The sequence below is a fragment of the Vicia villosa genome, unplaced genomic scaffold (genome assembly GCF_029867415.1).
Source record: "Vicia villosa cultivar HV-30 ecotype Madison, WI unplaced genomic scaffold, Vvil1.0 ctg.001486F_1_1, whole genome shotgun sequence".
In the NCBI taxonomy this organism is placed as follows: Eukaryota; Viridiplantae; Streptophyta; class Magnoliopsida; order Fabales; family Fabaceae; genus Vicia; species Vicia villosa.
In genome coordinates, this window is record NW_026705636.1 from 474677 (window position 1) to 537324 (window position 62648).

General features: G+C 34.4%; 4 protein-coding genes and 1 long non-coding RNA gene across 6 annotated transcripts; 3 read left to right on the forward strand and 2 right to left on the reverse strand.

Annotated features, from left to right (window-relative positions):
• The first annotated feature begins 21592 nt into the window (after positions 1-21592).
• On the forward strand, positions 21593-24137 carry LOC131635427 (3-ketoacyl-CoA synthase 2-like). Of its 2 annotated transcripts, XM_058906050.1 has the most exons (3): positions 21593-22307; positions 22383-23157; positions 23731-24137. In XM_058906050.1, the coding sequence occupies exons 1-2, from the start codon at positions 21636-21638 to the stop codon at positions 23148-23150; spliced, it is 1440 nt and encodes a 479-aa protein (XP_058762033.1). In that variant the 5' UTR covers positions 21593-21635; the 3' UTR covers positions 23151-23157; positions 23731-24137. The 2 variants fall into 2 exon arrangements, with proteins under 2 accessions (XP_058762033.1, XP_058762032.1); XM_058906049.1 differs by lacking the exon at positions 23731-24137 and having other exon boundaries at positions 22383-23289.
• Positions 24138-32595: 8458 nt separating this feature from the next.
• Positions 32596-33599, reverse strand: LOC131635426 (protein STICHEL-like). The gene is made up of 2 exons (XM_058906048.1): positions 33196-33599; positions 32596-33029 (listed from the first exon to the last, which is right to left on the reverse strand). The coding sequence occupies exons 1-2, from the start codon at positions 33227-33229 to the stop codon at positions 32677-32679; spliced, it is 387 nt and encodes a 128-aa protein (XP_058762031.1). The 5' UTR covers positions 33230-33599; the 3' UTR covers positions 32596-32676.
• A 7230-nt stretch (positions 33600-40829) lies between these two features.
• LOC131635429 (uncharacterized) lies at positions 40830-41922 on the forward strand. The gene is made up of 2 exons (XM_058906052.1): positions 40830-41438; positions 41524-41922. The coding sequence occupies exons 1-2, from the start codon at positions 41158-41160 to the stop codon at positions 41864-41866; spliced, it is 624 nt and encodes a 207-aa protein (XP_058762035.1). The 5' UTR covers positions 40830-41157; the 3' UTR covers positions 41867-41922.
• Positions 41923-42599: 677 nt separating this feature from the next.
• LOC131635431 (uncharacterized) lies at positions 42600-43818 on the forward strand. The gene is made up of 3 exons (XR_009293815.1): positions 42600-42875; positions 42950-43174; positions 43529-43818. It is a non-coding gene; the product is annotated as an uncharacterized LOC131635431 (long non-coding RNA).
• A 15511-nt stretch (positions 43819-59329) lies between these two features.
• On the reverse strand, positions 59330-60383 carry LOC131635428 (probable fatty acyl-CoA reductase 4; the record flags this gene model as incomplete). Its single annotated transcript, XM_058906051.1, has 4 exons — positions 59330-59651; positions 59745-59872; positions 59961-60230; positions 60302-60383. Coding segments are annotated over 4 exons (634 nt in total), but the record flags the coding sequence as incomplete, so codon positions are not given.
• Between the last annotated feature and the right edge of the window lie 2265 nt (positions 60384-62648).

Genomic DNA, 62648 nt, shown 5'->3' on the forward strand with positions numbered 1-62648 from the left:
ATTAGACGGAAAGATAGAAAGAAGAGAAAGAGGCAAGAGAAGAGCAAAGAGGGGATTGGTAGATTTCATCAAGAGGGTGGATTAAGAGCTAGAGGTAAGGATTAGAATCCAAATTCTTATAGAATCTATGATTGGGTAATGTGTTTGTATGTGTGTTGTCTTCAATCTTTGAGATTTCATGAAAATGTGGAAACCCTAACTTTTATGCTAATTGATATGGATTTGTATGATTAAACATGATATTGATGATGAATTTTGTTGAATGATGATGAATATTAGTTGTATTTGCTGTTTATTTGTGTTTGGAAGTGATTTGGTGTAGTGGAGTGTGATTTTCGCAGTTCTGAGTTTTTTGGGGTTTTTCTGCAAAATCGCATGTCCGCTAAGTGGCCCTTGGCTCGCTAAGCGGATGGTGTTTGTTTTTCAAAAATAGAAGAGGCTCGCTAAGCGGACCCGTCCCGCTAGGCGGAACCAAGTTTTGGTTCGCTTCTGGTGCTAGCCACTTGAGGGCCGCTAAGCGGACCTTGCTGTATGGAACTTTTCCAAACTTTGAAATGTTGTATCTTTTGATCCGTAACTCCTTTTTAGGTGTCGTTGCATATTGAAGTTTAAATAACTGTCTATATGATAGAGTAGTATTGATTGACAATTGTTTAATTTAATTATGATGTTAACTGAGAATAACATGTAATTATGTGTGTATGTTATGGATGAACCGTGTATGATTAATGTTCATGGATGCATTATGTGATGTTAATGAAATGAATTATGAAATTGATTTTCTAAATGCTAGTTGATGAGGAATAGTTTAAATTTGATGTTAATATATGGATAACATGTGATTACTTATGTGTTCATTATGAATTAATGACTTGTGGTTAATATTCATAGATATGGTAAGTGATGCGATATCCATGATATGTTGGAACGAATACACAAACACACACACACACACACATATATATATATATATATATATATATATATACTATTTGAAGGTATCTTGTTGATAATGATCATTTAAATGTGTATGTGTCGAGATGTGGATTGACTAAATAATGATGCTAGACTTGAATACGTGATTGATTGATGTATGTTAAGTGATGCATTGTTTGGAAGTGAAATCATGATGTGCAATGGTGTGCATAGTTGGAAAGATGTGATTGTGTAGCTTAAGAGATAGAGAGATCGTCTTAAATGCATGAGTCTTGTTTTGTTGCACACGTACACAAGCATGAGTCTTTGAAAGAGGCAATGTTGGGTAATCTTGTGAAGATTATTTGCTTGCCCCAAACCTAGCGCAGTATGGGGTTTGAAAGCTTAACGCAGAATGAGGCTTTTGAGGTGGTTATCTAGTCTATAGAGGAGAGATAATCGGCGTGACCGGAAATGATAACGGATGGGATCCACATGCATATAGCATTGAGTCACACTTGAGTCCCACGTGTCGGTGTGAAAGGTTATTGTTGGTGTGATTTATGTGATATGAATTGTGTGGAATGATATTGGTGGATATGTATATATGTGGATTTGGTGAATTCATTTAATATGAATGGTTGTTGTGTTATGAATGTGATATATGTGAAACATATGTGATGTAGATGTGAATTTATATGTACTAATGATATATGTATATATGTAGATATGTGAATCATGTTTGATTGCTTAGAATTAAATGAGCTAAGTAGTATGACATGAACATGAGAATCTTAATATATTGTATATGGATTGTTATTTTGAGAAGAGTGATGAATTGTGAAATGCATGCTTGTTTAGATTGTGTGTTTCCCATTATTATGTTTTATATAATAATTTGAATTCTCACCCTTCTGTTTGAATGTGGCCCTTTGTTGGTAACGCGCAGGTTTTCGAAGATAGTGGTGCTTCGAAGAAGGCTTAGCTTAGAGGTTTAGATCTCTTGTAGAGTGTCGTGACTAATAAGTCATATGTGCTCTGGTCATATGTAACACATGGGATTTGGGTTTATATTTTTATGACTCGATGTTATGAGAGAGTTGTTTACTCATATTTTATTTTGTATTTGAATATGTTATTTTGTTGATGAGTGGCCTTGAGCCGAGATGTTGATACATTATGGATGATGTATGGGAATCATCCGATTTTACCATTTATTTGATGAGATGATTATTCCGCTGTGGTTTTGCATGTTATTTTAAATCTTGTGTTATTTGGAAATGACCATTGCATGTTTAAAGATAAAATTTTGTTTTTATTTGAATTATGTGTAACGCCCTCGTGAGATGCATGCTTCTTTACCCTGATTTATATAAATGTATGCCTTATTTGTTTAGTATAAAATTTGGGGTGTTACAGGGGGTCGAATAAGTGATTCCTTTTAACTTGATGAAGGAAGGATTGACAGAACACAGTGATTTTTATCCTGGTTCACCTTCTCAATAAGGCTACCTCCAGTCAACCCTCAACAAGGTGATTTGCCTCTCTCGACGAGGACTTGATCCACTATAATCAGAACTTCATTACACTTGCACGACCAACTACCGTGACTCACAATATATTGCACGAGCCAGAGTGGTGGTGACTAACAATCCTGCACAAACCAACTGTTTGTGGCTAACCCACTTCTAAGACTCAACTAGTCCTAGACTTCTTGAGACTTCTGACGCAACCGGTCTCTCAAGGACATAGTTACCACATAACTTCTAATGATAGTGTATAGTGTTGCTTCTAAATTTAAGTAAAAGGTTATGAACTCAGAATATGAATGTGAAAGTTTTGCTTCAGAGAGTTTTTCTTCACACTTGATGATTTTTCAGAGTGATAGCATTCTCGTGTGATTGTTGTCTTTTGATTCAAGAGATCATGTATATATATATAGCCTCTAGATTTTGCCCGTTTGCTTCAGCTCCTTTTCGTAGCATTAAATGGTTTGTGTGTTATCTTTGCTTTTGTTTTCTTCTAAGGATTTGCATGTGGATAGCTTATTCAATCAATCTTGGGAATTGCACTTTTGGAGTGTTCCATCCGTTTTACTAATGATTATGTCTTTAACGGCATTATTTTGAATCAGTCTTCGTGATCTTCTGATCAGCTTTGTATTTCAGCTTTTGTTGTAGATGTATTCTCAGCGGTTTGGTGCAGTATCAGAAGTTGCCTGAAGACTTGAGTATCTCTTGCATTTATCCATCTTTGCATATATTCTAAGTTCTGATTGTGCTAGTACTAGTACATCTTCTGAAATCAGAAATATATAATTAGAGTACCATGTTTGCTTATACAAAATTTATTTGCTTGTTATCATCAAAACACTAAAATATGATTAGAACCAAACTATGTTCTAACATCTACCTCTATCTTTGTTGTCAATTCTGAAAATATAGAAACATCTCAACAACCCCAAACATCAGAACAACAAACTTCTGAATCGCTTGTATCTCAAAAAATTGAATACCCAATACATCAAACGCCTGACCCTTTCTCATATCCAACAACTGAACTGCCCTCACCTCAAATAATTCCACCATTTGTATCTCTTACATCTGAACCACCTTAATCATCGGAACCAATGTCACAATAAACTTCTGATAAACAAAATCTCGATGCTTCAAATCCTGAAATTGAACCCACAATTCCTCTTGTAAATAAAGAACAAAACCAAAACATTGCACAATTGTTGTCTGATATTGACAATTTTGAACTTCCACCAGAACAAACTAAGCCCTCTCAATCACTAGAAACCACAAAAATCATTCAGCCTGGAAACCAACAAGAAACTCTGATTCTTGCTTCCTAACAGACTAATCCAAACACTTTAGAAATCCCACCTGAAATAGGACTTCCAATCCCCACACAAAGAGAATTTTCACCCATATCACCAGCAAAAGCTCAACCATCCTCACAAATAGAAACTACTCAACTCCCTGACCTTGCAACATCAACTGCACCAGAAAACCAACCGGAAACTCCTGTTTCTGCTCCCAAACCATCAAATCCAAATACAACAGAACTTCCACACCCAACAGAAAAAGAACTTCCTCTTCCCGCAGAACAAGAAACTACACCTCCCCTTAAAAGAAACCATCCAGAATCTTCTGAAACCGGATCTCAACCCTCAATACCAACTACAAAACCCTATGAATGGTTCCAAGGATCTTGGAACATTCCTGGCATCACTAGCCCCTTAGTTGTGATATTGCCTGATAATCCGGCACATAACATATTTGCTACCTATGAATTAATCGAACACACCTCACCACAACCCCATGAAATTACTCCACCTCACTCCCTAGAACACATCTTCATTCCATCCTCACCCGAAGCTCAAATCACACACCAAACTTACCCCTGATCACATCAGAAGTCCCTCTTCCAGAACCTTAACCAACTGAAACCTCTAAACCTTAACCAACTAAAACCTCTAAACCTCAACCAGAACAATCCCATGAACCTCAACATCCTGAACCAACTCACGAACCTACTTTAACAAATGTTGATATATTATTTCAGAATTTTGAAATAGAGATGCAGGATTGGATTGCAAAATTAAAGGCTGATTGTATAAAAAATGGGAGTCCAGTGGCTTCAGAAGCCCTTTGGGATGCGTTCAGACCGAGATTCAAATCTGAATCCCTATAACTCAAAGAAGTATGTCGTACTCATGCTAATGAGAAATTTTTTGAGTGTCTGAATGTTGTCATCACACTAGTGATGGATCTCTGGTCATTAAAGCCTCCTCTTGTGATCGGCAATGCTCCCTGTTATTCATCTTCTGAACATATGGATATAGATGATGACCAAGCATATCCTTTAGCTTTAGTAAAACAATTTCCAATTGAAGTGCCAAAAGACATTTGTGAAGGAATCATACCAACCTGGGTGGTAAATGCAGATATTCTGACTCCTAAAATTCTTACTGTTTCCTCTGTGTTTGCAACATCTGATGTTGCCTTAAACTATTATCCATCTTCTTGTATGCTTGAAACAATTAATGAACTAAAGAGGGAAAATGCAGTAGTTAAAGAACGACCAGAGAAGAAGGATGAGACCAACAAGGAATTCAAATCCTAGATGATTAGGCAAGAAGAGTCTACAAATGAAATCAAAAACCTTCTGCTATCTCTTGTTCCTAAAAAATATTAGATAATGTTTTCAAATCCTCTTGAACTTTGTGTTTTCTATGAACATCCTTCTTTTATGCTTTATCTGCGTGGTTTTTTCTTTTACATTGCTATTGATTATGACAAAAAGGGGGAGAAATATCTATTCTGATCATTAGACATAAAGGGAAATTGATTTTCTGATCAATAAAACATATGGAAAAAGTGAAATTTTGATATGATTAAAACATAACAGTTACTGGGATAAAGTCTCAAACATTTCTAACAAAGTACAAAGTACAAAAAGTTTCTTTCTGAAAGTCTGCAGGTAAAATAAATTTTGAAAGAAAGAACTTCTAAAGAAATACATTGAACATCATATTCTGAAAGAAAATATGATGAATCCTCAAAAGAAGTACAAGAACTCATTCTGAAAGAAAGATCTTCTAAAGCAGTGCTCTGAATAAATATTTGGAAGAAAGCTCGATAAGATCTTCTAAAGATAGGGCTCTATATAATTCTGAAAGACGAATAGAACTTCTAAAGATGCGCGCTTTGTAAAGCTGTACGAGTGAATCTTTTGAAGAAACATACTGAAGAGTAAAATACTCAGGGAAGTTATCTTTTACATTTCTCTCTAAGTATTTATTTCAGGGGGAGATTGTTTCTCTTATATACAAAATTTCTGATCATAACGTAAATGTTTTGTCATCATCTAAAAGGGGGAGATTGTTAGAACATAGTTTGGTTCTAAACATATCTTAGTGTTTTAATTATAACAAGTAAACAAATTTTGTATAAGTAATTGTGATTCTCTAATTATATGTTTCTCATTTCATAAGATGTTCTAATACAAGTGCCATCGGATCATGAACAAATGCAGAAAAAGAAAAGCCATTGTAGTTTTAATAAAGCAACTTCTGAAACGCACCAACCGTTGAAGACATACTCAATTAGATGTTATATTCAAGAAAAGATGCCTTTAAAAACACAATGATTAGCAAAAAGGCTAAAGCACTCAAATGGAGCAACTCCCAAGGTTGATTAAAGAAGCAACGCACATTCAGCTCGTTGGAGAAACAAAAACAAAAAGCAAACACGCAAGCATTTAATGCTCTCTCTAAAGATCAAGAAAACAGACAGATTCGTGTAGCTATATATATATAGAGGAATCTCTGAAAAGTAGTGTGTGAGATGAAATACAAAAGAAAAACAAAGAACATATAAAGCTTACATACAAAGAGGAAAGAAAACTTGCTCAGATACAAACGGAGAACTCTTGCGCTGAAGAACATTATCTTTACTATTCTGATTTCATATCTATTGTTCTAAAAACTTAGTGAAATATCAAGATTCTGATTAAAGCTTTTCAGAAGCAATTTGAAAACACTATTTTTAACTTGTAATAATTACTTGAGAAACCGTTTGGGTCAGATTTCTCAAGAGGACTAGGACTAGTTTAGTCTTAAAGGTAGTTAGTCACAAGCAGTTGGTTTGTGCGAGGTTGTTAGTCACAAGCAATTGGTTTGTGCGAGGTTGTTAGTCACAAGAAGTTGGTTTGTGCGAGGTTGTTAGTCACAAGTGTTAGGAGTGAATTTAATGGTATTTTATGTGTTAGGATAACTACTTTTTGTTCCAAACTAAAGCATATGTCAGTAATTTCATTGGTTTTTCTGTAAGAAGTGAACTTTATTAGTTTATTTCAAGTTGTGAAGCAAATCGAATCACTTTATCTGTTATTGATGCAGTTTTGGAGCTAAGTAGTCAACTTAGAAGAAAATGAGGACGAAAGACTGTTGAGGGACTTGATCAAGAGAAAGAGGCAAGAAAGCACAAGGCCACGCCACGAAAGGTAGGGGCTGTGCCGCGCAAAACCTACTTGTCATACCCCAATTTTTGACCTAAGATACCACCTCATATCATTTGCATATGCACCATTTGCATCTCTAATAAATTGCATAGCTTGTGTTTGCTACTTGTGCTCAACAGGGTTTAATCAAGAAATCACTCATCAGTACAAGCAACAACCAATTAGGGTTTTGTTCTCCCTTCATCTCAAATGAACTATCTTCATCAACAGTCAACATTTGATCCTCAAAGGTTCACTTCCACAAGCTCAAAAGCTCTGAATCAACCAGATTAGGGTTTTGACTGAAGACAACATACTCCTGACTTTTGCTCAGGATTTGACCTAATGACTTGGGACATGACCTCAAGACCCCAAGTACATCATTTTTACCTAATCTATTGGCTCAAGACATCTTCTACACAAGGATTAATCAACAGTGAAATTCCAGGTCATCACAATGGAATTTTGAACTATCAGGGACTGAAAATCAGGGATCACATTTGGGAAACCCTAAAAAGCTCCAAGGCATCAATCAAAGTGTTCAATCATCTTCAAATAATCCCTATAACAATATCCAATGGAAATTGTATCTCAATTCAAGATCCACAGTCATCAATTTCATCTGGTCAACAATTAGGCTTTTTGACCTAATTCATCTGAGCAACTGACTTTTTAACCAGGACATGGTGCCACAACTCAAACCATGGTTAAATATCCTCCAATACCTCAATATTATCCATTCATACCATTCATTTGGTGAGGGTAGCTTGTTTCATTTGAAAATCTCCAGAAACGCGATTCGTTTGAAAAGTCAACTATACAAGATCACCATTGACTTTTTGGAAATTTTGGTCAACCATGACTTTTGAAGTTTTAAAACATCAATATATGATATTTGAAGTCATTTGATCAAGGAAAATCAAGAAAATCAATCAGGAATCAAAAAGTCAAAAGTTTGACTTTCCATACTTTGGAAGGGAATAACTTTGGAAGGGAATAACTCAAAATTTCACCTACAAACTGAAAATAACTTCCAACATGAAAGTTGTAGATTTTGATCCAATGAACAACTTTGTCACATATAATTTTTTTCCATAAGATCAACCATTTAAGAGATATGGAGCTTCAAAGTCACCATCTTTTGAAAATTTCACTTAAAATCTCATTTTCTTCAAAGTTCATGGATCTTTTTCACCCATTTCCTTAAAGGTCTTGAAGAAACTTTCAACTAGGGTTTTGAAGTACATAACAAGAGCTTTCCAAAATTTCCAAGAGCATGAAAAAATATGGAGTGTAGCTATGGCTTTGAATTTCTCCATTAGTGACCATTTCACTTGAAATTTCAAGTCATTTTTGCCAAAGTTATGCACTATTTTACCTTATGATGCAAGCAATGACATATACATGCAATAATTGGGAGATATTTCTGGTTTGTAGACAGATGGGAAAGAGATAAGAAGCATAGCCAATTTTAACCATGGTTTAGTCATTTTAACCATATGCATTTAATGTGAAAGATTCCATTTTATCTCTTAAGCCAAATCACCACTCTTTGATCCACTTGCAAAGGCTTGTATTCAGAAAGCTTGGCCTATAAATAGAGGTCATTTCCACTCTTCAAATCACACCAAAACCTCATAAGCATAGGTTTTCTCTTCCTTTCTTGAATTGCAAGTTTCATAGTTTTCAAAAGAGGTAAAAATCCCAACCTCTAAACCATTGGAGTTCTGAGCAAAGTGATGGTTCCCACAACTCATAAACATCATATGGAAGTTGTTTGAACCTTAGAAACACCCCAAAACACCCCAAATCTCAGAATCACTCTTCAACCTCCAAATATGCATAACACTAGCCTTATCATGCCAAAATCAATTCCATGCCAATTCTGTCCAAACTAACACTTCCAACACCTCATATATGTTACATATGAACTATCCAAACACTCACCATCAACCTGTAACCTCAGAATCATCAAGCTCGATTCATACTTGGCCCTACTGCAGATCGGGTTCCATGGAGTGATCCAGATGAATTCAATCTATTCCAGGCATCCAAACATGTTCCATAATCATCATTGAAGCTGTCCAGATCAAGAAACAACATCTGGAACATCTCATTTGCAGAATTCGATTCTCAGTTTTGCCATTTTTAAGGTAAGCCCTCTTGAAATTCAAACTCCATGAATCATGCATCATAAATGAAATATTGCTTTGCCATCTTGTTTCTGCACTATCACTGATCATTAACCCTCAATCAATTTCATAATTCATCAATCATACACGATTTCATGATCAATCTCAGAATTAGGGTTCTTCGTGTTCATCAGAAAATCAATGGCCTTAGAATGAAAATAAATGAAATTAAAGATCACCATCATGTTCCTTATGAAAAACCGAGTGAGATAGACTATCTACTTGATCAATTTGGTTCAGTTTCAAAGATTTTCAAAAATCAAATTAGGGTGTGTTCTTGGCGCCATTTTTCTTCAGAAAATTCAAACATTCGTTTTTAAATATAATTAAATGGAAGCAAGCATATTACAAGCTGCGCGCGCAGCTCAGTTGGTCATTGTTTTGGTTGGCAAGCGTGGGTGCGTGGGTTCAAACCCTTGTGAAGACAAAACCCAATTTTTTTTAACACTTATTTCCTTCATTTTCTTTACAACTTCAATTAATTAATTAACCAATCAAATTAATTCATTTTTGCTTCATTTTTTGTACACTTCTTATTTAATATATGTATTTTATGAATATCAAAAAAAATCACAAAAAAATATTTATTTGATGTGTTTTTATTAAGTTTAAAATGACTTGTTTTTAAGTGTTTTTAATACTTTAAAAATAGTTTTTTTTCACTTGATTTTCAAAACCTAATCACTTGTAAATATTTTTGTGATCAAATCCTAATCATTTAGGTCTTAGTTAAACATAAGATTTGCCTTTGTTTAAATTAAGTTGATTTCTTTCAAATTTCAAACCGTTTTAAAACAAACGATCACGGTTTTTCAAAACAAATGAACCTTTTCTTTTTGGTTTTCTTTTAAAAAAAAACTCTTTGGATTGATCAATTGATTTTCAAAACAACTGGGCCTCTCGAATATTAGAGAGTATAAGTCCCATTCCTTTTTCTTTGTACAGTTTTTCTTTAAATAGAAAACTTCTTTCAAAACAAAACTTTCAAACTGTTTTCAAAACGACGAAACCTCGCGTTTTTAACAAACAAATCAACCATGTTTTATAAAATAAAACATGGGCCTCCACATAGGTATAAGTCCCATTCCCTTACATGAAATTAGGTATTTCATTGTACATACACCTTTTTGTACATACCTCGATCAATTTGATTTTTAACCTCGAATAACAAATCAAAAATGAAGGTTTTCTTTAAATCTTCCCAAAAATACCATGGGCCTCCATGTAGGTATAAGTCCCAACCTTCCTTGTAAATATTTGTTTACATAGCCATGAATAAACTCAATGGGCCTCTCCCCGAGTATAAGTCCCGAGCCCCCGTGCATACAAACGGATCATCCTTACAGGTATATTTCCTTCATAAACTCCATTGTATACACACACCTTGTCATATATAACTGTTCATAATTGCTCATATTTGTTCATGTACTTGTTAATATTTGTTCGTACTTGTTCATATTTGTGATCATGTTATATATACTTGTTCAACTTAGTACAACACTAGGTTCCCCATAGCCTCCTATTGGGCTTCGTGCAAAGAATCTCCCTAGTTTAGGTTAGGACATAGAGTATGGTTTCCCGGTGAAATCGCTCTAAGAGCTCAAACCAACTATACTATGCCTCCTCTTGGGCTTCGTACAAACGACTTGTCCCTCCCATAGCCTCCTCTTGGGCTTACAATGCAAGGACCCTCGATTGTCCCTCCCATAGCCTCCACTTGGGCTTACAATGCAAGGACCCTCGGATAGCCTCCTCTTGGGCTTCGTACAAGGACCCACGGGCTTCTTATAAGCATCCCAATATCCAAAACAAATACCCTAGGAGATTAGACATTTATCATCTCTATGATAGGAGTATCTCTTCTATATCATCACAATCAATCAATCAAACTTCTTTTTGCCACAAGGCTGGCTAATCAATCAAACCTTTTGCCACAAGGCTGGCTGATTAATCAAAGTTTTTGCCACAAGGCTGGCTTCATTGAAACTTTTGCCACAAGGCTGGCTGATTAATCAAAACTTTTTGTCACTAGGCTGAATTATCAAAAGTTTTTGCCACAAGGCTGGCTAATCAAACTTGTTTTTGCCACAAGGCTGGCTAAACAAAAAAACATCTTTATCATTCTAAGCGCCATAAGTGGCACATCCCAGGGCTTATAATGAAAAGATTTCAAACAAAAAACAAACAGATGTATGTGATGATATAGATTAGATACATCGAACATTGAGATGACATTTGTCTCTTATCCTTTGCTTCCACTAGCATAAGTGGGAACTACGATTGCTCTGACTTTCTCAACATCCCTTTGAGAATACGTAGGCACAAGGTCGTATCCTTGGCGAGCAAAACTTCTCCCTCAAACCACTCAAACCTTAGCACCCGTATGCCTCGAGCTACAGATGCTCTGATTCCCTCTAAGGGATATGTATGGAGAGGATCGCGATGATCTTTGTGAGCATAATCAAACAAACACCTTAGGTCCCACCTATCTCACAACAGAACCTCCACAATAGCATAGAATGAAACAAACATAACAAAGAAACCTATAGAGTACTATAGATACGTTGGGTGCTAATACCTTCCCTTCGTATAACCAACCCTCTTACCCAAGATCTCTCCCCCACTTTTGCATTGCTTTTAATTTTGTGTTATTTGCTTTGCATATCTTTTAAGGTTATTGCAATTTTTTTCCTTTTCCTACTTTGGAAATAATAAAAAGTTTGGTTGTGACAAAAAAAACAAAAATCATTTTCTTGAGCACTCGAGCCCAAAGAAGGCATCAGGTGTCTCATCCCAATTTTTTCACGCGACACTACTTACTTGAGGCCGCGCCGTGGGAACGTCAGTTTTGGGAAATTTTCTTATAAAAGGAAGCCTTAGCCGTCATTAGAAGGGGTCCTTTTTGGTGAGCGAAATTGAGAGAGAATTATGATTCTACAGCAGAGAGTAACCATTAAATAGGGATTCTAAATCAATTAAAGAGCTTTTATTGATCATGATGAAGAATTCAATCAAGCTTTATGTGTTCTTCATGTCTATGGAGAGCTAACCCTCTTTTGTTAAGTTGAAGGTAGTAGTCAATCTAGAATCATGCAATACCATTAAAAAATTCTTATGAACAATTGTTTGTGTTATTATTAATAAGAAACCTTGTCTTTTATGTTAAATTATCGTTGAGTTTTTGATCGAAAGAAAAGGTTCAACGTTTGACCTAGATTTCGTTAATGTTTCACTTATAATTTTCAGAGATGGGATTATGAATGAAATTCCATAAATATCTTTCCTTATTACTTATACCCTTAGAGAGGTTTTGAGAGATCGAATTTCCTACCAGTAGAAGATCATCTAACTTGATCTTAGACATAAACTCAAGTTTGAGGATTAATGGAGATAATGACTCAAAGAATGGTGCATGCTTGAATTAGTTAGTAAATTGTATGAGAATAGATTGATGAACCCAAAAACTTAACATCTTCTCATTATTTGTTTATTAATTATCTACCTTATTGCATTATTAATTACTTATGTTTAAGAATACATTAGTTATAATATAACAAAACCAAAGATTTTAATTGCTCAAAGTCATCCAACTATAGAACGCCAGTAATATTAACCAATCCCTGTGGATATGATATATAGAGAAAATATTTACCCACAAATACTTTCAACAACAAGCAGTTGGTTTGTGCGAGGTTGTTAGTCACAAGCAATTGGTTTGTGCCAGGTTGTTAGTCCCAAGCAGTTGGTTTGTGCAAGGTTGTTAATCACAAGAAGTTGGTTTGTGCATTGTATTATTAGTCACAACAGTTGGTTATGCATTTGTAATCAGTTTTGATTATAGTGGATTATTTCCTCGATTTCGAGAGGCGAAATCACCTTGGCGGGTGGACTGGAGTAGTTTGAGTTACAAACGAACCAGGATAAAAATAATGTGTCCTTTTTATATTGCAAAAAGAAACCACTTATTCAAACCCTACCTTTCTAAGTGTTTTCATACCCTTCAAGTAGTTCGTCTAAGAAGGGTGGAACCTCTTCGACTGTTTCAGGGGAGAAAGTTGTGGAACCACCTAGCCAGAGTCTCCTTCGTCAAATAAAAGAAAAAGTTTTTGATACCAACCTGATTCAACTTTATGTATTATTCTGTTAGGATCTTAATATCTTGAAGACAAGGATCTAGTTCCAAGACCTGATGGATTCAATGTCATTGGAACAAACTAGGTATTCATAAACAAATTGAATGAGCAAGTAGAAGTTGTCAGAAACAAAGCACAACTGGTTGCACAAGGATATAGTCAGCAAGAAGGTATTGACTATAATGAAACCTTTGCCCCAGTCGCCAGGTTAGAATCAATTAGATTATTAATTGCCATTGCTGCTCAATATGACATTAATTTGTATCAAATGGATGTTAAGAGTGCATTTTTAAATGGTTACATAGAAGAAGAAGTTTATGTCCATCAACCTCCTGGTTTTGAAGATTCAAAATATCCATAACATGTTTTTAAAGTTAAAAAATATTAATATGGTCTGAAACAAGCTCCCAGAGCTTGGCATGAACGATTAAGTTCATTTCTTCTAGATAAAGATTTTACCAGAGGAAAAGTGGACACAACTTTATTTCGTAAGACATTTAAAAATGATATTTTAATTTGTCAAATATATGTAGATGATATTATTTTTGGAACTTCTAATGTTTCTCTTGGAAAAGAATTTGCTAAATCCATGCATGCAGAATTTGAAATGAGTATAATGGGAGAACTTAAATTCTTTATGGGAATTCAAATTAATCAAACTTTTAAAGGAACCTACATAAATCAAACAAAGTATGTCAAGGAACTTTTGAATAAATTCCATTTATCGGAAAGTAAAGAAGCTAAAACTCCAATGCATCCTACATGCATTCTGGGAAAAGACGAGGTAAGTAAGAAAGTAGATCAAAAACTCTACAGAGGTATGATTAGATCTCTACTTTATCTAACTGCATCTAGACTATATATTTTGTTTAGTGCATGTTTATGTGCAAGATTCCAATCAGATCCTAGAGAATCTCACTTGACGGTTGTCAAGCGAATTCTGAGGTATCTAAAAGGTACTACTAATGTTGGATTGCTATACAGAAGATCCAAAAATTTCAACTTAGTAGGATATTGTGATGCTGATTTTGATGGAGACAGAGTGGAAAGTAAAAGCACTTCTGGAAGCTGTCAGTTTCTGAGAAAGAACCTGATCTCCTGGTACAGCAAGAAGCAAGCCACAATTGCACTATCAATTACAGAAGCAGAATATGTAGCTGCTGCAGACTGTAGCACTCAGATGTTATGGATGAAAAGTCAATTAGAAGATTATCACATCTATGAGCGTAAGATTCCTATTTTCCGTAATAATACTTTTGCCATTTGTCTTTCAAAGAATCCTATTTTACACTCTAAAGCTAAGCATATAGAAATTAAGTATCACTTCATTAGTGACTATATTTAAAAAGGGATACTCAGTTTAAACTTTGTTGATACAGACCATCAATGGGATGATATCTTCACCAAACCTCTTTTTGAAGATAGATTTAAATTCATTCTGAAAAATCTTAGTATAGAATTCTGTCCAGAATGAAGTTATGCTCAATATCTGAAAGGCCTTTAGAACATTCTTTTTCCTAAAAAGAACTATCTGATTTATAACCCCTCAGAAGTTGGAAGTGAAACCATTTAGGAACATTTGACCTACGTGGTTCAGAAATTCATTTCCTAATCTAGTCCAGAAGTTCATTACATAAAACAGATGTATCACGTTAACCCTAGATTTTTGAACACGTGTTCAAATTTCTGAAAGGTCACGCGTGCAGGCTATTAAGGCACGAGTCATTGGTAACTGTTGTATTAAATATTTTACGTTTCCCCTAATGTCATTAATCATGATGGTAATATCCTTTGCTTATTCCAATATTTTCTCATCATTTTGTAAAGCATGCAAATTCCTACATTTATTGCATCTGATTATCCGTTCTCATTCCACTTTTCTTTATCCCTATATATAAACTCACATCCATTGCCAACTCTTATCACTTCAAATTTCCTTCATTCCTAAACCTAATCCTTGTTTGTTATTCTCAAATTTCCTCTATCTCTCATGGCCTCCCAAACATCTCTAACTGTCCTCAAAGAGAAATTTCTCTGGCATTCACAAAGCAATGAATACTACATTGCTTGTTTTAGAAAACAAGGATGGGGAAGGTATTATATCTTTCTTCTTGGTCCTATCTTCACCAATTTGGTGAAAGAATTCTGGAAAAATGCTTCTGACAGCAATGACAATCTAAGCATCACTTCGACTATTCATGAGACTCCCTTCACCCTAACTGAAGTATTTATTGCTGCAACCACTGGTTCATGCTTAACTTATTTTCATTACGTAAATGCATTTGGTGTCCCAAATGATCTAAGCAAGTCTGCCTGTCGTACTCTAAACAACCCATTTTTTCTGTCTCCTACAAAACGGGTATTGTTTCGCCTCATTCTCCTCAACTTGCTACCTCGAGGAAACTTTCACAAGATCTTGAACTCTAGAGATCGTTTTCTCATCCATCGCCTTGAAAAAGGTCGTCTAATGAACCTTCCTGCCATCATCTTCAGCCATTTGAGAGAATCTCTCTTGGCTTTCAAATGTGGTCAGAACTTCTACATACCTTACGGTCGAGTCTTGTCCGTTTTGTTCGAATCTTCCAGAGTAGTGGAAATTTTTCGCAATGCAGACTTTCCAAACAGTGACAAAGTTCTGTTTGCTGAGCCTTGTGAAACATTTTCCTTTACTTGTGTAGATTTTGACATCAACTATTAGAAGTTTCTGTTTCTTGTTTGCTATTGGTGCTTGTAATTTTTTTATCATTAATGAAAACCTCCTTATTTCTGCATTTATTATTATTGATGTTAAAGGGTTGAACGTAAAGTATCTTGATCTCATAACAGCCTACCTGGACTCAATACCTTAAACATTTCACTTAATATATGTGTGTGTTCATTAAGTAAGAACATGAATATTCTGGAAAGCCTTGAATAAAGAACATAAATATCTAAATAAAAAGATAAGGGGAGTAATTCTTTTCTATCAAGTGTTTACGCTTTTTGATTTATGATAAAAAGGGGGAGAAGATAGTGAAATTTTGACTTGATTATATTTAATAGTTATGAGACTAAATCTCATACATTTCTAACAAGTGTACAAAGAATTGTCCTACTTTCTTGAAGTATGCAGGAAAATCGTAGTCTGGGAGAAAATCTGATAGATCTTCTCAAGAAGCGCCTTGAAAAGAAAATTAGTTAATCTTATGAAGAAATACGTTGGAAAGAAAAATATGCTCAGAGAAGTTATCCTTTAAATTTTTCTATAAGTATTTATTTTAAGGGGGATTATACATCTCAGGGGGAGATTTTCTTTCTTATATACAAAATTTCTGATCAGAACTTAAATGTTTTGCATTCATCAAAAAGGGGGAGATTGTTAAAACATAGTTTTGCTTTAATCATATCTTAGTGCTTTGATGATAACAATTAAATAAATTTTGTATAAGTAAATTAGGTATTCTAATTATATGTTTCTTAATTGAGAAGAAGTTCTAACTCAATTACCATAAGAAAGATGGACTTCATGCAAAGCTGAACAAACAAAGAAAGAAAAGTCACGCTGAAGTTCTAGAAGTTCTAATACATGAAGTAACTTCTGAATGCACCAACCGCTGTAGACAAATTCTGATAGAAGTTATATTCAAAAAGTGAAAACAGAAGTTTGTGAAGAAAAAGAAAATCAAAATGCAAAGTTCTGATACAAGATAAAATACCGTTAGAGACATAATGATTAAAAGACGGCTGAAACAGTTTTAAGGACTAAATTTCAAGAAGCGTGGAAAGCTAAATTAACCAACAAAACACGCAATATTTATTGAAAAACAACTTACGAGGAAGCAACTAACAACTTCTTCCAAAGGCTATAAATAGAAGATCATTTGAAAAAGCAAATAACAATTTCAAGAGATAGCTGCTCACGAAAAACCTTATGCTGAATGAAAATATTTTTTTCATACTATTCTACTAAGATTCATACTCATTGTACTTAAACTTAGTGAAAAATCACTGTTGTGATAAAGCTTATTAGAATCAATCTGAAACACTATTGTTAGAAGTTCTTATTTGTAATTGTTCCTTGAGAGACTAGTTCGGTTCGATTTCTCAAGAGGGCTATGACGAGTTAGTCTTAGAGGTGTTAGTCACTAGCAGTTGGCTTGTGCATTGTATTGTTAGTCACACTAGTTGGTTGTGCATTTGTAATCAGTTTGGTTATAGTGGATTAAGTCCTCGTTGAGAGATGCGAAATCACCTTGACGGGTGGATTGGAGTAGTTTGAGTTCAAACGAACCAGGATAAAAATATCGTGTGAATTTTATTTCCTAAAGAAAACCCCTTGTTCAACCCCTCTTCTAAGTGTTTTCATACCCTTCAATTTTCTCCTTAGAGGAACAACGACTTCGGGGGATCCTGTTCTTGTATGGGTCGAGCAGGCCCAGCGCTTGCATTTGGGCCGAACTGGTCAATCCCTTGTCGTGGCCGAGCAGGCCCAATTGGCTAAAGCCCAAAACGCTCTCAAGTAACCGTTGCAAGACTAATTCCAAGCAGGACCACGTGGTCAAAACCACCAGCACAGGATTCGGGTAGGTTGCCCCGAACCCTGCGCTTCACTCCTCCAGAACACTAGTCACTTGCTGACTCAGCCCTAACAAAGGGAGTTCTGGCAGTTTTTTAGCACGTGGGCCTCCAATTAGATTTGGCCCAATTAGGGAACTTTGGCCAGCGCTGGGGGTTATAAATACCCTCTTTCACTAAAGGGTTAGGTATTCATTTATTCTCTCATAAAACCTTGTGCTTGCTCTCTCTCCGACTGCTTTCTCACTTTAGCATCGGAGTGACTTGCAGGTACACCCCCCTCCAATTCTTCAAGGCCATTAAAGTTGACTGTGACGATCCACTCTGATCAGGTAAGATCACCTATTATAAATTTTGAGGAAATAAAATATAAATATAAAATTAAATTTTAATTTGACAAAAATAGAAATTCCAAAATCTTAAGCAAATGATTTAGAAATTTCTATTCAAAACGATGATAGAACAAATAAAAAATGAGTGTCAAATAAACAGCTGAAAACAGAATGTCTGGCATAAAGTCATAACATATTATTTAAAATGTCAACTACAAAAAAATTTCACTCACAAATATCATCTTTTTTTACTTTTTCTGCTTCCATTCCAAATGACGGACGTGGCAGACAACATGTGGCCTCCGTCCTGAATGGAGAACACCCATTAATTAATTTATTTTGTTTTTATTATTTAACTAATTTTTAAAACGATTTTAAATAATTTTTAATTAGTATAATTATTTATTAATTATGATTTAGTTATTTAAATAATTGAAAATAGTAAAATAATTTAAAAATATTTTTTAAAATGATAAATGTCTAACACAAAAATAAATAACATGTTGTTGAAGGGAAAAGTTATTCTATTAAATCATATTTACTAAGACAATATTACACCATGTTAATCGAGGAAAAAAAATAAATTCTGTGTCATGATGTTTATCTTCTGGTTGCAACAAGTGCTTATCGATTCCACATGGCAAAAATATATGCACGAGTAAACTACAATCGTATTGTTGTTCTGTTGTAGCAGGCAGATCGAGGAGCGACAGTTGTATCACAAATAGGAATCTAGTCTGCAAAAGTTATTATATTTAATAAAGTTTGGTGAAAGTGGCATTTGGGTCACAAATCCTACATTTTATCTTTTGATTGAAAGAAATGAGCGTACTTGATTGTCTGCAAAACATTAACTATATGATTGAAATGGGCGTACTAGATTGTCTGGTAAACATTACGACTCGTTATGTCTAATACACATCTCATAACTCATAAGTAATTCATGATCACAATTTTACATCTATACAAGTACCAAAGTTAGGCAGCAGATATCTTTCTTTGTTATTGCGTGATTAAACTAGCAATGCTAAGGACACATGCCACTACGTATACCACATACTATAATCAAATAATTCATAGGACAATAAATGGATGCAACAAATATACCCAGTTCTTGCTCAAAATAACAAGGGGGTGGGACAATTTTTTAAAAGTTCATAGCAATTATATATAATTTTTACTTTTAGATTTTTTTTATAAAAGAACATAAATTTTTGCATGTTCAATTATTGTATCTCTTTTAAAACAAAAACACAAAATTCATAAATTTTTTATATAATTTTACTTTTTTTTAGATGCCTATTCTTTTAAATAACATTAATTTTCTGATATTCAATTATTGTATCACTTCAAAAAAAAAATGTGATTACTATAAAACAAAGGGTAAGAGTTTAACTTTTATATAACTTTGATGAAATATGTATAAATTAACAATCAATTTCAATACAATGAACTAAAATCAAATTAATCTATCACTAATACAATTAACTATTTAATATCATTGCGAACATAAAAAAATAAAAAAACTAAAATCAAATTGAATGAATTAGTCTAACACCAACTACAAGAAAATTACAAAAATTGTATTAAAAAAAACAATAGGACCAACATAGTTATATAGTCTACATATAGACGATTCAAGAATTTTTACTCAAATATATTTAAATTGTTTATAGTTAATAAATTTTTTATAATTAATTTTATATAAAAAATGAGTATCTTAATAAAATTAAAGAACTTTTTAGATCATTTTTTGCTGAAACTTTAGAAATAAAACAGCCAAGCTAATGTATAATAATATAATGATATAAAAATCATGAGAGGTGTCTTAAAATAAATATAGAGTTTTCAACTTTTGAGGGGTGCAGCAGCACCCTCCTGCCCCCACGTACCTCCGCCATTGAATATACCATATATACCATATCATTACTTATAAAATTTGCAAGGACACTTTATATGAGTATATGAGATTCACGGTGCTGTCTACGGTCAAGTGAACGACTATGTAATTCCGGCCAATTTTTGTTTTTAATTTTTATTTTAAAACTATGTAGCATGTATTATTAACCCCAAAAAAATATAAAAACTCCATCAAAATATTGATGTATTTTATTTTTTTATGAATATTAAAGATAAATAACGAGAGTTATTTTGTATGGGTTCAAAACATCCCAAATATGTTAAAAAACTATGCAAAACAAGAGTTTTCACGCGAGAGACATATTAAGATCTCTCCGAGTAGAGATTCATATTCACCTAAATTATAACTTAATCTTTATGTGGGGATAATATATGTGTTCATGTTCATGGCTGACAGAGGAAAGGCAACAAAATCCTTAGCCCAAGACCTCCATATTAGGGGGCCTCATTTTTATTTAAAATAATCAAATATTTATTAATCATTCTATTAAATATATTTAATAGAATTCAAAGTTGTCATTAAATTATCAATGACCTATATGTAAAGCTGTTAAAATGGGCTACCCAGACTTAAATGGATTGGTCTTGGCGGGTCCCGGATTTTTTAGGGGTGGGACAAAAAGGTCCTGTATAATATGGGCGCAAGAATTATTATCTGAGCCCGGTCGTAGATGGACTCTGGATTACTCGACCCTAAATTGGCTTTTTCATTCAAGAAAATTAAAATAAAAACTCCATAATATTTGTTATAAATAAATTTAAAATTTATATTATTTTAAATATAATACATTTTAAGTACTATATTATATCTTATAAATACTATAATATGTTTCTAAAAACAATATATGTCTAAATTATATAAAATAATACTTGAATATTTAACATAAGAGAAAAACTAATATAATACAATGAAAGAATGTTGATTATATTAATGTATAATATTTAAAAAAGAAAGATTGAATACAATAGAGATAAATTTAATGAGGTGAGAAAAATTAATGTGCTATTTTGGAGTAAGACAATATAAATATTAATAAATATATTTAAAATTCTATAATCATGGCTAATGGGCTACCTACAATCCATATGAGCTAGTCCATATGGGCAAAGAAAGTCTTAAAAAATATGGATTCTAATTTTAAAGCTTAGGCCCTATGATTTTTTAAGTTATTATAAACATTAAGTTTTGTGAAATATTTGTTTACAATCTAAACAATATTTTATGATTTTTATGCTTTTTAATTGATATATAATTGTAATTTAGAGGCATCTTTTATAATTATTGAAATTATATTTAATTTTAATTAGACCTATTTTTTAAATTAGTACACGACATTTAAATTGATTGGACACACCCTATTTATCTTTGCAAAGGGAACACCCGCACCTACAATTTAAAACCATGTTCACTTAGACAAAATTAACTGGCTTCAAGTCATTAACTCCTAACCCACCTAATGTTTTGGCCTTAAGCACATTCGCTCACCTATGTATATATAGAACTACTTTTTTATATGATTTTTTATTATTTATATTCAATGTATTTCCTTGATTTTTAATACAGACTATTATAAATAGAAATGCTCGACATGAATCCTAGCATATCCATCATCATTCCTATGTTTACAATGTTATTCTTTTTATCGGTTCAATCCAAGTTTTCTACCATCTTTAACAATGAAAAGTTTTTAGATATCCAAATATTATTCAACTCGAGCAACATTTTCTCACTATTACTATGGTGTACGTTAATAGCATTCATAGCAATATTTTACCAAAAGAAATGCTCAAAAAAAGTATTTCTAGTGGATTTTGCATGTTATAAACCTTCACCTAGAGGCATCTGTAGTAAGGAAACGTTTATAGAAAAATCAAAATCCGGAGGTCATTTTAAAGATGAGAGCATACTTTTCCAAAAAAACATTATAGATAAGTCTGGAATTGGTGGTAAGGCTTATTTGACAGAGTCCTTATTGAAAATTCCACCTTGTATTTCTACTATTGAAGCAAGGAAAGAAACAGAATCAGTTATTTTTGGTGCTATTGATGAGCTTTTGTTGAAGACAAAAATGAAGGTTGAGGATATAAAAATTCTTATAACAAATTGTTCTATATTCAATCCTTCACCTTCTCTTAGTGCTATGGTTATAAATCATTACAAACTTAAGCATCAAACTTTGAGCTATAATTTAAGTGGGATGGGTTGTAGCGCTGGACTCATATCCATAGACCTTGCCAAACAACTACTACAGGTTACTTAATCTTTTTCTAATTTTTGCTTTCTATTTAATGTAAAGTTTTTTATTCCATTTTTTCATATTTTATAGGTACATCCAAACTCATATGCCTTAGTAGTGAGCACAGAAAATATGAACAGCGGATATTACTTAGGAAACAACAAATCAATGCTTGTTTCAAATTGTCTCTTTCGTGTTGCTGGTGCTGCGATCTTACTCTCAAACATTTCCTCAGATTCTCATTGTTCAAAGTATCACCTTAAACACACAGTTCGTACACATAAAGGTTCACAAGATATTTGTTATAATTCAGTCTTTCAGAAAGAAGATGAAACAAACAAAATCATAGGAGTATCGCTTTCAAAAGATTTAACGAGTTCCGCTGGTTTTGCACTTAAAGAAAACATCACAACACTTGGAAAATATGTTTTACCTTTACTAGAACAAGTTAAGTTTGTTTCAACTTTTGTTCTCAAAAAGTACTTTAACAACAAAGTGAAGATTTATACACCTGATTTTAAGTTGTGTTTTGAGCACTTTTGTATACATACCGGTGGAAAAGCGGTTCTAGATGAGATGCAAAAGTTGCTTGGATTAAGTGATGTTCAATTAGAGCCTTCAAGGATGGCACTTTATAGATATGGTAATACTTCAAGTAGTTCAACTTGGTATGTGTTAGCATATTGTGAAGCTAAAGGGAGAATAAAAAAAGGCGATAGGATTTGGCAAATTGCATTTGGGTCTGGATTGAAGTGTAATACTGCTGTTTGGTGTGCATTAAGAAATGTTGATCCAATTAAAGAGATTAATCTCTGGAGTGATGAGATAAATGAGTTTCCTGTGAATGTTTCAATTTGAAGTTAAGGTATTGTAAAATCAAACTCGTTAATCCTTGTGTTTAACTACTAAGCTAGTATTGTATTTGTATAAAAAATCTACTAGTACTTATTGATGAATAACGTGTTGTAAATGTGTAATATAATTGGAATGTGATATTTTTTTAAAGAAACTTGTTTTGTTGATTTTTAGTTAACGTAAAGAATGATATATATGAATTTTGGTACAATTTGTCCGACACCTCTAAAACATGTTAAGTAAATTATTGTAGTTTTCATCTTTTAGTTAACACTCATTGTAAAGAGAAAGTAAGTATAAAGGAAAGAGAATATTTATTTACCTACTAGTAAAAAGAAAATTAGGTACTTATCTCGCTGTAGTTGACTGATTCCGTGAGAGGTTATTTTGTGATGACTAGTTATACTAGGTTTTTTTATTTGGTGGCATGTGTCGATAGTAGGTTGATCAGTGCATTTTGATGCACATTCCTCTATGTTTATACTTATGTATTTTCATACTTTACCTTGGTTATTTTTTTATTTTATTGTTTTTTTATAAATCAGTTTATTTTTGCACTTTGATTTTTGCATTTTGTTTTCAGCATTAGCAGTCTCCACTAAATTGATCATAATTGGAGCTACAAGAATCTGATCGACGCGTTCTAATAATCGTCGGAAAGCTAAGAGAAAGAGCTACCACTTTAATGTTGGAGTCAAAGGCAGATTCAGAGTGCATAATTCCCAAAATTCCATTTAAGTTGCGGCATTAGTTATATTATCGTTTTGGGTCATTCGTTATGGGTCTGGGTTATGTATTTGACCCAGTGGAGTTGTAAACCGAATTGGTGGTTTCCTCTAGTACCTAGGTCTGGCCGTACTGTCGATGACACATTTACCATTCACGTAATAATTTGGCAAGCTTGTACGAATTGATGGAGAACTAATTCCTCGGAGTTGATCTACTGTATTCAGGTTCTAATCTTTGAGGTTATTATAATGTTCAATTGAATTCCGGTTTCCTTTCAAGTTCTTCCTATAAATCGTTTTCTTAATTCGTATACAATCGTTTGCTTAATTCGATTGTTGTTATAGGATAAAGATTGTTAAATTCGATTGATTGTGTTCCTTAATTTATAATCGCTTTTTAACTTTGCTTGATTGTTAATTCGCGTAATCTATAACTGAATGCTTAATTCGACAAACATGAATATAATTAAAACAATATCTTTTGCACTTGTTTGATTGGTGTTGTAAGCGAATGAGATTGAGAATCCGTTAGGGAATTGAACATATATATAGTAATCGATGATGAGTAGGAACCCGAATCAGTAGAGCAGCTTATTTTATAATCACTTTTGTTAATCACATAATTGCAATTTTTTATTAAATCGATTCTAAACCAACCCCCCTAAATCTATTTACTGTTGGTTAGTAATAATCAAGAACCCTTGTGAGAACGATATTTGAGTTGTCGTTACCGCTAAACTACAATTTAAAAATCATTGTTTTGGATCCGCGCGCGACAGCAGATCAAATATGCGTCGTTGCCGGGGATTCTTGTCGTTATTAATCAATATTAGAGTCATAGGTATAGTGTTTTTTCTAGTTTATTTTTTGTTTTTTTTTGTTGATTTTCAGGGTTGCAATACCGGTTGCAATACAATGAAATTTTTTTCAGCCAATCAGGTATGTTTGAAAGCTACTATTTCGAATCACTTCAAATTTTTTCTACGTAGTCAGAAAAAAGTCAACGAACAATACTCCTTTAAAATTGACCCTCAAAATCGCAAATTCGTTGTTTTTCTATTTTTTATGACTTTTGTTACTGTTTTTATAATTTTAAAAAATTTCAAAAAAAATCTCAAAAATCTTATTTGTCTTAATTAGATCAAATTTCTTGTTTTTGTATTTTTATGAATTAATTTTATTCATATTTCTTCTTTCGTGTCAAATAAAATCTAAAAAAAATGGGAGACTCATTGGATCAATTGCCTTATCTTATTAATTTGATGGAAACAAGAGAACAACAATCATTCTATCAAAATCATATTCCACTTGTGATTTGCAATATTTGTTCTGCATATTTTCATAGTAATGATGCATGTCATATGTTGTTAGATACTAATTTTTGTTGCGAAGCCCAAATGCTAGGTGATATTCAATGGCAATACTCATACCTTAAAGAGCAACCTATTTGTCCACATTCCCTCTTTCTGTGGTCTATTATGCAGGTTGGGTGGAACAAAACCATGCTGATTTGGTTAGCAACAAGCTGGGCTATTTGGAGCATGAGGAACGATATAATCTTCAACTCTTTGGACTTTCAGATTTCTGAGGTGGTTCATAGGGTGAAGCTTCTTTCGTGGCTATGGAATGTTATAGCCACATCGGGACATTATAATTATAATTTTATTTTATGGAACCATTGGCCGATAGATTTCCTTAAACGTTAATTTTCTGTATTTTCCTGGACGAGCACCCCTCGTACTCTTTATTGAAATCTCATTGCTTATCAAAAAAAAAATACGCTACGATACAACTAAAATACGTGTGCTATGTCACAGTCCTACTATATCCCCTCCGTTTAAAGTTTGTGTTATTAAATTTTCTGTATATAGGTTAAAATTGTAAAAGAATATAATATTTTAGCCAAGTAAATTTTATTAATTATTAATGTGTTTATCATCATTAAAAATATGTGATGAAATATAAATTTTTTAAGTGTAGTTTATATGGATGGATTAAATAGTATAACAAAAAAATATTTTAAAAAACTATTTAAACAAGAAAATAAATGTTATTCTTCCTATTTTTATTACATATGACATTAATCAATGGTATACTCATTTATAATTTAATTAAATAATTGTTGTTTATATTTTTATTTAAATATTTAATTTAATTTAATTTTTATATGCAATCGGTATAAATAATTTAAAATATTAGTTCATCACCAACTATTATGCATATGAATTTAGATGTGATTCAAATAAATTCAAATATTCTCTAACTGTTGACATAAATGGATAATGTATAATATACTTGCATTATCAATACATTTAAAATTAAACTTATTTAAAAAAGAATACAATAAACATTAATGTTACACCACACTTGTGGCCTGCATCAAACAAATGCAAACTAAGGTTTCATAACCATCTTATTCCATATTGCCAAAGTCAGTTTGCTTCCATGTGCCATGGTCATTTGCAAAAAAAATCAAACATCATGACCAGTACAATTCCATACATAATGCAATATTATCCCTGATATATCAGTGGCCTACTACATATCATAAAATAAACCAGAACATCCTTGCAGTCCACACCACAAAACACATGCATGTTGAACTTGCAGCTAACACTAAACATGCAAAATCAAATAAAGCAAATAAAAACCATGTCATCACAAAACCATATTCCACTATACAAAATACATATATGCATCATATCCATAAATCCAAGTCAATTCAAAAACCTATACACCACTACAAAAAAAAATGCCATATTGTGACACTCATTTTTAGTGATGGCTAACTATTTGTCACTAAATATCCCTTTTATACCTACAGTTTTACTCTATCACTAATATTTGTCACGAAAGACCACTTTTACCTACAGTTTTACTCTATCACTAATATTTGTCACTAAATATTACTTTTACCTACAGCTTTACTCTATCACTATTGTTCTATTAGACAAAAAAACATATAATTGATTTTTACTCTTAAAGCATTCAAAAATAACTTTATATTTTAAAAAAATATTACTATTTTCATTAAAAATACTTTAATTATTTATGATAACAAAAATTAAAATAATTTTTTTGATTTAAACAAAAATTAATTTTCTTCACGTTGAAATCAAAACTGTTCTTCACCCTAATTTTCTTCACGCTGAAATCAAAACTGTTCTTCACCCTAATTTTCTTCACGCTGAAATCAGAAATCAAAAATTAAAATACTTTAAAAATACTGTTCCTCACCCTAAATTGAAAACTGTTCCTCACCCTAAATCGAAAACGTTCTTCACCCCAAAATCAAAAATGTTCTTCACCCTGAAATCGAAAATCGTTCTTCACCCCGAAATCGAGAATCGTTCTTCACACTGAAATCGAGAATCGTTCTTCACCCTCAAATTGAAAATGTTCAATCGTTCACACAAATCGTTGACAAAAATGGTTCAATGACTGTGAGATTCGCTTTTCATCTTTCATTCACTGTGAGTTTCAGATTCCTTTTTCAATCCCAAAAATGGTTTTCCAATTCTGAAACTCATCTATTTTATCTTTCATTTTCATATTCAGATATAGAGTACGTTGGGGATTTAGAAACAAAAACTGATATGAGTTTCATATCTTCAAGTTCAGGTGATTTTATATTTTGTACAAGATTCGGTACATGAATGAGAAAATTGATTTGAAGTTTCATATCTTTATCTAGCATTTTCAAATTATGACCTAGAAATTTAAATCAAAATAGTGGCAAAACTGTAGTAAATTATATTGCTTGTTGGTACTATGTGAAATTGTGTTTGCACATTGCTTCTTTAGTCATTTGAAGTATCAATTTGAATTAACTTCTAGCTAATAAGAATTTGCTGCCAACATGTAAAAAAAACTAGTGTGCATTTGAATTATTACAGAGTGATAGTTAACTGACTTTGGAAGATAATTTATTAGGTTGTTGACTTTAGATGATCACACTAGTACAAAAATGTTAATTTACACCCGTTTTTTATTAAATTTACACCCATTATTTTTAATAAAAATCGGGTGTATATCCACAGGGTGAGAAATGTCTAACGAATTTACACCCGTTATTTTTAACAAAAATCGGGTGTAATTGGGCGTAATTATGTTTTTAATTACACCCTGTTTTAATAAAAATCGGGTGTAATTGGGCGTAATTACGTTTTTAATTACACCCTGTTTTAATAAAAATCGGGTGTAATTGGGCGTAATTACGTTTTAATTACACCCTGTTTTAATAAAAATCGGGTGTAAATGGGTTTAATTATGTTTTAATTACACCCTGTTTTAATAATAATTGAGTGTAATTGGGCTTATTACGTTTTAATTACACCCTATTTTAATAAAAATCGGGTGTAATTGGGCTTAATTATGTTTTAATTACACCCTATTTTAATAAAAATCGGGTGTAAATATGTTCTTAATTACCCCCCCTATTTTAGTAAAAATCGGGTGTAAATACGCCATTTATGAATGAGCAATTATATCTATTTACACCCTATTTCATAAACACCATTTAGTTATATTTTATTTTCAATCATAATATTGCAAATACTATAAAATCATACTTATAAAAATCATATTTTAACTAAGTCAAAATATTTTTAATATTAACCAAAAAGTATACAAAATCATGTGCAGTCATAATATTTCAAGTACATAAAAATTATATTTTAACTAAGTCATAACACTTTCTTCATATATAAGTTTTCTTCTTCTTCTTCTTTAGCTTTTGTTTTGGCAACATTTCTATCTCCTTATCCTCTTCAACCATTTGCATTTGATCGGGTAGATTTCGCACTAAGGCTTGAAGGTCGTCTTGTGTGACACCTTTTAAGGTGGAGTTTGAACTTTTTCCAAAGTACTTCTTAAAGCCCACACCCCTAGGAGCAGTGCGGATCCGACCGAGACGTTCACTTGACCCAAGTGCAGTAGTTAATATGTCTTCCCGTTCTTCAAATTGAATATCGCCTTGCGTACTCTTTTCCACTAAATCACCCTAAAATGTTAAAATACATAGACATGATATAAAATGAATATTAAGTTATAAATGAAATTGAAATTTAGAAAGAACTTTTTAATGCTTACAACCTCGGAAGCTACTAACCACGGAAGCTACTAAGTTGCCTCGGATGTAAAATCTCCAGATGGTCTCTGCCGAGCCATCAACCACACCTCATGTCGTTCTAGTTTGGGAGGATCATTCATTAAATTTTCATCACCATTGGCTTCTTCAATGATTTTTTTACTTACATAGACACTAATAGCTAAGCCACATAATACAACCCTAGGCTGCTATAACGTCTTATTTATACAGGGTGAGTTTGATGTTTTTCCTGCTAGCTATGTTTGGTAAAGATATCAACATATGTAACATTAACATCTAGATATTGGCCCTGCAATTTAGTACAAAAATCTTGCAGTTGTAGATTAAAGGCTTTAGATTCGCAATGACTTCAGGAAGTGTTTCTATACAAGGTATTAGAAATCATGTTGATACATAGTGCTGGAAAATAATTCAATAGCATCAAAAGGCTCTAGTTCGAGAAAGGACAACGAGTTTTGTATATATTTTAGACCATATTGTGATGAATAACTGTACCATTGGCATTTCAATATACGGCCAAACTCGCTTTTAAGATACAGACAGAAATAGAAATTTCTTAGACTGCACTCAAGCATGGCTTCCTAAACTGTCTATATTGGATTTATTGTCACAGATGTTAGGGTTAGTCTTTGAATTTGGTGCAGTTTCTGGATCATGCAGTTTCCGATCTCAACCGTCTAATTTCAAATTAACATTTGAGATCCTTTTAAACCGTTTTATTATTGTGTAATTTGATCTTTCTAATATCAGATTAACAGCCTAGATCGAAACTGCATGAAACCTGCATGAAACCTGTAATTTGAGGTTAAATTCCTCTTACGAATCATATTTAGATACAGATATAGATTTGGCCAGCTGAAAATGGCAATTTAATTAGGGAACTAAACATGATACAGAGTGTTTAGAATGATGTAATCAAATTTAACAATAAAAAAAGTAGAGATACAAACCTGGAAAATCATTACGAGGAGTATCTCGAATGTAAAAGTATTTCTCAAAGGTCCCAGCCCATGCATCTCTCTTTGTCATGAAATTGGATTTTAGATTGAAAAGCTTCTTTACTATGACAGGAATAGATGAATGTTCATATTGAGAATACGGTGTCGGTCCATCAGGTCCATGAATCACTGCAAGAAAAGGAGTACAAAAGTTCTCATCAGTCATCACTATCAAACATATCCCCTAATTCAATAACTTGCCTTATTTATTTTGCCATTATAGAATCATGACTAATATTCTGCCACTATAGAATTATGACTAATATTCATAGAACCTCCAAAAACTTAAATCAACACTGATGAAGAACAAATTTAATGAATTAGTGTTCAGATTCAACGTACAGATGAATTATTAATATTAATATACAACTCTTAGTCTCTATCCAGATCATTCCAGGACGACTCTAAATTTAAATAAGAACTAAATGACCAACCAATTGGAGAAGAGTAGCAATCAGCATCTCAAAGCTTACTAACTACTGGCTCATCCCTCACTATAAACATATTATCATATCTCAATTAAACCCTCATATAAACGTTGTTCTATTTTGACATGAGACTATCTTTGCAAGTATATATCCATCTTGAAGAATAAGTATACAAGAAAAAGAGATTGCAACATTATGTGTGTAGATCACATCACTAGCATATTTTTCACGCCATCTACAGGGGAAATCATGCCTTGATCTTACGAGAATCCAAAATGAGAATAGTTAGTGATAAAATTACTATTGCACTATTTGGATTGAAATAAACATGTTTTCTGTGAACGGTTTACCATATGCGCAAAAAATGGAGATATTCCAAACCGATAACAGCCATGCTGAAAAAACAGAAAGTGTGAAATTTTTGAAAATACAGCCATGCTAAAAGATTACCTTCTGGATTACATCAAGCAGTCTTCCTAATCTAATGGGCATATGTGAATTAATTTCTTGGATGTTGTCTAGAAATTTAATAAACTGGGTTGCTCAAATAGTAATACTTACATAGACACTAATAGCTATGGTTACATTAAACTAATTGACAAAGTCGGCGTTTTCCGTTACGTATCCCTGTCAGAGGGATAGCTACAATGAAACCTACATAAAGTGACCAAATTCGTTCAGAAAGGATAAGCAACTGTTCTTACTTGAGACATCCTTCCAAACAGAGAAGATGATGCTGTTCTCCGCCGCTGAGGTGTTAAGCTAGCAGCTCCACTTGCTTTGAGGGTGCGTTGTAGCAGCATCAATAAAGTAGATGTATTGGACAACCCATAATAGTGGCTGATCAAATTCAAAGAACATCATTATCTTAAATATTATATTTGTTTAAACCTATTTTAAATAGTTATTCAAAACATTACAAAATTAAGAATGATATGTCTACTGAACATTACAAAATTAAGAATGATATGTCTACTGAACTTTAGATGTATTATCATGTGATTTTATAATTAATCTATATTACCTTCAGTATATTGATTTATTAGCTTATGGTTAAGTAACAAGAGTCAAGAACGTCTCATACAGATTACAGACAAAAAAAAATTTAAAATACAGTGCTAAAGTGAACTCCTAAAATTCCAGGGCTACTTTAAGGATGATAGTGGAGATGCAACATTTCGTGAAATTCTTTCATGTATCACCTCCTACTAGATATATTAGTATTATTTGCATTAGATTATGTACATTAAAAAATATTGGTTTATGTATTACCTCGGTCGATTGCACCTCAAACTTTGATTTCGTTATAGTCTCGTATAAGAAAATGTACATGTCGCTACAGTAAGCACCCAGTCACTGGCATCAGCATCACTAGACTTTTAAAAGCTCTAATCTTTAAAGACTCAATCTCTGCCAGGGCGAGCCCCTTTTTGTACAGTGCCTGTGCTAACTGGTCTCGGGTAGACTCAAACTTTTTTCGGGTATTCTGCAGTGAGATTAAGAGATTATTAAGGCCAACATATTTCAAATATCTAAGTTGGTAGTGATAATAGCATTTATTAATTGTTATAGCTTCGGGAAACAAAAAAACTTTATGAAGCATAGGGAACCACTGGATCTTGGAGACAAAAAAGAATTCCAGGGGAATTAATTTTAGCAGTATTAGCTAATGGCATCATGTGCCTGTCTTACAGAGAAAGAGTCTCGCAAGAAATATTACCAATCTCAAGAGTGATGAACTCCTCAACAGGAATTCCAAGGGAATTAATTTGAGCATGTTAATGGCACCATGTGTCTTATAGAGAAAGAGTCTCGCAAGAAGTATTATCACTCCCAAGAGTGATGACTCCCTCCCTCTTATTATAAGCTAGATTCTTTCTTGTAGACAAGCAATGACTTTAGGGAGGAGTGTAAGAAGATCGAAGGATGGATCATCACCGTTCGCAAGCTCGGATAGCAACAATGGCAGAATAAACAATTAATAATGACTTTTACTATTGGACTTTCTATTCAAAAGCAACAACCTGCAGAATAGCAACAATTAACAATAGCAACAACCTGCAGAATAATCAATTAACAATGGCAGTAAGCAACAAATATAAACGGAAGTTTGACAAAAACAACCAAACAATCCAAAAGATATATCACTATTTACACACATTAGTATTGTATTGACGGCTACTTTGTCCACCAATCATGCAATGACTTCACCAAGCAAATTGATATAGTTTCTAATAATATTGTATTTCACAATTGATGGAAGACTTACGGGTTATCTTTTCCAGACATTATAGCTAAACTGCTGTCATGCAATATACTTGGGGACATCGGATGACTGTCGGACCTTTTACCAATCTGATCCTTTGGGAGGACCCTTCCATTTTTAAGGCCCAAAATTTTAAGATCGCTATTTGCGTCATCTTCTCTATCCTGTTGAGAGGAAAATCTTAGTGAACCGATGGACTCCATTGAGCTTACACAATAAGCACCATCCTGAGGCAGGACTTGATTCTTCTCAGGTCTCAAGCGACTCAATGATCCAAGGGAACCTTTTTCTACGACCTGCAACCAGTAAGTTTCTAACCTCTGCTCATGAATGATGGATTCAATTCTCTGCACTGGATTATCAAACATCAAACACATTTAACACCACAATTCAGCACAATATTTAAAATTGCAGCACAACCAAAAGTTATCATTACTATCTCAATTAAAAACCTTGAATATGGCTAACTAAATAAACAATAAGATGACTAACTAAATCAACATATTGAAATATTATACCTGCAGCAGTTGTAGATTTTAAGGATGAATTCATTATTTGGGGTTTGGGTGCAAAATTCAGTTCAATTTCATACCCGTTGGATAAAATGTAGACTTGGACTTGCTCCCATAACTATCATCTCTTGTGAACAACTCAGAAGCCTTTGCATAAACTTTTCTCTCCGTATTAACATAGGTAGAAGAAGTAGTCATTGAAGGAACCTGCTTCTCAAAACCACCTCGAGAACCAAAACCAAAACTCAAATTCTTCTAGTAATTCGTCGAAACCGTCGAATCGTAACCATTAGGAACATTCCTTGAATTAAAGCGGCAGTAGAAGTCCCACTCAGAGACAAAACACAACCATAATCTCTCTGAATCAATTCATCAAACAGTGAATGAACATTCTAAAGATCAAAGCTTCAAAGCCCCTGCTCTATATCGAAAACTCCAAGTCAATTCAACAATTAGAAAAATGAATTATCCAAAAAATGAAATAAGTTCAACGATTTACCTAGCAGCAACATGAGTTGTGTCAAATCCAAAGTACATCTCGATCTTAATGGATTCCTTAGGAGAAGCTACAAAGCCCAACCGATCTATCTAGTTCCGGTCAAGGAAGACGTCGCAACGGCAGAAGGAGCGGGGCCGGAGTTGATGATCTGGTGAATAATCGATAGGGTTTTAGGTGAAGAACCGTAGAGAAATGAAGGAATCGTGTTTTTTACAAACGGAAGTTTCGGATGACGGAGTCATTAGGTGAATCGAAAAATCTGAAATACGCAATGGAAATGTGAGAAAGGAGTTTAGAAAATGGTTAGATTTCTCGCTTCTCAATCTCTCCCAATTCTCCGTTGTGTTTGCACTCTTTCAGGCGATGAGGCGGGTTTCGAAGAGAAAGGTTCATGCAATTGAAAAATAGGTTTTGAAGACATTGTGTTTTGAATTTGTTAATGTTTTTATTATTGAATATTATTAAGTTGTAAACTTAATAAAATAGATTACATAAGTCCTTAGTAAAATAGATTACATAAGTCCTTAATAAAATAGATTGTGGTTTTTAAATGTGTTTATTAATAAAATAGATTAATATTTTAAGTTATAAAATTAATAACTTTTTTTAGTCCAGTTAAATTTACACCCGTTTTAAATTTAATGGGAGTAATTGAGATTTGATTATAAAAATATTTTTAATTTACACCCGTTATAAAAAAATAAGGTGTCAATTGACACATACGAATACTTAAAATAATCTATTATTTACAAAATTGCCACCGTGTTTCTTAATTACACCCGTTCTTTAAATATCGGGTGTAAATTTTAAAATTATATTGTTCTTTTTGCACTAGTGTCAAGTAGAGTTAATAGTTGATCAATGATTGAGTTTGTCATGAAATGAGGGCAATGGTAAGACACTCAATATCTGCATTTGGAATCCAACTCATTTCAACTAATAAATTCCATTAAAAAAGGATCTAGGTTTTTTTGGATAGACAAATGTTGGTAAGTTATAGTTTTCAGGGTTTGAACTTTGGAGCTCTTTATTTAGGGAGGTCATTATAATTGATACCATTATTTTAAATAGGATAGAGGAACTGTGCAGAATGTTTGAAATATGAAGATTGCATTGATGGTTAACTGTATATTTCACACTACATGTGTATGTTAGATTTTCTTGTTAACTCGGAAAAAGACGTGAGCATCTTGGTTGATAAGAAAATTATTGTGAATCGGATGGGTGATGATAATGAAGTGGCTACAATGGTTAACCATCTTTGCAAAAATATTTTACTACCGGAGGAGCAACTGAATTCAAAATATAAGTCTGTATGTCATAGGTTAAATCGTTTCTATGAAAACCCTCTCAATAAGTATAAGGCTATATTTGTGCACGAGTACTTCAACACTCCGTGGAAAATAGCATCTACTCTAACTGCTGTGTTGCTGCTTTTGTTTACTTTTATCCAGACTGTATGTTCAATCTACTCACTTTTTTAATGTATTGTTTTTTTTATCAATGACTTTAATAATGTATTGGAAAGAATAACTCTTATTGTCTAACAAGTCACAAGTTGATACAAGATTGATGATTTTTTTCATACCACTTTGTTTCAATTCACTTCACATTTTTCTATGTTTATCTGTTCTCATCCCACAGTCCAAATTTAATATCTTACTCTCTTGTTCCTTTGTAAGGGTTGTTTTTTCATTCTAAAATGTTAGTATCTATTATTATTATCCATGAACTAGCTGATTTTAACTTTTGATATGAAATAATACAGTGTCGCAAATGATGGAAAGTTCATCAACAAAGAATATAATGATGTGTTTCTGGTAACTACTATAGATCCAATACCTTTAGAAGCTCTTACACTTCAGGTGATGATGTTTTAGATACTTTCAAATTGAATATTCTTCATTTAATTTTCACCACATTTTTGTACAGTTCTCAAAATAAAGTAGAATACTGGGATTATAGTCATATTTTACCTTCATTCTTTTTCAATAGTCGATTATTTTAAGAATTGGAACTGATAGCGTAAACAATTGTATCACATTTTCTATACCAAATTCAATGCTAAGTTAGTAAACTATCTAGTTTCCAGCTTGTCATTTAATGTAAATTCAGACATGATCATTCATTTATAATGCATTGTAATAAAATCATAACATTTATAATTAATTAATACTAAAACGATTATTAAGTAGGGGTGGTCTCTGAAGCTTCAGGAATTGACACCGTAAGTAATACCTACATGACGAAAGTCACGAATACGTTGTGACTGTGGAGAACTATGAGCAGAGACATGTGTTTTAAAGAGAAGGATCAGTTGTAAATGAATATGAGTTAGAATATGAAGTAGCCAATGATGCAATGAGAGGTGGTGTATTCTCGGGACAATAGAGGAACCACCCGGAGCTTGGTTTTGAAGATGACAAATTTGTCATGAGAGAGAGACTTGGTCAAAATATCTGCCTTTGATCAGCACTAGGAATGCATAACTTGCAATTCCTTGGCTAGAACCTTCTCTCGATCAAAAAACAAAAAACAAGTCTATCACCATGTGCTTAGTCTTGGCTTGAAGGTTAGGACTATAAGCCATAGCAGAGGCAGTTAGTATTATTTAACAGGGAAAACAATTGATAAGAGAGGCAGTTAGTATTATTTAACAATGACTTGCAGGTCATGGACAATATAATACACATCAAAATTATAGTTAGAAAACAGTAGAAACACTGTTCTTATTCCATCTCATAATGTTTATGTGCAGGAAATTTCATTTTAACTTAGCTTTTTGTTTGTAGAATCCCCCTGATTGGCAGGAAATTTTGACCTATTTTCGAGGATCTGAATTACAGAATTACTTTACTCGCATTCTAGAGGATGATTTAAAGGTGATGTCTATGTTCTTATTCCATCTCATAATGTTTATGTGCAAAGATATCTTAATAATTTTTACTTGGTGACTGATAGGGATCGCAAATTAAGATAAATGAAAAATATAATATTGATTGAACTAAGAACTATTACAGAGACTGATCCCTATAATCCCAGAGCAAATGCTCCTCAGAGGAGAGATGAATCTCTCTCTGCCCAAACCCTAACCCTAATAGGAAAATCAGAAAATAATAATCATACTAGCTACTGCCCCATACACTCCTATTTATATGGGGAATACTAACTAAACTAACTCCTATTTATTTGGATGATAAAAACTAACTGACTAAGCCACTCCTAATTATTTGCGGAATAAAAACTAACTAATTGAGCTAACTCCTATTTATTTGGTTTGGACTAAGGCCCAAACTAATATCCTAACAATACCGGCAACCAAAAATACAACCTTGTCCTCAAGGTTGAGATGAGAAAATGTCCTTCAACATATAACAATGACATGCCAAACACTTCCCTTGCAAGGTAATGGTGGGTCTAAAACAAGACCAAATTTGCACTTCACAGCAAACCACAAAACCATACTTGGAGTTCGTTTTCTTGAAAGATAACAACAACACTACTATAGCTTTTGCATCTCCCTGGATCCCATTGTTGAGAACTTGATAGACCGACTTCAAATAATCGAACCTGTTGCACATCTTCATTCTTACTATCTCTTATGATGGTCTGCAGCTTTTCTCTTTAAAACCCCTTTGAAATTGTCGCTTTTGCCTCAACTTTTTTGGATCCTTCCCTCCTTCAGCAACCATGATGCACGCTAAACTGATATTGTAACCTGCATATGGCGGATATGGCGGCGGCAGCCGCATGCACATGCGACGCCTCATATTTTTCATCTTTCCTCTCTTCTCTACTCTCTCTCTGACCACGGATTCACTAAGATCTGGCGGCTTGGCCGACGGTTTTTGCTTTAGAAGGTGCTTCACGAATGAACCAATGTCTGGTGGTTTCGGCGGCAGTGTGCGAGCCACCGATATATAATTTTCGTGCTTCTCCTTGGCTTGCGTCAGATGTAGAAACTCCATCCATGATTTCCACGAATATGATGATTTGGAATGGGGAGGGACCCTCTTCCAACAATATCTGACCGGTGACGACGCAGTCAAAGTCTTCCGAGATGGAAGTGATATTAGTGACTCTAAACTCTGTGACTTCATCCGTCCCTTCTCTGGCTTCTCAGCCACAAGGATCACATCTTCACTCACCCCATTGGTTTCCTTCTTCTCCATTGCATCTCCCTTTTCCGACTTTGCATCTGTATGAAACTCCGTTCCACAGTTCTCTTTCATAACATTTGGTATCGGAAACACACTCCAATCAGAGCTAAGATTCTCTGCGGGAATATGCCCCACATGCTTAGCCATCTCTGTCCTTAGCAATTGACGAAACTCCAACTTAAAGGATTTAACCGATTCTTCCAATCTTCCCATTCTCAATTCAATTGCGTCAATTCTCTCAACCATTCCTTCTTCTAACACTTCTTCTTCTGCAATCATCTTTGAATGACACAAATGCTGGCACCTCGACGATCCGGTAGGTCGGACCAATTGATAGAGCAGAGGTAAGATAGAATATAATGGAGAAAATTATTTTATTACTGAATATGAAAACAGAACAGAATTCCAGAGCTGCTGCTCCTCAGTCAGAGAAACAATTCTCTCACTGCCTAAACCCTAATAAGGAAAACAGAAAATAATAATAAGATACCTAGCTACTGCCCCATACACCTATTTATATGGGAAATCTAAACTAACTCCTATTTATATGGGAAATCTAAACTTACTCCTATTTATATGAGAAATCTAAACTAACTCCTATTTATATGGGAATACTAATTAACTGGGCCTTTCTTATTCTTTCTCACATATACTCTCCATTGTTTAGGCCCCAAATTATCTTTGTTAACTAACACATCCCCATCATCACTTGTGGGGTCCGATCCATTCCTATCAGTGACTTTATGAAACAGTTATTACGCGTTTCTCTAACCTGTAATTTTTTTGCTACAAATTAGTTTTTCTGTATTCTTTTTATTCTTCAACCTATTTTTTAATTATTATGAACTTCCTGGAGAATTTCTATAATTGAGAAGGGGTACACAAATTCACAGTTTATCATGTTGGCATTGACTGTGATTTGAATGTTGCATTGCCATGTACAAGTGTTACTACTAGTAGAGGACTGGTAAGAAACTACAACTTAGATAATATTTACAGACCTGGGAAAAATCCTAGTCCACCCTTGATACCCGTTAGTTTATTGTTAACCATATCATCAAAGTACTTCACTAATATATGATTTCATGTTTCAGTACTGATTCTGTGCTAGAAGTAAATGTAGAGCATTATAACAACCACATCAGATTCCCTTATTTTTTAAAAGCATTTTAATCTTTACTTGATAGCCTAGCATTTGATGTGCTTACAGTTTTCTGAATGCCTTGTACTTATTATTTGGAGTTAGTATATTTCCACTTGTGTTTGTTTTAGTCATGATCATGTTGTTTGTCTTCACTTGATTTTAAGTTTTTGTTTAAATTTTTGTGCAGCTTTTGTTTGTTTTATCAAATGGATAAGAGTTGGATATCAAATAACTCTGTAACTCAACAGGAGTACATTAGAGGTATTTTAAACTTTCTTGATTTTGCATTTGCAAATTCGTCAAAAAATGGAACAATTTTATGCCCCTGCACTAAGTGTGTTAATTGCAAGAAGCATTCTCGTATGGATGTTTACGAACACATAATCAGCCGAGGCTTTCTAAAAGGGTACAATCGTTGGATCTTTCATGGTGAGAAAGTTAGCACTTCAAATCGTGCAAGTGCATGTGAAGTACAACATGAGTTTGATCATGACATGGATGCATTGATTCATGATGCATTTTCAATGGATGTAAATAATAATGATAATGATGCAGATATAAATATGGAGGATGTGGATCGAGAAACATTCATAAACGAACATAATGTTCAACAATACGAAGTGGGTGATAATTCAGATAAGTTCTTTAAGTTGTTGAAGGAGGCAGAACAAAATCTTTATCCGGGTTGTAAGTTTACCAAACTATCATTCATCGTACATCTGTACCACTTAAAGTGTCTAAATGGATGGACAAACAAAAGCTTTTCAATGCTTCTAGAGTTGTTATGTGATGCATTTCCAAAAGAAAATACATTGCCAAAGTCATTTTATGAGACGAAGAAGATTATTTCAGGGTTGGGATTATCATATGAAAAAATCCATGTTTGTCCTAATGAATGTATATTGTATTGGAAGGATTTGGCTCATGTTAATGTTTGCCCTACATGCGGTATCTCAAGATGGAAAGTCAACTCCGACGATGTTGAAGGTAGAAAAAAGATACCTGCTAAGGTTCTTCGTTGGTTTCCTCTTAAGTCTAGATTACAATGACTTTTTATGTCATCAAAAACTGCTTCTTCCATGACATGGCATGAAGATAGTCGAACTAGAGATGGACTCATGAGACATCCAGAAGATTCTTTTGCTTGGAAGGATTTTGATCATTGATATCCCGATTTTTCAAGCGACCCTCGAAACATTCGACTAGGTTTAGCTTCAGATGGCTTTAATCCATTCAAAACCATGACAATTTCTCACTCCACTTGGCCTGTTGTCTTGATTCCATACAATCTTCCTCCGTGGATGTGTATGAAGCAACTGAATTTCATACTCTCGTTGCTTATTCCTGGTCCAAAAGGTCCTGGTAATAATATTGATGTATATATGCAGCCTCTTGTGGAAGAATTAAAGGAATTATGGGAAATCGGGGTCAAAACGTTTGATGCATGTAAAAAAGAGTCATTTCAAATGCGTGCTGCAATCATGTGGACTATCAATGATTTCCCTGCTTATGCAAATTTGTCAGGTTGGAGCACTAAAGGTCGATATGCTTGTCCATGTTGTGGTTTTGACACAGCCTCTAAGTGGTTGCGTTATAGTAAAAAGTTTTCTTATATGTGTCATCGACGCTGGTTAGAGCCTGATCATAAGTGGAGAAACAATAGAGGACATTTTGATGGAGACCAAGAGTTTAGAGCTCCTCCTAAGGTACCCAATGGAAGTACTGCATTGAGACAATTGAAAAATCGTGAAAACAAGGTGTTGTCCCCATGGAAAAAGAAAAGCATTTTTTTCTCATTGTCATATTGGGAATATAATGTTCTTCGTCATAATCTTGATGTGATGCATATTGAAAAAAATGTTTGTGATAACATTGTTGGGACATTATTAAATTTAGAAAGAAAATCAAAGGATAATGATAAGGCCCGTTATGATCTTATACACATGAATATAAGAAGTCAACTGCACCCGAGGATGCATCAAAGTAATGGTAGAAAGTATTTGCCTAGAGCTTGTTACCAAATGACATCAAATGAAAAAGAATCTTTCTTGGAAGTTCTAAAGAATATGAAATCTTCTGATGAGTGTGTTTCTAGTATTCCATGATGCGTGCAAGTGAAACAACGCAAGATATTTGGTCTCAAAAGTTATGATTGTCATCTCTTAATGCAAGAGTTTCTTCCTATTGCTATGAAAGGTTGTTTGCCCAACAAAGTGAGTAAAGTGATTAGCGATCTTTGTCGTTTCTTCAAAGAACTATGTGGTAAAGTGCTTAGTGAGCATAATTTGGAGCACTTGGAGAAACGAATAGCAAAAACGTTGTGCCAGTTAGAAAAGATTTTCCCTCCATCTTTCTTCACTATAATGGTGCATTTGGTAATCCATTTGGCATATGAGGCAAAAATTTCTGGACCAGTTCATTATCGATGGATGTATCCAATTGAAAGGTACACATTTTTTTAGTTATTTAATATCATTATAGTATAAATAAAAACAACATTTTCTTATTTTATTCCAAAAATCTTTTTGCAGGTTCCTTTTTACTCTAAAGTCATTTGTTCGTAATCGAGCACGCCCTGAAAGGTCTATTGCAGAGGGTTATTTAGCTAATGAATGTTTGATATTTTGTTCACGATATCTCTCTACGGTGGAAACACGATTTACTCGACCTTGTCGAAATGATGATTCCTCCTTTGTAGAAAATGCAAATGTGTTTAATCCTAGAGGTAGACCATTGGGGAGAAAAAACCATGTTGGGTTTACAGTGAAGAAAAGGAAAAGAGTTTCTCGAGTTTCTCTTGATAAAAAAACATTGCTACAAGCACATAGATATGTGCTTTTCAACAACACTAATGTTGACCCCTTTCAAAGGTAAAAATGTTTAGTTTGATATTCTTTTTGAAGTTTAATGTCTCTAATTTTGTATTTGTATTTCCTAGAGAACACATTGACTTTATCTAGAGACGTAATCAAAATCGTCGGCTATCACCATATGAAATTGACAAAATTTATAGTCGAACATTTCCTGATTGGCTTCGCGAAAGAGTAAGTTTTCCAAAGGTTTTTCATTTATCAATATTTTATTATTTTTCGTGATCATTTAAAATGTAATTGTGTTAGGTAGCACGATTAGAAGAACAAGGAAGTGTTATAGTTACAGATGAAATCAGATGGTTAGCACGGGGGCCATTAGAAAAAGTGAGAAACTATAGTGGCTATATTGTTAATGGAGTTAGATTTCACACAAAGAAGCGGGAAAGGTGTTTAAAGACTCAAAATAGTGGAATTTGTGTTACTGTTAAGACCAAAAGTTATGCTAGTACACGAGACAAACGCCCTAAGGAAGGAGAGATAAACTACTATGGTGCATTGATAGATATAATTCAGTTGGATTATGCAGGAAAGTATAAAGTTGTACTTTTCAAGTGTGATTGGGTTGACATAAATAAGGGGTGCAATATTGATGATTTGGGTTTGACATTAGTAAATTTTAATTACTTGCAACATACAGGAAATGATATATGTGATGACCCATTTATTTTTGCTTCTCAAGCCAAGAAAGTATTCTATGTGGAGAATAGAAGACTAAATGACTGGTTGGTCGTTGTGCACGCTAAAGTTAGAGATGTATATGATATGGGTGATGCTCAATCCAATGACATAGATAAAAGTAATGAACAAGTATTGGAAGAGATAAATGATGATGATTTGATTAGACCAGAAACTGATGATAGTGATGATATCATTGAAGTTATAATTAATATAGAGGACATTACCCAAAATGATGATGAGAATGAAGATACAGAGGATGAGAGTGAAGAAGACCTCTCATATTAATTTGTAAATTAAAATGGGAGAAACCATCTTTGATATTGGGAGGAAAGGTATAAGCTTAAGTCTTTGATACGTCTTCATGTTATATTTATGTTCTTAACTTCAAATATATTGTTTATTTCAGGAACTCCGATAAAGGTGACTTCTTCTTTTTTTAATCATCATTTTGTTTGGAGCAACTGTTATTTGTTCATAAGAGATGAGCTTTCCTTCTTGGTTTTAGTCAGTCTCATAGAGAGTTTATTAACGCATTGATAGCTTCTCAGAGCAAGGATCTAAAGCTGGTTGCTGGAGATGCCACTCATAATGCTTAAAATGAACAACATTCTGAATTTTACAATCAACCATGGTAAGCATTATGTGACTTCGCGTTATTTGATTTATGTTATGACTAAGAAGCATGCATGAATGGTATTTAATTTACATCTTGGTTCGCTGTGACATTAATGTTTGTGTTTATTTGCTATATACTAAGAGTTGAAGAGAGTCATGCCTTAAATTAAACCCTTTAAGTAATCAGTTTTGAATGCTACATTTTGATTTATTGTTACTTGTGAATGAAAATCGTGTTTGGTGTAGATCTTTTAAGTTGTTTATGTATGGTATTGAATTGAAGATCTTTCAGTGTTCATCATCATTTACTAGTGTTGAATCTAACATACCAATTTAATCTAAACTGGGTTTGGAATGCTGTTCAATTCAGGTTTTTGTACGAGCTGTTCATGAAGCCAAGTGGATGAATGAGATGGAGATCAGTATTTATGATTCTTGGTTTGATCCTGTTGTGTCTACCTTACCTGGTCTCATTCCTGACGGTTTTATCTATCTCAGAGCAAGTCCTGATACTTGCCATCAAAGAATGAAGTCAAGGAAAAGAGAAGAAGAAGGTGGAGTCAGTTTAGAGTATCTGCGTGACCTTCACGAAAATGAATTTTTTGAAGTTGTATTGTAAAATGAAGGTGGAGTCAGTTTAGGGATATAATATTTTTGAAGTTGTATTGTAAAATTTTAAATATATATAATTTTTTTTATGTAGTTCTAATTTTCATAATATAAATTTTAGTTATTTAGTTTTACATTGGTTGAAAATGAGTTGTAAAGTATTTTTTAGGAATAATTTTATTATTATAATAATACTATTAAAAAATATTTAAAATTTATTGTATTTTAAAAATCAAAATTATATATATAAAATAAATTTTTTTAAAAAATATTATTTATATAAGTTTTAGTGACACATATAAAACCGTAGGTATAAATTTACCACCCATAAATTCAGATAACATATAGTGACAGTAATAATAGTTGTAGGTAAACGTTTGTCTGTAGCTAAAAGTTATAGTGACATTCACTTTAGCGTCACACTACACCCCCTTATAATTGACGCTAAAGGGAGGTGTCACTAAATGTTTTGTAGACTTTTACCTACAGTTTTTTGACTTTTAGTGACATATAATGAGTGTCACGAAAAGTCAATTTTCTTGTAGTGCACTCTTTCTTGTCAATTCAAAAACCTATACACTCTTTCTTATACTATCAGGATCCATGTTGCAACTTCCACCTTAACTATTTCCTACTGCAATATGAGATAAAGTATTTTCTAAGTTTATTAAGAAATATTTAGAGATCAGGAATCAGAAATAAATAAATCTGTATATCTATAGTCTACTACTTTAGGTGCACACACAAATTATTTGATACAACATATGCTGTTGTACCTGAAAAATGGAAAAATGTTCAGAATCGACAGGAAGTTTTTTTACATTATGCTTCTGAGCAAGAGGAAGGGCTGCAACTGTTGGCTAATAAAATAATGAGAGGAACTTCAGCAATCTAATATATATTGTCTGGTAATGGTAATACCATCTTAGTTATGAAGGAAAGTAGAGCTTACATTGTTCACCATAGCCTCAAGAGATTTGTTATTGGTCTCTCCTAAATACACAAAACCAAATGATGCTGTCAAACTTATACAACTTACATAAACACTTACAAATGTGTGTGGCATGGATATGTACCTCTACGACTCGGCAACCAACGTTTTCCAACAGCTGAACCATCTGAAGGAGACCATCAAAAACAATAATAACAGTAGATGAATACAAACAAAGACTTGGTACAAAGGGCGTACTTGTTGTTAACTCGATATGTTATACCTGTTTGTTGGACGACGGTGCTGTTTTCTGAAACAAGAGAATAATAATCAAAATCCTCAACTATAATCACAAAAATTTGAATACAATCAGCTAAAACAAACATAAGGGCGTCTCCAAAACATAGAAAAATCAAAACTTTATCAACGAAATACCTCGAATACAACAGTGATTTGAACAAAAATCAAAACTTTATAACCACTTATGCTTCATGACCCAATTCCTTCAATATTTTCAAAGACAAATATATAGAACTCGAAACTTGCATAAATTGAATCAGTTTATCATCACGAATTCCTAAACATACCATTAAAATGTGATAAAAGAATATGTTCAGAGTCAAGTGATTGAACCATTCAAATCTGCAAAAAGAATTTATACTTTTTCTTGCAACAAAAATAAAATTAAACATTAACAACATCAGTAGAAAAAAAAAAGATAAACTTGAAACTGAAAGAAAAAATGAGTTCCCACAAAAATACCTAAAGAAACAAAACCCTAAAATTATAACAACAGAACTATCAAACCTACCATTGAATCAGAAGGTGTTGATTATTCAGAACCCAAAAGGTGGATGTCGGTTGACAAAGGTGACGAGATATTAAGAACTCATCGGCCTCCGACGATTGCTTCAACCGAGAGTTTTTCGTCACATTGATAAAATTGCTTCCGAGAGACAGAGAACTGCCCAGCAACTTCGATGATCCCCTCGCACATCGATAAGCATTTTCCGCTCTAGATCTTTCAATCACCACCTCCTCCAAAATGTTACCTGCAAAATGAGCAAACTTGTTATCTAAAAAATTCAACTCTTTTCCTGCATTTTCTATTTTGAGATCTAACCACCCGAAGACCTCCTTGTTCCACTTAGCAATATGACCTTTAAGGGCTTTCAATTTTTCAACCAAGCAAAAATCTCCTCTCTCCTTCACCGACATCTTATTCCACTCCAATTCCACAAATTTAAAGAAGCTATCGTGATCAAACCAAAGATTATTGGACCTAAATGGTTTAGGCCCCCAATTCCTCTTGTTGTCTTCAATCCAAATTGGTGCATGATCGGAGACGTCCCTTTCCCCAATAGTTTGTCCTTCCACCTTCCAATCTACAATGAAATTGTCCGAAAGAAGAAATCTGTCAAATCTACTCATTGCTCTACCACTTCTATTGCTCCATGTAAAATTTCCTCCTATAGTTGGTGGGTCCACCAAATCCATCTCCTCAATGAACTCCTTGAAAGATTGTATCTCCTTTCTATAAATCTACTTTGAAATACCAACTCTCTCTTCCGAAGAGGTTATAAAATTAAAGTCCCCTCCAATACACCAAGATCCGACAATACATTTTTTCATTATTTCCATTAATCTCCTCCAAGTTTTCGTTCTAACAATGTTATCACAGGAGGCATAGATGTTGAAAAAATAAACCAGCCTACCATCCTTTCACACAAATACCTAAAAAACCTTCTCCACTAAAACTATAAATGATCGAAAAGAAATCTTTCCTCCACATAATTAAAATTCCTCCCGAAGCATCCAAATGGGACCAATCCACCAAAGCATCTCCCCATAATTCTCTAACAACATTATACTGCACATCCCTAAGTTTTTTTTCTTGAATGAAAGCAATATCCACCTGTTCTCTTTGAATGTTAAAACCCACTCTCTTCCTCTTCACTAAGCTACCACCTCCTCTCATATTAAGAGAATAAATAATCATGAAAACTAATTATTATTCCCCTTTAAAACCTTCTCCTCCTTTGAATCCCGCTTCTCCATTTCCTCCAATCTCAAAATTGGTTCAAAACATTAGAAATATTAGTGATGCCTAATTTATTCATAGAATTCAACAGCCTCTCGGATGCCTTCTGTAACACCCGAGGCCAAAGAAGGCGAGGGGTGGTTGTATCGCAATTAACACTCGAGGCCGAATACGGCAAGAAGTAGTCGGCACATCGGAATGAGAGGGATCTTAAGGCCGTGCAGGTATGGAACTGCATTGTTGAAGGAAAGCTTATAAGGATTGATGGGTACTACCTATCACTACAACGAGGAAGGGCTTTTAAAGCGCTTTTTTTGGCCTTTAACAGCGCTTTAAAGCGCTGCCAAAGCCAGCGCTGGCATAGGCTACGAAAGCGCTTTTAAAAGCGCTCTGGTAGGCCCCCCTATAAGAGCGCTTTTCTGGAAAAAGCGCTCTTGTAGGCCCCCCTTTAAGAGCGCTTTTCAGGTAAAAGCGCTCTGGTAGGCCCCCCTTTAAGTGCGCTTTTTCCAGAAAAGCGCTGTGATAGGCCCACCTGTGAGAGAAAAAATTAAAAAAAAAACGCAACATACTAAAGCGCTTTTGTAAAAGCGCTCTTATAGGGTGGGCTTTAAGAGCGCTTTTTCCAGAAAAAGCGCTCTTATAGCCCCCCCTATAAGAGCGCTTTTACAAAAGCGCTTTAGTATGTTGTTTTTTTTTTTTTTTTTGCTTTTTTAGTAATCTTTGGCAGCGCTTTTAAATAGAAGCGCTTTAGTATGTTGTCCTTTAAGAGCGCTTTTTTAAAAAGCGCTTTAGTAGCTAAATGAGGTATTTTAATGTGCAGCCTGTAATTTAATCCTCCCAGTCGACCTGTAATATTTTCGACCTGTAATATGTTTTCAGCCTGTAATATTTTCGACCTGTAATTTATTTTCGACGATATTATTTCAGCCATCAGTAAGACAATATATATATATATACTAATATAATACCATTATAATATCCAATATTATATATATACATCATTACAACATCAATAATATTATAGTACTTCAATTCGACACAAATCCTACATGAAAAAGCGCTTAATATAAAAATGACACAAATCCTCTTTTATTTCTTCCAACTTAAGTCTCGGGTATCCAGTGGCACGGAATTCGTCAAGGTACTACAAAACAAAAACAAAATATGAATGATACATTTAGTTAAATGTAATAAATTATATGAAATTATCTTAAGTTATAAATTCATACCGTGATCGGAATCTCTAATTGATTTGCCTGAAGGATTTCTTTCATAAACCTCAATACAAAGTATCCGCAATCGTAACTGTTTTTCTGTTGCGGGCACTACATAGAAAAACAAATAAGATTCTATAGTTGTGCATTGTTTTATCAAGTAGCATAAATATATTATAAGCAACATTGTGAAAAATAATGTACCTGCACTTGGATCCAAGTAATGTTGCTAGATTTAGTTCGGGATACCTGTGCGTCCCGTTGACTTCGGAACACTTGTATTGATCTAATTAACAAATATATAAAAGCATATGTTTAGATCAATCCCACAAATAAGTAAATATATATATATATAAATATACACGAATATATATTTAGAACGATCCCACTTACAAATCAACGATGTCCTTCATGGCCGGATAATTGGTCCATTCACCATTTACCGAATTCAGATAATACACGACTTCCCTTATAGGGTTGATAGCAAGCAGCAACCAGTGTGCTCTATAAATAAAAACAATAGGTTATATGAAAATTTTGCTATACACAAAAGAAACAGAGATTAGATGAACAAAGAATGAGAAACTAACCCTACTGGTCGAGTATTATACGCCCAAAGATGCAGACATTCTGTATTGCCGGTGGACATGAATCTATCTACTAAGCACTGTCTAACTGATTCCGGTTCCGAATCAATTGCCATTCCGCTGCAGTGGGCGGAAGACACGAAACGGAATCTGTTAGACAACGGAGTCCCGCGCAACACTCTGTCATACAACAACCTTAAATAAAAACATAATAAACATTAGATTATTTTCATTGAAATGTGTAAATAAATTATATTGTGGGACTAATTAAATAATATATCGGATGAGGGAATATTACCGAATGTATGAGTGCATGTTATTGACGCCTAGTTGATCATGCTTAAAAATCTCCTCCAAGTCATCAAGTGTAATAAGTGACTTGAATTCAATACCGAAGACACTCTCATCCATAACGATTTCACGTGCAGCACCATCCGTCAAATCGGACATATCAACCATTGTTGCGAGCGTCGACCGGTACCGAGGCACAAAAGCACCGCCTTTTTTTCCCCCTGGCTTCGGAGGACCAGTGGGTGGTACGGTACGAACTTGCTGCGTCACTTGTTGTGACTCTCGAGCGGATGCCTAAAAATCATATAAGTTATGTAAAATATAAAATCATACAGATTTAGATTCAGATTAATTATTAACACTTTAAATGTACCTCTTTTAGTGATGCAACGGACTCCTCCTCCTGTAAAATCCCTTTACCCTTAACTGTGGGTTTTATAGGAGCAGTCTAAAATTAAAATGTAAAAAATAATTAATAAACGGTTTAGAATTGACATTCGAAAACTAAATGATTCATAATCGTTTTCAATATACCTCATCACTAATGGTAATGAGCTCCGAGGGCCATGCAACAAATGATCCTATTGCATCTCGCAGCAATGTCGTCTCTGAGACCATGTCAGGTACCGGTAGCATCGCATCATGATCTACTACAACATCCACCGATACTTTCAGGTGTCCATCCGGGAGCGGTCTATGGTGAAGTAAATCTCCCAAAGTGTTGTGCACTTTTCCCTTGCCAACTAGTCGATAACTCGGTTCCGATAAGTATAGTTGGCAAGATGAAATGCCCTAAACCAATAGTAAATATAAAGTCATTATCATTAATAAAATAGAACAATTTAAAAGGAAAAAAAATTATAATTACCTCGGGAAATTTCCTTTGATAGTTGATACTAGCCTTATCACTAGTTTCTTTCACCGATGAAGTGTTGCACTTTTCTCTCATATACGCCTCTTTATCTCTTTGCAATTCAGAGACTTGTGCTTGCAATTCCGCCAACTTTTGCAACACTTCTTCATATACAAGTAAAATGGAAGTCAAACCATGCATGTACAAGTAAATCGGAAACGAAATCGGTACAAATCAAAATAAGCGTCAAAAAATAAAGTTGTCGGAATTGAACGAAATTTACATGGCTATGGTAAAACGTCCCCACGGACTCAAAAATAAAGTCGGTTTTCCGAAATTCAGACCCTAAGCCCGACTTTTGATTACGGGCAGAAGCAAAACCGATAAAAAAACAGTCCCGAAATGTAAAGATACATGGTTCAAAACAAATTAGTCGGTAAAAATTGAATAAAATAATCGGTACAAATTGAATAAAACAATCGGTACAAATTGAATAAAACAAATTGAATAAGTACTATACTATTGAATAAAACAATCGGTACAAAGTGAATAAAACTATTACCTTTATCACTAACGTCTCTTTCTTTTCTTGGTAGGATTGTGTTCAACGCGTCTCTTAACAACACGGACGGTTGGATTAATCCAAATACCCTCATTATGATCATTTCTAGTACAAGATTCATTCTCATTTTGATCGCTTCTTGTACAAGAATCAATGCCAACACCAATATCACCTTGATCTTCAATGTTTTCATCAACTATTTTGTTAGATAAAAGCACTATAGACCATTTCGTACTTGAAGGATCATTGACATAGAACACTTGTTTAGCTTGAGAGGCTAGAATGAAAGGCTCATCTTTGTACCCTACCCTATTGAGATCCACTTGTAAAAATCCTGACTTATCCATTCGTATGCCACTATTATTTTCAACCCACTTGCAACCAAATACAGGAATCTGAAACTTCGCGTAATCAAACACCAAAATGCGCTCGATAACCCCAAAATATGACAAATTTGCAAATTTCGGATTTAAGTCATTCGCACTTGATATGTGCATTGCTTCAGCCACCAAGGTAACACCACTATTTTGCATAGTACTTTTATCATCCTGTTCTTTGGTATAAAATGTGTATCCATTAATTGCGTATGCGCTATAAGAAAGCACAATTACAGTTGGACCATAGGCTAAGCATCTCAACCTTTCTGTTACTGAAGCAGGATCTGAACGATACTTTGAATAAATATGATCCCTAAACCACGGTATGAAACTTCGATTGTGCTCTCGTACTATCCAGTTCTCATTTCTATTTGGATTTAAATCTCGGAGAACAATCTTGTGCATTTCAACATACGGCTCAACCTCAATCTCATTGTGCAGAACATACAAGTGCGCTTGATCCCGTTCGACCATTGATACTGTCACAACTTTATTTCCAATTAGCCTTTTTCCTTCTTTTTTTTCGACAATATGAGACTCAGGGAGTCCAATAGATTGAACATTTGACAGATATTCAGTACAAAACTCAACCGCTTCTTCAACAACGTATCGTTCCGCAATACAGCCCTCCGGTCGACTTCTGTTTTTCACGTACCCTTTTAATATTTTCATATAACGTTCAGCAGGGTACATCCATCTCATATAAGCTGGTCCGCACAATTGTGTCTCTTTCACAAGATGCACGACTAGATGAACCATTATGTCAAAAAACGAGGGAGGAAAATACATTTCAAGATCACATAAAGTAACAACTATCTCTTTTTGCAATGTTGGTAAGATCGCGGGATCGACCACCTTACTGCAAATTGACCTGAAGAAGAAACACAGCTTAGTTATTGCGCTTCTTACTTTTTCTGGAAGAATAGAACGTATACCTATTGGTAAAAAATGTTCCATTATAACATGACAATCATGCGTCTTCAAACTCTTTAACTTGAGGTCTTTCATGGACACAAGTCTTCTAATATCTGAAGAGTAGCCTTCTGGAACTTTAACTTCACTGAGAAACTTACACAATGTTTTCTTCTCCTTTCTAGATAAAGTGTAAACAGCAGGTGGCAGATATGTTCGTCTTCCTTTCGTCACGGGTCCCAATTCAGTTCTCATTCCCATGTTTACCATGTCCTTCCTTATGTTAAGGCCATCCTTAGACTTTCCTTGTATATTGAGTAACGTACCTATGACGCTGTCAAATACATTTTTTTCAATATGCATAACATCCAGGAAATGTCTTACGTACAACGTCTTCCAATATGGAAGTTCAAAAAAAATTGACTTCTTCTTCCACCCACCCTTGACAAGTGAATGTGCAAAAGGCTTGCCAAACTGAGTGCTCACATCTTTCACCTTTTCAAAAATTTGATCACCTGACAAAAAAGGCGGGGCTGTACCGTGTTCGGCCTTTCCGTTGAATGCTTTTCTCCACCCACGGTAGTGATGATTAGAATTTAAGAATCTACGATGGCCGAGAAAGACATTCTTCTGACAAAGCTCCAATCGTGTCGTATCGGTTTCATCTTCACAAACGGGACACGCCTTTTGACCTTTATTGCTGTACCCGGATAGATTTCCGTATGCTGGAAAATCATTAATTGTTCCAAACAACATCGCCCTCAAGTTGAAACTTTCCTTCCTATACCCATCGTAAACCTCCACACCGTTCTCCCACAAAAACTTTAAATCTTCGATTAAGGGTGCCAAGTATACATCTATGTCATTCCCTGGTTGTTTAGGCCCAGAAATTAGCATAGATAACATCATGTACTTACGCTTCATACATAGCCACGGAGGTAGGTTATAGATCATAAGAATCACAGGCCATGTGCTATGCGAGATACTTTGAATACCATGCGGGTTCATTCCATCAGTAGACAATGACAACCGAAGGTTTCTTGCTTCTTTTCCAAATTCAGGATATTCAGTATCAACTTTCATCCATTATGGTGAGTCTGCCGGATGTCGCAACTTTCCATCAATAATTCTTTCATCTGCATGCCAAGTCAAGTGTCTTGAATCGGTCTCACTACGATACATGCGTCTAAATCTCGGAATTATAGGAAAATACCATAAGACTTTAGCAGGAGACAACTTTTTCTTATATCGAGGGGCACCACATTTAGGACACTCATTCAACGCTGCATACTCGTTTCGAAACAAAACGCAATCGTTTGGACATGCATGTATCTTATCATAGCTCATGCCAATAGAGGACAACATCTTTTTGGCTTCATACGTTCGATTGGGAAGAACATTATCCTCTGGTAGCATATCTTTCATAAGGGCTAATAACTCTGTGAAACTTTTATCCGACCATCCATTGTCCGCCTTTAAGTTGTACAACTTTAACACCGCAGACAATCTTGTGAATTTTGAACAACCATCATACAACGGTTTCTCTGCATCGCTTACCAACCTCTCAAACATTTTGGGACAATCCGCAAGATCTTCTTCAAGCGCTTCTGCAATCTCTTCGACTCGATCGCAATCGTATGTGTCTGTGCAATCGTCGTTTGAAGCATACTTCCTATTACAACTCGACCCAGCATTCCCGTTACTTTTCTCACCATGCATTGTCCAACATGTATAACTTCTATCAATTCCAAACCGTAGTAAATGGGATCCCAACTTTTTCCCGTCAACCTTATCCCCATAACAGCAACCCAAGCAAGGACACGGCATTCGAAGCGGGTCTTCGGAGTGCGCAACCGCAAACTCAACGAATTTCCATACCCCTTTCTCGTACTCTTTCGACAATCGGTTTGATCTCATCCATGTCTTATCCATGACTTAATTAAGCTAAACAAATGCTTCTTGGTTTCTCTATCAGGTACTAAGGAATTCTGTCAAGATAATAAATAGCTATCATCATTATGTCTTGATCAAAATACCTAGTGAGATCCTATAAAGTGTGAATAATAGAATACCTAATCAGAATACCTAATCAGAATACCCGATTTCTTAAAGAAGACATTACCTTATTTCAAGGTAATATAAGAGGAAATCTATAAAAATCTCCCAAAGCAAATTGTTTGCTCAAAAATCTATAAAAATAAATAAAAGAGGAAATCTAGATAGGAAGAAATTGATAGTTGTATAACTAATTTAGTTGTAATTGATATAATAATAATTTTTTATAAGCAATATAATAATTTTGTTTAATTGAAATCGATTGTTTAGTTAAAATTAGTATCTAATCAATATTGTTTTTCAAGAAAGTTTGAACTTTCTCTCTCCTACATGATTGAATGGAAAGCGTAAGAAAAAAATGATATATTTGTTAAACTACAAAAATATCATAAAATATGAAAGTAATATAGTATAAAAGATTATTTTTTTAAAAATAAAAAGTAGAAACAGTTGAGAAATACCCTCTAATATAATAATCCATCATCTTCAAGTTATGGTTCTCATATAAATTGAAATTGAAATTAAGCAGAAAACAACAAATTATAAGCAAGAAGAAAGGGATAGTAACCTGAGTTAGACTTGATGTGGGAGATGGGTAGGTTTGAATCGGCGTTGTACAAGTAGAAACCAGAGACTTCAAAGTAACTGTAAAATTAAACATATACACGATGCAGTTAAATACACCACTACTAACAAATATCAAAATAAACCCAATCTAGAACTCAATTATTTAAAATGCACAATAATTCACATAAACATGGTACCAATTAATTTTCAGCTGCTCGACCTGCTCTAATTAGCACCAAAACACTAATGTCATTACCATTTTTCATGCTCTAACAAGTTGCAATGAACTCAAAACAACACTATTATCAATTGTCCATTTAATTTCCAGCATTTCAACACCATTGAAACTCATGATTCTCTCAATTTACATGTTAACAACACCACCAACCATCATAGAAATTTCCAGCATCAAATGTCCACCAAATAAGCAATACAATTCACATTATCAATCACTAAAGCAACACCAAAATTCCTGCATCTATATACCTTCGTACAACCACATTTCAAAGCATTTTTATGAGTTAAAAGTAGTGGAAAAAACAACAGAGGACAAGTCTGAAATACTGCACTCAAATGCTCAACTCTAAAGTATAAATAGGAAAAGTTGCAAACATTAGAAATAAGTGAGCAAAGAGATAGAATTGAATTTATCCCAAATGCAGTACCACAAACAACAATCAACCTGCATTAGAAACACTCTCTACCCTTCAAACAAACAAAAATCTGTCCTCCAACTCTAGCCAGCAAGAATTCCAAAACAGTATAATCCAAAATAGCAGAACCACAATAGCAGTACAATCCACAAATACAAATCCACAAAACCAAATACAAATCCAAAATAGCAGAACCACAATAGCAGTACAATCCACAAAACCACAATAGCAGAACTTCTTTTTGACATTGCCATCAGAAAGTAACAAGGTATGAAATACCAAACACAAATCCAAAATCAGTTCATAGGGATAGGGTTCGAACCTGCGTTTTTTCTCGAAGGGAGTACGAACGGCGGCGGCGGCTAGTTGTTTTGGGAGTACGACGACGGAGGGAGTACGAACGGCAGCTCTGCAACTGCAACCGTCGGAGGGAATACGAACAGTGGGCGGCGGAGGGAGTACGAACGGAGGCGGCGGCAAGTTGTTTTGTGAGAGACGGCGAGAGATGTGTTGTAGAGAGAGAGTTAAAGGTTTGTGAGAGACAACGAGAGATGTGAGAGACTGGGTGATGAGCGAGGAAGAAGAAGACCCTTTTTTGTTTTCTGAAACAAATAGGGTGTTTTAATTTTATGAAATATAAATTTAAAAAAAGGCTACTAGAGCGCTTTTCAGAAGCGCTTTCATATGCCCCTCTATACCAGCGCTTTATTACTAAAAGCGCTTTCGTACCTACCCCCTATAAGAGCGCTTTTAAAAGCGCTTTCATACCCACCCCCTATAAGAGCGCTTTTAGAAAGCGCTTTCATACCCACCCCCTATAAGAGCGCTTTTAGAAAGCGCTCTCGTACCCCCCCCCTTTACCAGCGCTTTCTAGAAAGCGCTCTCGTACCCCCACCATTTACCAGCGCTTTTTCCCTTGTTTTTTTTGTTTTGTTTTTAGCGAAATCTATAAGAGCGCTTTTCCCTAAAAGCGCTCTCGTAGGGGTGCTGCAAAAGATCATATTTGGCGTAGTGTATACCAACAAGATGAGTCTTCTTTTTGGTAGCCTATTCCATAAGAACTCCACAGTTAAGCGTGCTTGACTTGGAGCAATTATGGGATGGGTGACCTTCTGGGAAGTTTCCCAGAAAGCGTGTGAGTTAGGTTAAAGCATGCTGAAAAGACACGTGTTAGTTTGTGGTGTCAGTCGATCATCCCGAAAGCATTCTGGGGCGTTACACCTTCCCAAAAACACCTTTAACCACTCTCGAATTGAAATTCATCACATCCGAGTGTGTTAAGGAGTCACACGTTAGCGGTAATCCATCAAACAGAAAATTAGATTTTGAAGGCCCAAAAACGGTACCTGGCTGTAGCTTTGACCGCTCCTGTTTCAGAGGAAAGGACGGTTCAACCGGGTAAACGAACTTTTCCACCTTATCCCCTAAATCTATTATGTCCCTCATTTTTTCCTTACTCTCTTGGAATTCTTCACCTTATGACACTGGGCATCAAAACTCAGAAGCGCTTTTTCCACAATATTGATTGGCTCCTCCATGTGAACTAACGAGCAACTCGTTTCCCCATTGACAAACTTGTTCTTAGTAGTCACAGTAGGGCCCACTTCTTCTTCTAATTTATCGCTCCAATGGTCCTTGCTTTTGGCTGAATCCGTCTTTTCTGAGTTCGCTAAAGACAAAACACCCTTCATAGAATTCTTCTTAAAACTTAACCTTGGACCCACTGCTAAAGACTCATTCGGCCCACTAGACCAATTGCCAGCCTGGAATTTCTCAATAGACAAAATATTTTTTGCTTCATTAAATACTCCCTTTGGCCCCACACCCTTTACCACCTCGTACTTATTAAACGAATTGTTGGCTGACTCTAGAGAACAGGCTACCCTAGTAGAGGTATCATTGGAAATGCTATATGTACTAGTGTTATTTGAGATCTGCTCAGAAAAAGTTCTTTCCTTTTTTTGCGATAAACTCCTCTCCCCTTCTATTATCTTTTATACACTTTCCAATATCCTTTGAATTCTTATCTGCTGTGCTGACACTCCTATGCAATTTGTCTGTCTTTAACCCAAGCTCCATGTTACCATTCTCTCCGCCGTCTACCGCCGCATTCCCCTCCCCTACACTCTCAGATTCCAATGTGCCTCCATCTTCTTCAAAATCTTCCGAAGAATAATATGAAACGCTTTTAGAAGACTCCTCCGCTTCAGCCCTCACTGTAACATCCTCCACTACCAAAATATTGTGCCAATCTCCATCCGCACACACCGCAATCTTCCTTCTTATAGGCCCGAATTGATCTGTGAAGATCAATAATTTTGTTACATCCATTCTATCCGGCTTAAGCTCAAACGAATCACCCTTTTCCACTAAGCCAACATCATAAAGCAAGAATTCAAAGAATCTTAAATTTCTCACGAAACAAGGGAGCCCATAGATAGAAATCCAAGCTTCTTTATAACACTCAGTGCCGAGTTCCTCCACCTCCTAACTTCCTTAAAAAAATTATTCTTCCAATCTCCCGCGTCTTGAAGAAGTAGATCCAAATCTCGCTCAATCGATTCCTCCAATAAATAAAGGTTAGACCCCAAAGGTGTTGCTACCACTAAGAAAATGCCTTCATCAAGGAGACTTTGACTCACTCCGAATGCTAAACCTGGAACCCTCGCGATTCCCACCCTGGCCTTGCTAAACCCTATTTCTCCTCTGAGTTTGAATTGTAAAAGAAGGTTTTTCTAACAACCTCCTTGTTGCTACCTTCTCCTGTCTTGGTTTCTTCCTTTCTATTTTCCAGGATGTCCACGTGTGTCTTATGGGCAACACCAGCTTCTCTGATCTTCGTTCCACCTTCCACTACTACATACTTCTTTACTCCTTTCTCAACTCCTCCTTTGCTAGATTGAGCCTCAACGTTGATTTTCTCTACCACCTTCTTCCTCTTAAACTTAGAAACATTGGCTTTCAAGTTCCTCCCTTCCAACCATAAATTGTCCAACTTTATTCCCATCAACCTGTCATTCTCCACATTGAAGAATCTCACAAAACCATATTTTTCTCCTCTCCAATCTCTTTTTGCTGGAATCACTATCTCGTCGACCACTCCTAGTTCCTTGAATTCAAAGAACAAATCCTTGGCCCTCCAACTCGAATCGAAGTCTGTGAAGAAAAAAGAAGTGATTTCGCCTGAGACCCCTTCATTCTCATTCTTCATAATGTCCCATTTATCTCCTGTAAAAACTCTCCTCCCGTTTTTATGGATAGTTTTCCATCCGCCCCCTTGAAATTTGCTTGGTAAAGCCATTGAAAGATCAGAACATATGTGTGTATTCTGTTTGATGCATTTGGAGGAGAGGAACCACTTATTCCTCTCTTGTCCTATGATCACAAAGGTTTGGGATTTGATGTACCAATGGTTGGGAATTAGTTGTCCGCTTCGAAACGACTGTGCTCCACATTTTTCTTGTTTGATGCTTGTGTTGCAGGGGTCATGTAACGTATACAGAGCTGTAGCATTCTGGCTTGGTACCTGTTGGTGCATTTGGAATCATAGGAACGACATTATTTTTAAGAATGGTATTCTTGACGTAGACGAAGTTGTCCACAAGATAAAATTGTATTCTTGGTGGTGGTTGGGAATCGGTTCGAAGAAGAAAGTCCTATGTAACTGGTATGAATGGTTTCATACACCCTTAGAGTATTGCTCTTAGTCTCTAAATATTGCTGGGTTTGAATTTTTGTAGGGTGATTTGTTAGTTGATTATGCTCTCTTGAGTTCTGTGTGTAATTTTCCCAGTTTATATATATGCATATCATGGCTTATTAAAAAAAAAAATATATCAAACCCTAGCACTCTTTCTCTATCTAACTTTCTCTCTCATCTCATATGTAGAATAATTTACGACCTTTCCATTCTTTGTATAAATGTTGAAAGCAGCCAAACTTTTAAAGGCTCTTTGGAGATAACTATCGATTTTCCATTTTTGTTTATGCAAGGTTTTTTCTTGAAATATTGGTGGCAAATGTTGTGAGCATCAGAAATTATGAGATGATTTATTAATGAAGAAGAAACATTGTAAATGAAGCTTTTAGAAGCTTGATTTGAGTTGATCACAATGGTTGCGATCATACAGTTTATGATCAAAAAAGTATAGAAAATATGCAACACATCTACCTAAAATATAGTTGAACAAATGTAAAAATAAATAAAATATTAACAAAATTAAAATGACGAGTTTAACCTGAGCCTACATGGAGAATATTTTGAATAACAAATAAATTAAGAATGAATTTGCAATGAATTTGCAGAGATTTAACTATAATTGAGACTTTGATTTATCTTTAATGACAACAATCCATGAAATGTTTTCATAGGATAAGAAGCGTGAGGAATATAAACATGATGGATTTGTAGAAGATATTTGCTTCTCATGGATGTCTAGAACAATAAGCTCTAAGTAGAAATGTCTCTAAATTTATATTTAATTATTCATAATTATATCAAATAGTACAATCCATTATCAATATTTTCAAACAACAAGCTCTAAAGAGCAACATCTCTAAATCCATATTGGGATAATAAAATTTATGAAATAACAGATAACATATTTTTAATAACATTCAAATAATAAGATCTAAAGAAAACTTTCCAACCATTTTGAACTAGTAGTTAATTTAAAAATTATTTAAATTATTTCATTGTATACTTGACGAGACCAGGAATGTGTGTATTCATCATGTAGTCTTTCCAATTAATGCTGCAAGGGTCAAACTCTAGTCTCTCATTCTCCATGTTATAGCACTTTGTTGCCCTTCGTAAGTTTTCAGTGTTGGTATCATCAAAGCTACAAAAAGAATTATTTTCATGAGTATGAAGATAAAAAAATGTAGATAAAATTCATCGTATTTATATTGAAAAGGGTATGAAATTTACATACAGTGCCTTAAAAAATACGTAAGTTTTGTATAGTTTTGCAAGTTGTTTCACAATTCTTATTTTCTTGAAATTATCATCATATACATCTTGGTAGGAATGACAACTCATTTTGTTCACCAAGTTTAAGGCCTTGAATACATGCCAAAAAATGATTAATTAATAAAAACACTATATATTACTTTTCTATAATATCCGATTAATGTTTATTTTCACAAACCTTAAGTGGCAGGATATATTGGATCTCTGTATAAATGTTGAAAGCAGCCAAACTTTTCAATGCAATTCCTTTGGAGATGACTATTGGCTTTCCATTTTTGTTTAGGCAAGGGTTTTTCTTGAAATATTGATGGGAAATGTTGTGTACATCAGAAATTTTGAGAGGATTTGTTAATGAGGAAGAAACATTGTAGATGAAGTTTTTAGGAGCTTGTTTTGAGTTGATCACAATGGCTGCGACTACACAATTGATGATCAAATCTGCAGGCATCTATATAACGAAGTATAAGGAAAAATGGAAGAAATATAACAATACGATCTGAACTCAACCATGTAACTTACAATATCTAAAACTGTCTTGGGGTGGCCAAGAAAGCATGGTAGCTTCCCTTTGCCATAGGCACATATCATACTATCAACAGTTCTGTAATCATAAATTGAAACAATTATGGCCACAATATATATAATTCAATTAGCAACTATAATAGGCAAAAAAATTTCTTTGTGCATCCAAATAGAATGAAAAACACCTCTGAAAATCCTAAAATATCCTTCAAAGATGGCACCCATATCCTAATTTTAAAGATTTCGGATATGCATTCCCGAAATCACCCCTCTTTAAATTTTTTTCATTTAAACATTGAATTTAAAATGTCATGTCTTTTTTTGAAGATGCATATCCGAAAAAATGCTTCCTTAGAAAATTTTTGGATATTGGTTAATTCGAATATGCCAAGTATTCCAATATTCCAAATTTTTTTTTTTATTTTGAAAAAATATTTATTTATAATATAGTTATAGTATAAGTCGGGCCTTGGGATTAACTACCTGTTAGCTGAAGATTTCGTTTTACAAATTTGGTTCTTCGAAGAAGTAAAAATTCGAAGGAAAGATGGTTACTGATGACCATCCCTTAAAAATAAAAGAATGGCTCCTGATGGCCATGCTTCGAGAATGAAGACTTCTAAGTTCGTTATGAAGATAATGAATACTGAAGCTAGTAGAAGTGTATGCCTTCGAGGACTTAGACAAAATTTATGAAATATGTTCAAGTATTACTACTTAGCGTGTTTTCGTAGTGTTTTTAAATACACTGCCACGCGTCGAAGAAGGACTCAGGCGGGAAGATTTGAAATTCGAAGACGGTTTCGTAACTGTCTAAATAACAGATGGCGTCCCTGGAGTTCTTATGAGAAACGTGGCATTAGATTAGCGTAGGGCCGTTAAGGTCAAAATTAGTATAAATAGGAGTCTTAATGTTAGGATTCTGTGTGTTCATTTTGTACAAATCACTCACATATTACTCAAGTATCAAGTGTTAAGAGAAAGAGTTCGCTGAGAAAATGTACGTATGACACCACCATTTTAATACATGTGTATTCTCTTTCGTTTTCAAATATCTTTCAGTATTATTGCATTTCATTTACTTCTTGCCATTTACATTTCTGTATTTTTACTTTCATGTCATTTACTTTTGAAGTATTTAATATTCCTGCATTTTAAGATTCTTTACGCTTTAACAATACTTTCGTTTCATATGTTATTTTACTTATCCTTTCACTGAAATTATACTTACGTATAACCAAGTGATTGTCAGGATTACTCGTTTTATTTGAAACAATTCTTATTAACGAAGACGAATCATGACTATGGTTCGAATGACCATTGATAACAATCTTTTTGACTATGTGTCCTAGGATCAATCTAGTCGATCCTGCGAGTAACCAAATCATATTTATTATAGTTTGGAAGACTAGCGGTTGTTTACCGGAAATCACCGTAAACAAATTGGCACGCCCAGTGGGACAGTGTCAAGCAGATTGTTTTTAATCAATTGTTTTATTTTTGTCTAGACAATATCAAGACCTTGTATGAACCTTAGGAACGGTAAGTTAACGAACAGTGCACAACCGATTCCCAAACGAAGGTACAACAAGAAAATGGTCGTTACGGCCAGTGCAGGGGGTGACCAAGGTCCCCCACAAGGTTCAGGATCAGGAGCGGCAAATTCGACTTCTAGTCAGGGAACACGGGATACACCGGGTCCAAATGGATCGAGACCTGCAGATAATTCCCAGGCTATGCCTGAAAATAATACAGGACCTTCAGGGACTATTCCAGTTTCAGTATCGACAACCGCACCTTCATCCACAAGCGTAGAGGAAATACCGTTTTCCTCGACAAACGCTTCAAATAACTTGTTTGGTCAAGGCACGAATTCTACTTTCGAGTGGAGGCCAAATAATCCATACGGAATGCCATATCCATTTGGAACAGGCGTACGAGGGGCAGGGCCCACATATGCCACAACTAACAATGCGACGTTTTCACCGAATGTTGGTTCAGTGGGTCGAAGTCCACACAACACTAGTTTTTCTACCCAGATGCCCCATTTTACCACAAATAACCAAGCAGCATTTCGGCAAGAAATGGATGCAAGCAACCATGATATGTTAGGGGTCTTGGCCAAAGAATTGGCTTCAATTTTGAACCCACTAGCGACAAATATTGCTAATACAAATCGGGATAATGTGGAGACTTTCCAAAAGATATCATCCCAAATGAATCGAATGGCAGATTTCATGGGAGTGCCACAACCAAGAAGGAAAGACAAACATCCTTCGAATCAAGAAGAGAGGCCCATTTTGGAACGTATACAAGATGTGGTTCCACCATCTAGGACAGCCAC

Coding starts and splice junctions, on each gene's coding strand:
- LOC131635427 (XM_058906050.1), top strand. CDS start 21,636: ATGCTCGACATGAATCCTAGCATATCCATCATCATTCCTATGTTTACA. Junction 22,308..22,382: donor TTGCCAAACAACTACTACAG/GTTACTTAATCT, acceptor CATATTTTATAG/GTACATCCAAACTCATATGC.
- LOC131635429 (XM_058906052.1), top strand. CDS start 41,158: ATGCAAGAGTTTCTTCCTATTGCTATGAAAGGTTGTTTGCCCAACAAA. Junction 41,439..41,523: donor TGGATGTATCCAATTGAAAG/GTACACATTTTT, acceptor ATCTTTTTGCAG/GTTCCTTTTTACTCTAAAGT.
- LOC131635426 (XM_058906048.1), bottom strand. CDS start 33,229: ATGAATTCATCCTTAAAATCTACAACTGCTGCAG. Junction 33,030..33,195: donor AAAATCTACAACTGCTGCAG/GTATAATATTTC, acceptor TTGATAATCCAG/TGCAGAGAATTGAATCCATC.